General features: G+C 36.3%; 1 protein-coding gene and 1 long non-coding RNA gene across 2 annotated transcripts; one reads left to right on the forward strand and one right to left on the reverse strand.

Moving 5' to 3' along the window:
- Nucleotides 1–14,198: 14,198 nt before the first annotated feature.
- Nucleotides 14,199–18,708, reverse strand: LOC149796721 (uncharacterized). Its single transcript, XR_016421450.1, has 3 exons — nucleotides 18,660–18,708; nucleotides 16,491–16,739; nucleotides 14,199–15,104 (listed from the first exon to the last, which is right to left on the reverse strand). It is a non-coding gene; the product is annotated as an uncharacterized LOC149796721 (long non-coding RNA).
- Nucleotides 18,709–24,293: 5,585 nt separating this feature from the next.
- LOC149796722 (tryptophan 2,3-dioxygenase-like) lies at nucleotides 24,294–57,074 on the forward strand. Its single transcript, XM_089961368.1, has 15 exons — nucleotides 24,294–24,342; nucleotides 34,169–34,214; nucleotides 39,164–39,271; nucleotides 42,051–42,141; nucleotides 43,631–43,698; nucleotides 44,729–44,794; nucleotides 46,972–47,033; nucleotides 50,641–50,716; nucleotides 51,523–51,633; nucleotides 52,585–52,695; nucleotides 54,337–54,393; nucleotides 54,942–54,996; nucleotides 55,516–55,653; nucleotides 56,326–56,416; nucleotides 56,555–57,074. Exons 3-15 carry the CDS (start codon nucleotides 39,203–39,205, stop codon nucleotides 56,688–56,690), a joined length of 1,131 nt encoding a protein of 376 aa, XP_089817494.1. The 5' UTR covers nucleotides 24,294–24,342; nucleotides 34,169–34,214; nucleotides 39,164–39,202; the 3' UTR covers nucleotides 56,691–57,074.
- The last annotated feature ends 15,015 nt before the right edge of the window (nucleotides 57,075–72,089 follow it).

Here is a 72,089-nt window from a genome sequence, read left to right on the forward strand (position 1 = left end):
AACCAGTGTGTTACATTTCTTTGGGTCAAGGGTGCATTCGTCCTATTGTATTACTCTAGACCGTTTACATCAAAAGAGTTCAGTGACATTCTTGGACGTTACCCTGCATGGCAGTGGTCAGAAATTACTCACTATGTGGATTACGTTTGCTCTAGGAGAAGATTGTGAATTGTACGGACTGACCTATTCATGGATACTTTACAAGAGAACATTCTTGCTTTGCCTGTGGAATTGAGAGAACGCATTTACCGAGAGCTGGTGAAAATACAAGTCAAACGTAAAGAACAATTGCATCCGTTACGTCACCAGATCTTTAACCACTGGGACCTGAATGGTATAAGAGAACTGATTCGTCAGAAATTGTTTCATGGTCAGACATTGTTCAAAACTTTGAGGTCGCCAATGATCGACATGTTCATAACTATGGTTACTTCGAGATTCACCTAGTGCAACGCATTGAGGAAGACAAGTTAAAGGATTACCAACCTATGTTACGTGGAATCTACTTAGCGGAAGAGGAAACTTCTAAACGAACTCTGACGTTTCGGTTACAGTATGCAAGATTTAGATTCCCTACTGGAGAACGAAGATCTCTGGCTAGAAAGTACGTGTATTGCATCCGAAAAAAAGAGAATATAAAAACAGGCTGCCATGCCACGACTTATGTCACATGTCATTGAACAGATTCCGTGGAAGGAACTCAATGACCATATTCAAACCGTGGATCATTACCATCAATTATTACAAGAACTGTATCCATTCAATTTGGGTCGACAAGTGGTGTGTGTCTTAGTGACTTGTTTTCTGGGATTTCGTTTACCAGCCGATTCTTTGTGGACTCTTTACGATCAGTACTTACCACATCCCCCCATGGCCTTAAATGGTCACGAAAAACTCCTTTTACTCAAAGCCTTGCGGTTTCATCTGGATACTTCTCGACCTCAACGGGAAAAAAAGATTCGTCAACTTTTAGCTACCCAAGACGTGTATGACGATGTGTGTGTAGCTTGTGACTTACATCCCCATTGGACAGATGTCCGTGCCTGGAAAGAATGGGATTTTGAGGCTTGGACCCAAGAAGGGGCTCAGTATGCACGAGAATTGTGCAAGGAAAAAAGTTACTTTTCAACCTGTGTTAGTGACGGTGCCAGAAGAACCCGTCACCCAGGACAGGACTGTCGTGGACAGGCCTGAAAGACCCTTTCGGGAGGACACTTGTGTGACCTTACCCCCTATAGAACTGGTCAGAACTTTATCCAAAACATGTTGTAAAGACACTTGTTTCTATTCCACGTTAATGGTTATCATGTGCCTTTTATCCTTGTACTGAAGCCTTTGGCTTTTATGTATTTTTGTCTTTCGTATTCATGTTTAAAACATTCAATAAACGTGTTCTCAAACAAAGTATATAAACTCTTGTCTTGTTTGTTTTCGTGTCACAAGTGACATTCCTCACACTATGGCTACCTCTGCTGTCTCTGCTCCCTCTTCCTCTACTGTCAAAGTCATCGACGAACACTTAGATCGTCCCAGTTGGGAGGCTTTGTATCTTCGCCATCCCTTTAACATGCTCATTGCTGGACCTAGCGGTTCAGGCAAAACCGAATTCGTCAAACGTTTGATCGAACATAAACATCATTTGATCGATCGACCCCCTCAGCGGATCGTGTGGTGTTACAAAGAGTGGCAATCGGCGTACAGCCTCTTGCGAGAAAGTCAAGGCGATTCCATCGTATTTGTGGAAGGCATTCCTAAAGAAGACGACGGCATCGTCTCTGACTCCCGTCAAACCCATTTGGTCATTTTTGACGACATGTTAGGAGAAGACGAAGAAGAAATTAAACTGTGGTTCACGCGCAAAGGGCATCACCGTAATGCCAGTGTCGTTTACATCACCCAAAATTTGTTTCAACAAAGTAAAGCCCATCGCACCATCAGTCTCAATGCGCATTACGTGGTCTTGTTTAAAAGCCCTCGAGATAAATCGCAAGTGCAAGTCTTAGCCAAACAGTTAGGAACGCCTTGGCTGACTCAGGCGTACGACGATGCCACTCAAACGCCACACGCCTATTTACTCGTCGATTTGAAACCTACGACCCCCGAGGATTTGCGATTTCGTACCCACTTGTTTCACCAATGGTGCCAAGACGGAGGGCCTGTCCTGTACACGTCTCCGTCCTCGACTTAATTTCATTCCACATAAAAAATCTATAAAAACCTCAGACCCTTTTCGTCTGTCTCACACACATTTTGGACATGACGTCCCTTCAGTCGCATCTTCCCGTCAAATTGATTCGTGCCTTGTATGGCATTAGTCGAGAAAAAAATCCACAAATACGAGCTCGTGTCTTAGAAGCTAGTCTCAAAGAAGTCTTACGATGGTTCACGGTGACGGCACGTCAAATATTCCAAGAGATCATTCAGATTCCTCATCAAACCAAACGCTTTTTTGATCGAAACAAAGTCGCTTTGGTCCAACTGGCCGATCCCCGCATCGACACTCAAACCAAAAACCAAATCATTTTGAAACCTGGAGGGAGCGGTACTCTAGGAGGGGTCATCATTCGCTCTCTCTTAAGATGGGATCCTAATGCCCCCAAACTTCTCCCCAAGAAAAAAGTCAAACGAAGCTCCAAGAAGAAGAAAAAGACCAGGTCCCCAAGGAGAAGAAAAACTTCTCAAGTGGCGGGACCCTCCTCTTACCAGACGCCACCCCGGGAAAAGAAAAGAAGCCCCCAGAAAAAGAAACAGAGAAAAAGTCCCCAGAAAAAGAAAAGCCCACAAAAGAAAACTAGTCGCAAGAGAGGCACTTGTTCTTCGGCCAGGACGCAACCTTATACTCGCAAACCACGACCTGCCACGGCGGTGACTACGTCTCCGGCAGCCTCACGTTCATCCACTTCTCCGTTGATGACACCAAGAACTGAAGAGTACTTTGAGACGTTGATCACACCAAGAACTTCTCCGTTGATGACCCCCAAAAGAACTTCCCCAGTGGCAGGACCCTCCAATTTAGTGGCAGTGGCTGCTGCTCACAAAGTACCTTCTCCCAAAATCAAAGTCCAAGAAAAATCGCGCATGTTACAAAGTTTACTGGATTTGTCCAAGCAAGAACTGGCTCGATTTAGTCCGTTGCGTAACCCTGCACGACGTGTCATGCCTGTCCTCAAACTAATACGACATAAAGACAATCAGTGGCGACGCGTTCCGGTATAAAAAAGGCCTGTGACCAAGTCGGGGGTATCAGTGCTTTTTTCGGTGCTCCTGAAGACTCAAAGATGTCACCCTCCAGAAAACCCCAAGGAAAGAAAAGGAAAGGACTACCACCACGTTTAGTCAAACATGGAGACATGTTATCTGTCCTGTCCAAAGCTTCTCCACCTCTACGAAAAAAACTCATTCAATCGGCCTCCAAAGAGGTCATCGATGCCGTGTGCGAATGCTGTTTGAACGTCTTGAAACGCACGATCCCTTTGTCCAAACACCAGAAACAATGCTTAAGCAAACATCGTCACGTTCTTCGCCAAATGGGTCAAAAGAAAATTCCCATTCGTCAAAAAAAGAAGATGTTGGTCCAACGTGGAGGCATTTTACCCTTCTTGTTAGGTCCCTTTCTGAAAGGAGTCTTGGGAACCATGTTGGGAGGACTGGTGGGAGAAAGATGAAAAGGCCCTCGGAAGTCTAAAGATCTCAGAATCGACCCCTGACAACCCCATGGAAGGACGAAAACTAGCTTTAGTGCCTTACAAACGATGGATGGAATACCATCGGTGGCAAGAACAACGCACCCCGCATTTACCTCCCAATCCCAATTTGAGCGAGATGTCCCAGTTACAACACGAATTGCAGTCCTTGATGGATCGCCAAGATTTGTCCGAAACAGAAAAATCGCAAAAGTACGGTCAACTCTTGCAACGACTGCAACTCTTTCACCAGAAAGCTTTAGACGAAACAGCTCTACCCACTCTGAAAGATTTTAAGACCTTGATGAAAAGTCCAGCACCGTCATCAGTACCAGTACCAGGACCAATACCAGTACCAGTGACCAAGACAGAAAAAGGAGAAGAAGAAGAAGAAGAAGAAGGGTTTCAAACTCCACCAGAAAAAGTACGCAAGTTAACAACACCGCCTGTTTGGTACGTCCCCGACGAGGGCTGTCCCCAAGAAAAGTGGAGAGTTGGCCGTAGGAGATTGGGTGCGCATTGGCAAAACCAAACGCACTTTCGACAAAGGTTACTTACCTAACTGGACGACCGAATTGTTTCGCGTCACTGGACGAGTGCATGGTCGTCATCCGGCCGTCTATAAATTGGAAGACATGAACGGAGAAGTGCTCAAAGGAACGTTTTATTTGCCCGAGTTACAACGTGTCACCAAAAATTAAAACGACGTGTACGACATCGAAAGCATTCTCGAACGCAGAACCCGTAAAGTGGGCAAACGACGTGTCAAAGAAGTCAAAGTACGTTGGAAAGGATAACCACCCAGTTTTGATTCCTGGATCGACGTTTCGCAAGTCATCGACTATAAAAAGAAGTGACCATCATGCCCTTTCACACAGACCAATCCTTCACCTACTTCTTCTGTGCAAGATTTACAAAAATAACCCTTGTGGGTGTGGTGCGGAACACGTGTGCCTAAAACGCAAATCGTCTTTTTCTGCCAAATCTTCGTGGTGTATTGTGTCATCGGGGCAGCCATTGCCAATTTGAGTTTGCAACAAGGAGACAAACAATTGTGGACCATTTTATTGAGCAGTTGCATCGGTTACCTGCTTCCCAATCCCTCCCTGAAATTCACCTCGAACGGGAACCACGGGAACCTTGTGTCCAGTGCCAGTGCCAGTCACCACTCCAATAACAACAATAACCCCATTTTGGGACGAGACACGCCTCTGACGTCTAGTAACCCCTCGGACAGCCACAGAACTCTGGAATTATGAGTCACCAAAACCAATTTTACTTAACCTTACCCAGTGACAGTTCCATGGAGGTGTTTCCCAACAACACGTTGTGCTGTTACACGGCCAAATTACCTCAGGCCATCCCCTTAGATCACGAAGCCCATTGGGAAGTGGCTTTAGTGGAAATCATTCACCCAACCCAAGTCCTCAATGTCCTTCCCAATCAAAATAAATTTGATGTGGAAGTTCATGACGAGCAAGTGCAACAGCACTTGGATGCCAACGTCAAATATGACAAGAAATCTCGTACACAAAATCAAAAGTACACCACCTATCACTTGTTCATTCCCCCAGGCTATTATTTTAGTGGTCAACATTTGCTCAGCACCATAGCCACCAGGTTTAATGGCGTGTTTCTGAAAGCTTTGGAGCATGTCAAAAAAAGTGTCACCCTGGAATACCACAAAACAGCTTGTCGCTTCCTGATGAAATTTCCTGAGGGGGTTAAAATCATGTCTTTCTTATTTTGTCCTGAATTGTTTGACATGTTGGGCGGAGACATGAACATAAGAATGGTCATGATGAAGAAAAACGAATTACCCATCGTTTACGACAACGAGTCTTTTAGCGAGTTATTTCGTACCCCGGTAGAACTGAACCAAGGACTGAATTTGATGTTCGTGTATTCCGATGTGGTGGAATACAACGTGGTGGGACGCACCTCCGTGCCGTTACTGCGTGTCATTCCTTTCAAAGTGGATTCTGCCACGAACGCTGACGAGGAAGGTGGAAACACTTACCACGTCCACCGCGAATTTGTACATCCTCACTATTTGCCGGTCAGCAAGTCGTATTTGGACACGGTCAACTTTACTATAAAAGGAGATTTGGGACAAAATATTCCATTCACCAAAGGAAAAGTCACGGTGAAACTCCATTTTCGAAAACGGTTCTCTCACGATTCGTAAGTCATGTATCCCGTGTACCGAGGGGTTGCTCGACAGCGAGGACACGGTTTAGGAGATATGTTAAAATCGGCCTTTCGTTCGGTGGCTCCGGTGTTGAAACCGATGGTGACACGCGGATTGCACGCCTTGAAAGATGCGGCACTGACGCAAGGCAAAGAATTTCTCCAAAATGTCATCATCGACAAACAAAACCCTAAAGAAGCCTTCATGAGGGCTGGCAAAAATGTCTTGCTGCAAACGGGCAAAGACATTTTGGGTCGCCGAGAAACACCTATAAATGCCCTGCACGCTACCGAGTCAGGCATTCAGCAAGGACAAGCAGAAAGAGACGACGAAGAAAACACCCTTTCACCAGACTTCACACGTCTAAAGCGAGAAAGGCCAAGAAAAGAAGAACCGTTCGAGACTTAGACATTTTCGATTATTGAGACACAGAGAAAAAAAATGATGCACTGAGAATCTTGCCCTTGTTCCAAGACGGAACTGGACCTGTTTGCCATGCCCCCCACGATGATGACGATACAAGAATCCCAATGGGTGGAATTTCACCCCGTCTCCTCTTTGACGGATTCCGCTCCCATCGAGTTTGAAATCAAAGGACAGCCCAAAGATTACATCGATCTGAATAGCAGTTACTTGTACTTGAAAGTCAAAGTTCTAGATAAGGATAAAGGTGCAGTAGAAGACACTGAGAATATAGCTCCCGTCAACAATTTCATGCATTCCTTGTTCAGCTCAGTGGACTTGTACTTGAATAACAAACTGGTCAGCAGCAGCATGGATACTTACCCTTATCGTGCCTACCTGGAAAATCTCTTGACGTACGGAACAGATGCCAAGAACACTCATCTCAATGCTTGTGTGCTATGGGAACCTGACGAAGCGACCAAGTTTGACGTAATAGAAAAAGACAATGACGGCTTTGAGGAAAGACGAAGCAGAATCACAGGTGGACAGAGTTTAGAACTGATGGATCGTTTGCATTTGGACATGTGGTTGCAAGAGAAATATTTGCTGAACGGGGTGAATGTCCGCCTGAGACTGAATCCCGGCAGTGCCGCTTTCCATTTGTTGGCTGATACTGCTGCTGGCACTCCTAAAAGCAAAATCGAGGAGGCCAAACTCTACATACGACGCGTGGAAGTGTTACCCAAAGTGGGAAACGACATCAGTCAGACGTTGAGCAGAACGACCGCCAAGTATCCCATACGACGCGTGGAAGTGAAAACCTTCACCATTCCCAAGGGACAGCGATCCATGATCGATGATCATCTGTTTCAAGGACAGTTACCCAAACGTTTAATCCTTGGTATGGTCGAGAATTCAGCCTTCAACGGAGCCTTCGCTGAAAATCCTTTCCACTTTCAATACTTTGACGTGTCCAAGATCGAAGTCAGTCGCGATGGCAAGACCTTGTGTACCCGACCTTTCGAACCTGACTTTACCAAGAAGAATTACTTGAGATCGTACTTGTCCCTGTACGAAGCCACTGGACAGTTAGGGACCAACACCAGTCACGGCATTACGTACGAAGATTACGCAGGAGGCTATGCTTTGTGGGCTTTCGATTTCACTCCAGACCAAGGCAGCGACGAGGGACATTTCCACCCTATAAAATCAGGCCAGATTCGTGTGGAACTTCAGTTTACTAATGCTCTACCAGACAAAAGTGAAGGTAATCCTGTATGCAGAATTCGATAATGCCATAGAAATCAACAGTTTGAGAGAAGTCATTCTAGACTATTAGAAGCCATGGAAGACTGTTATCCCTCTTTACCTAGTGGAGAAACTTTGGAGATGGAATGTGAGGAGACCATGGAAAAAGAAGAAGTGATCATGATGAAGTCAAGATGGCCAGAACAAGAAGCCCATTTAGTCTGTTGTTTTGCCAAACACTTGGTCGAAAAATTACGGAATCGATCAAGAAAAATTGCTATGGATGTCAAAACGATCATCCCAGTCAAATTCAACACGATAAATGCCTGATGCTGAGTCAAGAAGAAAAATTGGACGAGTATCTGGACGATACTTGGAGTCTCATCTCGGACGAAGACGTGTTGCATCAGTGGTATAAAGACTTGCGTGAACATTCTTGTCCACCATTAACCACTCAAGAGATCGATCGCATCGAAGCTCTCCTGAATCAGAGTGAGGAGACGAAACGAAGAAACGGTTATTTGTCAGACATTTTCAAGCAAAAAGTCAGAATCGAACTGATGACTTATTATTACCTGTGAAGAAGAAAAAAGCCACACAAATGGATACCTGGGAACTTTATTACCTTTTGAACCACAGCTCATACACAGCTTCTTGGAATCCTGTCGTCTGTGCTAAAGATGAACTCCCTCATCGCAAACCTCAAGACCATCTAGCTTACGTGATCAACACAGACGACAGTCATCTCCCAGGAATCCACTGGGTAGCCGTTTACTTTCCTCAAAAAGGATGTGTGGAATATTTCGATTCGTACGGATTGCCCCCTTTGGAAGACGATATCATCGACTTTATGAGAAGAAATGCTCAAACCACCCGATTCAATAATGTGAAATTACAAGGCACAGATTCCTTGGTGTGTGGACAATATTGTGTGTATTTTCTGCATCATCGCAGCCTGGGCTATTCCTTAGAACATTTAGTGACTCATTTTGATCATCGTTCTTCTTCAAGAAACGATGTGAAAGTAGATCGATGGTTTTGTGACCATTATGCTTATCTTTTGTCTCAAGCTAGGAAACGTAGTGTCCATCAATGGCCTAATGACTTCCAAAAGTGGAAATCACAATTTCATTCACAACGTTGTCAGCCCTGTTCAAAATAGATTGTAAATTGAAAAAAATGTTTGATGTATATGGTTGAATTATTGCTAAAAAATGTTATAGTTGTTTGTTAGTGTTAAGTGATTTTTGAATAAAAAAATATTGTGTTTTGAAAAAAAATGCCTTTGTCGTTTGTTTGGCTATAAGAATGTTGGATTCATGCTCTTTGACTTCTTACTATCCCTCTCATGTCACTCATTGAACGTTCCGGCTCGAAAACCGTGGAGGGATGGTTTCCTTCACGTCCGCGCTTTAACTTTAAGAATCGGGGTAGTTTCCAGTCTAACCATCCATTGTCGACTCATCCTCCTACGAAGATGTGCTCCAAACTAGCTAAGCTAAACGAAGCCTACGTGAATTTGCATAGGGTCAGACACAGTCTGATACCGAAAGCTGAAGAGATAGAGAATGTGAGAATGTTAAAAGTCACTGAAGACCTGATAGAAGAGCTCTTCAGAGAAGAAGTGAACAGGGAGAAAGAAGAATGGACAGAAAAGTACAGACTTCAGAGACAGCAGCAACAGCAACAACAACAGCAGCAGCAGCAGGAACCTGAACCTGATAGAGGCTTTGTCGATTGTCGTATCGACACCAAAGAGTCTTCTTCTCCTTCCGAAGAAGCAGACCTATCGTCAGAAAGTCTATCCTCAGAGGACGACGCATTCTTAGAAACTAAAAGATTGCCATAGCAAACAAAAAAAACAATAAAAAACAGCCCTTTTCAGGGCTACCCAATACTCTAGAAAAGAAATAACCATCAATTTGCCAATGTGTGTAGGTAGAGTAGTGTGAATATAAACACTGACTCTTTTTTTCATAGTGCGAGTGTATGTGTTTGTGTTTGTAACCGCTCACGTACGTTGGTGTGGATAGTAGATTAAGATGATGGTTTTTTTTGGCTGTTTGAGGTGTGGGGAGAGTAGATTTGGGGGTTTGATTGGATTGCTTTGCGTATGTGAATAGTATATTGAAGTGATTAATGAAAAATTTTTTAGAACAGGAATGGGTAGTATAAAAAAGTGAATGAGTGTTTCTTTAAGGTCCGCGCGTTGTTTTTAGTCATGATCTAGGTAAGATCAATTTTATGTTTTTAGGGGGATGTTTTCCTTCACGTCCGCACTTTTAGTATAAATTAAAAGTCACTCGTCAGTCCAGCTAACCTTGTTGATTGATCAACGCCAGAATGAACACCAGACTAGCGAAACTGTTGGAACTTCATGTGCATCTGGAATATGCCAGGTGCCTGTTGAACGAACTGGCCGCGGAGGTCATTGTCGAAGAGCGAAGGATGAGAGAGGAGGAGGAAAGAAGAAACAAAGAAGAGGAGGAGAGAAGATACAAAGAAGAGGCGGAGAGAAGATACAAAGAAGAGGAGGAGGAAAGAAGAAACAAAGAAGAGGAGGAAAAGGAGAGAAGAAGAAGAAATTTCAGAATCCCAGAGACAGAAAATTGGGATTCTGAAGCTATTTACCCTGCCTCTGCTCTCTCCCCCAAAAAAGTAAAAAGCAACTGGGGAACAAGATGTGTATGTGGCGCCAGGCCTGGAAGGTGCCACCATTAACCAGGTGTCCATGAAGTTCCAAAAAGACAGCCCTTTTCAGGGTTACCCAATACTCTAGAAAAGAAATAACTATCAATTTGCCAATGTGTGTAGGTAGAGTAGTGTGAATATAAACACTGACTCTCTTTTCATAGTGTTAGTGTATGTGTTTGTGTGTTTGTGTTTGTGTTTGTGTTTGTAACTGATCACGTAAGTTTGTGTGAATAGTAGATTATGGGTTTGTTCATTGATGGTTTAAGTATGTGGATAGTAGATCATATGAAATGAGAAAAGTAGGGGGATGTTTTCCTTCACGTCCGCGCGTTGTTCGGTCATGATCTAGGTAAGATCAATTTTATGTCTTAGGGGGATGTTTTCCTTCACGCCCGCGCTTTTCGTATAAGAACCCACCACGTTCGTCGTTCGAACCATTCTACGGAATAACAGATACAAGATGGAAGTGTCGGCGTTGTTTAATGACTTAAGAAATGTTTACTTTTGGATGATGGATGGAGAATATACTATTGAAAGGATAGAAAGAGAATGGAGGTTGAGAAAAAGTCTTGACTATGTCAATGAACTAAAATTAGCGAGGAAGATGATAGAGGAGATGATAGAGGAAGAAGTTAAGAGATTGAGAGTATTGATTCAACCAGAGTATGTAAGAGTGGGGACTATAAAAGAGTCTATGGACAAGGTAAAAGGAGTGAGATGCTATTTAGAAGAGCTAGAGAAATGGTCAGAGTGGAAATTCGTGAAAAGGGGCAGTGAACAACTAAAGAAAGCGGAAGAAAAGATGAAAAAGATGATAGAGGAAGAAGTGCAGAAAATTAAGGACAGGTGGGCAAAAGATAGAAAAGAACAAAAGAATAGAAAGAAAAAAGAAGAATATGAGAGATTGAACAATAACTGGATAAAAATCCAACAGAAGTTCCGAGCCATGGGTCAACCGGACTGGATACCGGAAAATGAAAAGAAGAAGAACAAAGGAATTTGGGGAAAGATTAGGGGCTGGATGAGGAAATGGAGGAAATAGAAGAAAGTCAAAGGCCCTTTTCAGGGCCACCCACATTTCTCGAAAAGAGAATGACTTTAAATTGCCTACCCCTTTTTTTAAATTTAAAAAAAAAAATCCCATGTTCAATTTCCCTTGACGCTCTACAGTCCCACCCTGTTTAAATTCCTTTGACGCTATACAGTCCCTATTCCCATGTTCAATTCCTCTTGAGGCTATATCGTCCCACGATTTTTCTCCATGTTAAATTTCCCTTGAGGTTATATGTTCCCGGGGGGGGGTCTGTAATGCTAATTCCAATTGAGGCTATACTATCCCTATTTACTACTAACACTACTTTGGAATCATTGTAATACATCAAAACGATTGGTGGATCAGTCAGCCTATTAAAGACTACTGGTACATCAGCACTTGTGATATGAGAATTCGTTAGGACCACTCTATTCTTTTGGACGTGTGATATTACTGTATAGGATTATTTTCGATTTATTTCACAATACCGAATCATGCGATGCAGTGCCTGTCTTTTAGTTTTATTTGTCAGTCATGACTATAAGATTCATTGTAAACTTTACTCAACGTGCACAAACGAGATCCAAATAAAATTATAAAAAATATGTAAAGACTACAGTGAAATCAAGGAATGTAAAACACCACGCTGAATAACAAACTAAATCTTCAATGTAAAATGAGAATTTAACTTTTCGCCTACTACGAAAGATATTTTCTTAGTTTTCTTTGAATATCGCTTGTGTTATGTTTAAAGATTCACGTAAGTATTATCTTTTTGATTATTGATTATCTTGATTGATTAAGTATTGACTATCTTGATTGATTAAGTATTGAGTATATTGATTGATTATTGATTATCTTGATTGATTAAGTATGGATTATCTCGATTGATTATTATCTTGATTGATTAAGCATTGATTATCTTGATTGATTATTGATTATCTTGAATGATTAAGTATTGATTATCTCGATTGATTATTATCTTGATTGATTAAGCATTGATTATCTTGATTGATTGTTGATTATCTTGATTGATTATTGATTATATTGATTGATTAAGTATTGATTCTCTTTCTGTGCATCATAGGATACTTTAATGATTGAATAAAAATTCAGTATTGTTTCAAACGACAATTAAAGAAGCACAAACATTCGACAGCGGAAGAACAATGATGACTCACATTGAAAATATATATATTTTTAAACTATGTAATAGAAAGATGTTGAACTGATATGTTTATTAGCATCACGATATGATTTTTTTAGAATTGTGTGCAAACTTAAAAGACACTTGCAGAATTATGAATTAAATCCCCAAAATCATAAAGCTTATACTACAGGTCCGAAAGTATAGAATGTTCAGAATGAATTCCAGTAATATTGAACGTACTGATGCACCAAGAGTACTCAACGCCATGCTGTACGACAATTATATAATCCAGAATGTCTTTGAATAAGTTCTCAATAACCTCAAAGTAGTGTTTAAGTCCAAAGAGTCAAGGTCAACTATCTACTGCTAATGAATAATTTAAATAAATAGTTCTTCAAGAATTATATTTGAACATAACTACATCATCTGATTATATATTCCCAGAGAATAATATGAAACAGAAATTAATATTTATGTCGAAACCAAATGCCTATGAGTACCTTATTTCTAATGGAAAATACCATCAAATTTTTAATAATATTTGGCCTTGAACTTAGATTTTAGTAAAGACATTGCTTATCACTTAAAATCATGAAAACTATATAGCCAAAATATGACAATAATAAGGTAGGCAGCTAGTATACCCTCAATCACGGACAAACGTCAAGCACACAATACAAATTAAATGTACATTGTTATGACACCATGGTCTTAAACTACGTACCAGAAAAAAAGCGAAAAACAACAAGCTTTGTAAAATTCGAGAAATGTTGTTGTTGTTGTTGTGGGGTTTAACGCCATTTTTCAGCACACGATAGGCTATGCATGGCGGTCGGTATTAATGGTGGAGGAAGAACCCGGGAAAACCACGAGAAGAACCACCGACCCACGAGAAGCTACTGGCAAGCTTTCTCACATACCCACATTGGCCGAATCCTAGACTCGAACCAACGCAGACAGAGGTGAGATGGCAGTGATCCATAACGGAGAGCGCTTTAGACCACTCGGCCACTCGGGGCCCCAATTCGAGAAATAATTGATTTCCCTAGAAAAAAAAAGTGAAAATCTAAAAAGAATTTACAGTATTGTGAAATAAATCTTAAATAGTCTAAAAGTTATATCATAATTCCAAAAGTATAGAATATAGAATTCCAATATTATCCCGAATGAATTCTAATCTTGAAATTGTTGATGAGCAAACAGTCTGAAATACTGTTGATGTGCCAAAGGTCTTTATATATCACAATGATGGAATCTTAAATATCTCTAAATGATTTCACAATAATTCCAAAATAGTTATTTAGTCCGAAAGTATTACGGAGAACCGTGTAATTCCAGTGAATAATTGAAATAAATAAATTAAAAATTTAACATGAAGTAATAGATTGATTTCACTTCGGATGTGAAGATAAGAATATCGAATTACATTGTACCTCCCTCTCTTATATAAAAACCAAAGTCACAATATGAGTACTAGGATGACGGTCTAAATTAAATTTCTAGAACATTCTAAGTTGTCAACAATATCAGGTATGTTCCTAAAAGTTTAGTAAAGAACATTGCCGATACACCATGAATTAGCTGGTTGAAAACCCATGTCCTAAATTAAAATCCAGGCAAAATTGTTTACCTACAAATAATAATAATAATAATAATAATAATAATAATAATAATAATAATATAATCAGCAATCTGATACATAATTTAGCTATGTAATATGGTATTTACAAGAACAAAAAATATCATTCTAGCAGACGTTGTATGATAACATTTTATTGGGATGCATTAAAACCTAAGTATGTTCGGAAAGAAATGAGCCATAAATCTCCTATCTAACATAATTATGTTGAGCCCTTTTTGTCGAGAAGTAATCGTACGATATTTTGTGCCTCATTTCCTGTGTTATTCGGCAACTGACAGTTTTTACCACAAAACAACATTAAAATCTTAAGTACCCGCAATCTACGTGCTTGGGTTTTCATATTTGAATATGCCTTGAGTAAAAATATATAATATATTAAATCGATCCACTTTCTTGGTTTGTTTGTTTCAGGGATTGCAGTGTCTTTGGTTACATTTCAAATACTTTCTACCACTTTATTATCATCAGTTAAAAGGCAAATATCTTATTAAATTGAATCTATTGGACATCAGCAAAGGTAAGCCAGTCATATCACTCATACACAGACTGTTGAGACGACAGCAGTCCAGTAATTCGTTTTCTTCTGTCAATCCATCAACTGAATAAAAAAATAATTGTCTTTCTAGATGAAGATATTTTCCATGCCGTTGAAAGATCAACGATATTTGAAATCTTGGTTTCAAGTCTATGTTGAGGGTTTCGTAAAATATTTGTATATATAATCAAAAGGCAAAAGCCTTTGAAGTCAGAATTGTTGTAGTTGGACTGCAAGCTTGAGAAAGGTTCTGTTTCCTAATCTATATTTTCCATCTCCTTTTCCTGCTACTGAAGGTATGTCAAGGTCGTTTGAAATGTAGGTCAGGTTTCATCAACATTTCTTCCGTACATTCGAAAGGTCCAAACCTTGCAAATCAATCATTTCATAAATGAACCAAGCAAGTTTTAAGCATTGCTTATTCACTTTCATGCGAGCCAACTCTCGTTCTTTTCACTTCGAAGTCTTTAAGAATATTTGCTTGATCAGAGGCACCAAATCCTTCATATGATTTTCGTCATTACTGAATAATAAAATTATAAATACAGATTGGTTATCAAGACTCTTTTCCACCCATCCAAGTTCCGCAGAAAATGATAAAGGTCATTTGCATTAGTGAAGCTTTAAATTAAAGTTCTGAATCTCTCTCATCATTAGTTTTAAGTCGTCTAGAGAATTAATATCTAAATTTGACTGGAAATTCCGTATGCAATATAGTTTGTTAAATCAACGAAAGTTTACCTACCCTGTTGTTCTAGATGCAATTTCACGAAAACAAAAAATATTATTTAGGTCTAAATTGTTTATTTGATCGTTGCAACCAGAACTATTTGAAGTGGATTAATACAAAGGAAGTAAATTCACAAGACTTAAATCATGTGCATGAAAATGTAGCATACATAATAAATATTCGCCTACTCACATCTCTACATCATATTGCGAATTTCTAGCAGCATATAAATAAAAAAACATGATGGTCAACATAACATAGTAATCAAAGGAGTACCTAAACTTTCACTAGCTGTACGGATAGGTATTGTGCTGCATTTATACGTACAGTTCACATGTACGTACAGTTCACATATACGTACAGTTCACAAATGTTTATGGACACCATAGGAAAAAAAATCAGATTTTTCAAGACTCTAAAATAGTCCATAATTTACATACTATCCACTAAGTTTAAAGGAAGTTACGTATATAATCTGCTTGATATGCAATATGCCAAATATACTTAATATTGTAGATAGATAGATAGATAGATAGATAGATAGATAGATAGATAGATAGATAGAAGTCTATGCATCCCAGCCCCAAATTTATATTTGCCTTTTTCATGTCAAACGGTCGTTTTTTACACTATGTGATGATCACTGTGCAGCCACAAGCACTTTTCCAATGTGACGATTTTACTAAATATGTTGTACTAAACAGCATTATGCAATTCAAAATATTTGCCATCCTCGCCATTTTTGAGATGTTCTACATGCATTGGACCCACATACCTACTGCTACGGTTGCATGGCATTGCATCCTAGCCGACTATTGGTATTTCACTATCTGCATACTGCAGAGTAGATATGGGAGGTGTACGTGCCTCACATCAGTTTCAAGAACAACACAAAAGCAAAACACCTAGTTCGCAAATATATCGATATCCTTAATTAGTAAACAATAATAAATGAAAACGTCACATTATTCCTTAAGTACAGAAATTGTACAGGGTCAAATTACAAATCTATTCCCCAACATAGCTTTCATCAAGAAATGTTTCTCCATTACTCCACGCATAATGGCCGAGTGGTCTGAAATGTTCGCCGTACCGGAGCACTGCCATCTCACCTCTGTCAAAGGGCGCCCGCAACATAGGTGATAAGGTCACGTGACCCCCCCCCCTTGGAAAACTTACCGCAAATAAAATTTCCCACGTTTACGCACGGAACTACGCAACTAACTCTCCCGGCCGTGACTGTCTGCCTCGTCCCCTGCAAAAAATTCTGCGGGCACCCATGCCTCTGTCTGCGTTGCTTTGAGTCTCAGGTTCGGCTAATGTGGCTACGTGAAAAAGCTTGCCAGTAGCTTCTTGTGGATCGGTGGTTCTTTCCGGGGTTTTCCTGTGTTTCTTCTTCCACCATTTATACTGACCACCATGTATAGCCTATCAATTGCATAAAATAAATGGCGTTAAACCCTACAACAACAACAACTGTTTGTATCGTATCACATGCATACATACATACATACATATATACATACATACATACATACATACATACATACATACGTACGTACGTACGTACATACATACATACATGCATGCATGCATGCATGCATGCAGACAGACAGACAGACAGACAGACACACAGTCATGCACGCACGCACGTGCGTGACGCATGCACTCACGCACATAGATACATACATACATACATACATACATACATACATACATACATACATGCATACAATACACTTAATCTTTCTTCTGCTTTGTAAACTCCTTTCTGTTGTGAATCATATATTTATTTTTTGGGTACTTATTCATGTCCGGTCCTAATTATGTGAAAACGTTATATTGTTGGCGAAAACGAAAGTAATAAGATGGTATAACTAGTATTAATAAGATAGTATTGCTAACATTAATTCTCGAACTGTCGAAATGTATGTAATACTAAATGTTTAGAACAAATGAGAATACGTTAATGACAAAGATGATGGTGGCGATTACTCTCATCATCGTCATCGTCATCATCACCATCATTATCATCATCATTATTATTATTATTAATTATTATTATTATTATTATTATTATCATTATTATTATTATTATTATTATTATTATTATTATTATTATTATTATTATATCTACGTGAGTTTAGATGGGCAAATTCGTAACCATTTGGGGTTCTATGTCTAAGGAGATTCATCTATGAGACAACTATATATATATATATATATATATATATATATATATATATATATATATATATATATATATATATATATATATATATATATATATATATATATATATATAAAAACACAGGAACAATATATCTCACAGTATGTTAATATCAGTAGGTTACGTTATTCCAGTCAATTTCCGAGTATTATCAATTATCAATAGTCTAAAAGTAGGTTTTCATTATATGTAAAATATTTGTATTTGCAAGTTTTATTACCATTTAGCGAGCCAAGTTCATGTTTTCAATAGATGCGTGTTACCAATGTTTAACATTTAATTGTACATTATTGCATTCTCATTCTACGTGTAACAAATAGGATACACACTGTTGTGCAAAGTTAAGGTAGGACCACTGTTGATTCGGTTTCGGTTTCGTCTAATTTAAATCTCATCTGATAATATTTTTTCTTATCTTGAGTAGCAAACATTAGATATTGTTGTTGGTGTTGTTTCTTGTTTATAAATGAATTTTTTAAAACTAAATAAATACCAGCTTCTAAAATCAGACCAAAATACCAGACATCAACATAAGTATTATCACATCATTGCATATTTTTATTCAATAGGGATCACGTACAAGTGGATTCCGTATATTTTATTTTCTTTCTCTCTGGTGTTGTCGTAGTCTCAGCATATATATATATATATATATATATATATATATATATATATATATATATATATATATATATATAATGAAGAAAGATAAACAACAGTATATAATTACTATATAGAAACAATATACTGTACGAACACTCTTCATCAGGACACAGCCAGGCCTTATATGTCTTCTTGTGGCCGTTATATTTTCCGTTTTAGCTCATACATTTATTTGTACGATCTCATTCATTTCCGCAACTTTTTCTGGGAAATGCTGTTCTTCTTAGGGAAAGGGAAAGTATTGCATTGATTTACCTCGTTCTGAATCTCAAATTGTTTAACTCAGAACAATAAACGTTTGCGGCACAGGAGAAAAAAAAATGGCGATGATTATGATTGGTATTATTGTGGTTATGATTATTATTCTGATTATTATTATTTTATATTAGAAACATAAATGCGTGTACTTAGCTGCAACCTGGACATAGAGTGACCGAGTACTTTAAAGCGCTCACCTTTACCGATCACTGCCGTCTCATGTCCGCGTGAGTTCAAGTCTACGGCTCGGCCAATGTTGGTATGTGAGAAAGCTGCCTGTAGCTTCCTGTGGGTCGCTGGTTTTTGCTGGGATTTTCCCTGGTTCTTCCTCCACTATTTATATTGGCCGCCATGTATTGCCTATCTTGAGCTAAAACTTGACATTAAACCCACCACCACCACCAACAACAACAACAACAACAACTATCCTACGTGTTTGGGTACATGCAAATGCACGAGCTTGCCATTTGAATCACTAAATACCTGCGATATAATGTATCCTACGTCAAACGGATGCACTATAAGAATTAAAGCATATTTCGCTTTCTTTCTTGTTACGACCGAAATTGTATTTTTCATATCATCTACAGATGATCTCTTGCATTTACTTGTTTTGAGTCAACAATAATAGACACACACATATTCTCTCTCTCTCTCTCTCTCTCTCTCTCTCTCTCTCTCTCTCTCTCTCAACCTGTTATAACCTACTTTTTTCATGGACCCATTAATCATTATCTATTGCAGACTCTTGAGTTTGGTTGCCAACAACAAACTTCTGTTATCTGAATAAAACTGATATATTAGCGGTTCTTTAACATTTTAGTTTGGTTGAAGCTTTTCTTATGAATAATGTTTTGCGAAACTTGCCAAAATATTATTAGGGTTTACATATTTACTTTATTATCATTAAAATTAGTGAATATTTACTATTTCTAAACCCGATTGACTTCCCGCTAACACACAACGTTGCTGTAAGGTTGTATTTTGGTTACGTGGTGATATAACGTTCTAGTAACGTTGCTAAAACATTACATATGAACATGACTTTAATAGTCCTATGGTTTCAAAAATATAAAAATTACAAATGGAACTTACGTGCATTGATTATAACAGCATGTGCAACAAATGTTATCATTTTTTAAAAATAATATGTAACGTTTATACAATGGTGTGCCAGTGTTGTTTAAAAAGTTGTACTATCAGGAAGAACAATCAAAGTTTCGTAGTTTAAATGTTTATTTGATAAAGAAATAACTGACTGAAAGTTACAATTTGTATGGGGAAATATTTTATTCGTTAGCTTTTATGATTACATGTATAACGAATGATCACTGAAGTTTCAATTTTGTACGAATATAAGAACCGAAATTCGTTGCACTTCTTGTACCGGCAGAATGACATTTGTGTCTGAGACGATGACTCATCTGATAATTTCAAGAGTCCATTTATGTAAATTAATTAATTAATTAATTAATTAATTAATTAATTAATTAATCTATAATTCGCATATTTAGTTGCAGAAAGTAATTCTGCAATTGTGGTACAGACATTCTTTGTTGTCTGATTGTTTCATTATATCTGTTGACGCGTTCATGCATATTTTTACACTACGCCACGTGACGGTGCCATTTCCAAGCCAAAAAAGAAATGTGGTCAATCTGGCAACATTCTCAATCCATACATAAAATGACAGACTTTTTGGCGTATTTCTGTGACCTTTATCAGACTTGTATGAAATACATTAAGTTGATAAAGTGGATGGCGGGGGTGGGGGTGGAGGTATGTAAGGGTTTTCAAGATAAAAGTGCGGATGGGATGAGTTTACGTAATAAAATTCTTCGAGTTAAGGTTTTTTTTTAATCGCGCATGATCTTAGATCAATATTTATCATTCTTGAAAAATATTTTTCAAAATTTCAAATAAATTACAACCGAAATTTAAGGAAATTTATGTTGACATAGATGTGTACATGCTGACATGCATAGATGTAAAATAGTAAATGCACATTAAAAGGTAATTAAATTTTGATAGCTACAGACGTGAATGGCCATATAATCTTGATATTATTCCTTTCTAGTTTTATTATGATGGTGTTAGTTGGGAATAATTTACTACTGTTTCAGAGAAAAGTACGTACACGAGGATTTTGTGAGCAATGAGAATGGTGCACACGAATAACATATGTCATCAACTACACATTTACTAAGCAATGACATGGATAATCTGGACCGGAAAGAATTTTTTTGGGGTGCGGTTGGGCGAGGATCAAAATGTGTGATTGGGGGATACACGCAAATTTCTATGGAGTTTCGTGGAATCTTCAACCAAATGTACATACATTTGTGCGTTATTTGTACATGCCCTATCTTTATTTCTTTGTTAAATTTCTTTTATATTCTGAATTGATTATTGTGTGCATAGTATTGTTCATGAAAAATAAAACGTTGACGATGCAGAATGATAATAATAAATAGCAATAAGCTTAAATACATATTGAAGTTGAGTTAAAATTGACCTTCTTCCAAATTATTTTTAGTTTTTACAATATTCTAAGTTGTAAGGGAAAAAACTATGGATAAATACAAGAACTATATATTGGATTTTTCAGTTTGACCATGCAAATTAGTTAATGCGCAACATAATTTACAAATTTCCAAATTTACAAGTACCGTTTACTTCATTTACACAGATTTTCTGGAATTATGCTCTTATTTCATAAATATTGGATTTTGACTTTGTATTTTGGTTCATTGTATTTGCAAAAGTGGATGCATTTCTAAACTACATATAAAATTATGCCTATCTTTGTGCCAGGGTCTAAATAAATGTTAGTACTGACGACTACAATTCTTATTCGTCTTCTTCTCCTTCTACGATAAATTTTTGTTTAAGTGAATGATCTGCACAAATAAAATCTACTTTTTTGCAAATTGATTTCATCCTCCACTTGCTTGAATTGAAAAGGGTGTGCAAAAGTTAACATGTAACCCTGCTTAATAATATTAAAAGAAACATAAATACACCAAAGGAAGTTTCATTACTCTAGTCAACTTGACTTCTACTTATGAAAGCAGTGATGAGGTGACATGACTTTGTTCAAGCATTATTTTTTTTCTTCTTTTTTTTTTTTTTTTGAAGGAGCCTAAGCAGAACAAGACACAGACGGACTTTACTTAGGTGGATACAGATTATGATTTTTACTCTTAATAAAATCTGGAAAATCAACATAAAAATACAGTGATGGTCACATATTGTGAATTGTTTACTTTATTCATACCCAGTTGTCTCTTCTTAATTCAGTGTTTTTACTACTGAACCTTTTCAGATTCTTATTCACTTTATCTTACAATCTGAAGAAAAAAAATTATGTACAGTTCAGAGTGCATTTTTATATGTTCGACTTTGAACTAATTTGCATGAGTTATCGCGCATCACTGCCTTTCAAGTGCGAAAATTTGTACCGTGTCAGCGAGATTTGTGCACTTACGTGCCATGTGTTCATAAATCTACTTCTGTTACGGTCAAATAACTGTGATATTTAGTGCGTCCCAAATGAAAATGGTGCAGACCTGACATTAAACTATAGTGGGAATGGCAGCCTTCATGAAAGTCATGCTATCTCTGCTTGCTGGATGGTAATGTCAACATGTTTGTAATGGTTAATTGAAGTTTTGGACTTTCTTGATAGCAGTGGGCCATATGGGTTTCACGAGCACAATCGGCTTTCATTCTTCAATTTTTAATATAAATTTTGAATGTTGTCATAATATTGTGAGAATGTCATTTTGTGACGTTAAACAACAACGTTGTAGCAACATTCCAGCAAGTTCAACAAACCAAGCTGCCACAACGTTATATGACAACATTGTCACAACCTTAGTGCAACGATGCTGCAACGTTGTTGCAACGTCGAACTGTTTGCTAGGAGCTGTACTTTTCCCTCATAAAGACGAGGGGGAATATTTTATCATGTTGATTGGAGGCATGAACGGGTGGCCGAGGTCTAAGGTAGCCGATAAGGCAAAACGCTCATTTCGTCATAGTCAAGGGCTGTATGACACTTGCTATTTACGCTTGTATCAACAATATCTGTGGATAACAACATCATGAGCAGATGTTTGATTTTTTCCGTTAAAGAACTCGATGTTAATAATAACTGTGGTCAAGATAGATCATTGAAATATATTATCCGATTCGTGTATTATCTTCTGGGACAAGCTGGCTCTGTCGTTTGCCAACCAAATGTAGTATCTAGGTTAGGATTTTGAATCCTGACCCGATTAAGCTACGTATTATGCCGGTGATTTTGCTCTAGACGATGTCTTTCATTCCATTTTCTGGACACCATCAGTCTTTCTTGTGCTGATGTTCCGTGTCTGGCCTGATCCACAATGTAAGTATTTTAAGATTTATACCCATTCGGAGGAAAGTATCACCAGCTAATATTCAGCAGTCAAAAAGACAATTTTTTTAAATTAAACTTTCTATTGCCTGCTCCAGCAAAGACATGATCGTGTCATTTACCTAATTCAAAACAGACTGCTTAAAGGACCAAATTAATAGCCTAATTAATAGTCGCTTTATCAGTTGGAGATAGCTTTTATACTTAGTCACTCGAATATATAAATATTACCCGTATATAGTCAGGCGTTTCCCAATGTCTCTTTTAATTGTATTTTAAATGTAATCCGATCGGGAACGATGCAAGCTACCGTAACCGCTGATGCAAATCACACCCATTTATATAGTCAATACTTGAAAAGTTATTTATTGCAGCAAGAACTTGCTGAGTTGATGCCCGAATTTGTTTGCTTGTGAATATTTCGCCCTCCAGAAAAGGTAACGCCATCATATAGATCTTCAACCTGTAGAGACAAGCATTTTAATTTATTCTGACACTTACTATATTTACAGTATTAGTTCCTCTCCAGGAAAGGTGATGTCTCCAGGAAAGGTGATATCTGTCCCAACAGTAAATTAGGAGCAAAAGACTGTTCTTTGGTTAATAGCCTCCAACATGGGATTGAGAAGGCGAAGTATCCAAAGTCACTTCCGTCTAAAATAGAAGATCAATCCGAACTATGTGGGTGTGGGTAGCAGGGCAAATAGCAGAATTTCCACATCTTTCCCAAACCATACATACATTTGTGCATTCAGTCATTATTCTCTCTCTCTCTCTCTCTCTCTCTCTCTCTCTCTCACCTTTTCACATATAGTGCAAGATATATAAATAAGTTCTTGCAGATGTGCAGAACATAACTGTAATATTTACTTCGAACTGCGGTACATTAGACCATTACATATACGGCTAGGCATCGAGAATCACGCCTTTCTCTCCGCCGTCTCGAAATGCTCTTGTATTAGATATTAGAACCCGATCTCACCCGCAAAGCCGAAAAAGGAATGCAATACATTTTTATATCGTATACGGAATTATTTATGTTAAACAGATTTTATAGAATATGTGCCCAAAATGCCACTTAATATTGTCCCAATACCTTTTCTAAAGCAATATTTTTGTTAATATTCGGTCATTTCACTGCCTTTACGCACAATATCCTAAAAACTAATATATTTTATAGCATGCATCATTTAGATATTTCTGAGAATAGCTCTGCGCGCTCATTCGTCATGATATCTTCTTATTCCAGGTAAAAGACGATTTCTGAGCATTACATGTAGTCTAAAAATATTTCTCGATCATATTTAAGATACTATTGTTTGAAAAGAAAGTAGGGACTCCTGGAAATTTCGGTGTGTTCACGTGACCGAAAGAAATGCTGGGGGCCCCATTTAGATAACATTCTGAAACTCGTATTTCTTTCATTTGCAACAGTAGGGAGTGAGGATAAAGTCACGAAGAGTTCGAACTAAAGTCAGGTAGTATTTTTCAATATCCGCATGTTATGAATATTTCCTATTTTATTTTTTAAATGTCCTTGTTTTAATATTTTCTTCCCAAAACGAAAATAATAATTTGAGAAAGGATATTTCTAGCAGAAAGGAGAAGACACGTTTGTTCTGTTATTTTTATTTTTATTTTGTCTGATATAAATACATGCTAAGCATTACCTGACAATGTATTGCTTCTTTCTTACCTGAAAAATCACACATCCGATTAGTTTTTCTTTGTTGTTAAAATTATATATTTAGCAGCTTTCTATGTTATTTTAGTTGTTGATTTTGTTTGCTTTGGTTAGCTTTTATAATAAAACAAACCTTTATTACATCACTTCGTTGTTTATTTTCGTGCATTATCAATCTAGTGGATAGTAAATCTAATTATTTGTTTATCACGCCCTGAAACATCTCTCGCGTTGTAACTGAATCAACATTTATGCACATGTCTGTAAATTGGACATAATTTGATCTATCTAAATTTTATTTCCATCTTCCATTACATATTTGTTTTTACAATATTTTTTCTTGTCCTGAAAAAAAAAATCGGTCTGAATTGTAACATAATGTCTTCGGCATAATCATTCAACCCTTCTTTCCAAGTGTCGAATCCGTGTTTGTTCCAGTCAGGTATATCTTTTCAGTCGAAATTATGATGATGTTTCCAATTAGCTTTAAACACTTCTTGGTAAATATAAAGAACAGATAAGTACGAAGAAATGTCTTCCTCACACAAAGGTACAGGAGTCGCAGTCATCTCTATTCTTAGCACTTTGACACAATTAGTTTTCATGTACAAATAAGGTATTGGTAGTACTATAGTGAATTAGACTTTTACATGCACGGAAAGGCTTTGAAAATCTGTCCATACTTTGCCCTGGTCTCCAAATATTATGGCATTTGATATGAGCACCCACTTTACACCCAAGCGGAATAAGACATGCACTTATTTTTATACTGTTTAGGAAGTTTCGCCCGTGATCGAAAATATTTTCATTAATATTCGCTTCATTCACTGCCAGCATGTACAATTTCTTAAAGCGAGTATAACTTATAACAGATCTCATTTACATGTTTTTAGTAATAGCTCTGCGCGCTCATTTTGTAATTGTCATGGATTAAATGCTGTTTATATTTGAGGAGTCTGATAATAGGTCTAGATCATGTGTAATATGGTCTGATAATAGGTAATATGGTCTGATAATAGGTCTAGATCATGTGTAATATGGTCTGATAATAGGTCTAGATCATGTGTAATATGGTCTGATAATAGGTCTAGATCATGTGTAATATGGTCTGATAATAGGTAATATGGTCTGATAATAGGTCTAGATCATGTGTAATATGGTCTGATAATAGGTCTAGATCATGTCTAATATGGTCTGATAATAAGTCTAGATCATGTGTAATATGTCCTGATAATAGGTCTAGATTATGTGTAATATGGTCTGATAATAGGTCTAGATCATGTGTAATATGGTCTAATAATAGGTCTAGATCATGTGTAATATGGTCTGATATTAGGTCTAGATCATGTGTAATATGGTCTGATAATAGGTCTAGATCATGTGTAATATGTCCTGATAATAGGTCTAGATCATGTGTAATAATGTCGTTTCCAAACGAAAAGTAGCGACTCAAGGAAATTTCTGTGAACTTAAGTTCACTTTATCTCGTGACCGGAAATAAAGAAATGTTGGAGAGGCGTTGTAGATCACATTCTGAAACTCTATCATATCTCTTTCATTCGCAAGGGTAGTCAGTGAGGGTAAGGTCAGGAATTGGTAGATTTGTTTGAATATTTGCATGCTAAGAATGTTTCATTATTTGTTATATTTAATTTCTTTTGTTTTAATAGTTTCTTCCCAAAACGTGAATAATAATTTGAGGAAGTAGAAGACGCCCATTATCCTCTTATTATTATTATCATCTGTTATAAATCGTACCACCGCTCCGGTGGCATAGTGGTAAGAGCGTCCGCCTCGGATGCGGGAGGTCACGGGTTCGAACCCCAGCCGAGTCATACCAAAGACTTTAAAAAATGGTACTAACAGCTCAGCTGCCTCGCTAGGCGCTCAGCATTAAGAGGTTAGTGTTAGGACTGGTCGGCCTGGTGTCAGAATAATGTGACTGGGTGGAACATCATGATACATGTCTGCGGCATGATGCCCCAGTGACATAAACTGCCACACTGCAGACATCGTACCGATATTACTGAAACATTGTTACAGCTACGTTAAAAGTCTAAATCAAACACATAAATCGTGCCTGGTAAGCATTACTTGTTAATTTATAGCTTCTTTCGTACATGAAGAATCACACATTACATTTCTTTGGTTGTTGTTAAAATTATATTTTAAATAAATATATCACAGCATTGTATGTTTTATTTTTAAGTTTTTTTTTCTTTGTTTTTGGCTTAGCCTTTATAACAAAATAAACTTGTATTATGTCACATGGTTCTGTGTTGCGTTCAATAACGACGGAAGTTTTCCTCACGCAGCTCAAGTCGCATGCATCTCCATTCTCAGCACTTTTAACAGTGAGTCTTTCGTGTACAAATAAGGATTTGGTATGTTGGTAGTACTGTAGGAAATCAGTAGTATAGAATACCAATACATGTACGTAAGACAAGGCGTTGAAAATCCACCCATACTCTCCGCTTGTCTCGAATTACTATTGCGGGAGATATTAGACACCCCCCACCCCCCATCTCATCCTCCAGACAAATCAGGCATGCATCATATCATTGTTATAATTGTAAAGGAAATTATGCATGTTGGTAGACAGTATGCCTATACATTCTGGATAACAGGACTAACTTTCTATTCAGTTTTAAAAATAGAGTAGATGCGGTTTCCGTCATATATTTTATAGTACTTATTTCTGGTCATGATTCTGAGAAAATCTTGCTTATTTTAGAGAAAATGAAAGTAACAAAATAATAATCCGTATGGAATCCCATATTGTTTAAATCTGAGTATTACTAAACCTTTAGAGAAAACAGGAAAGATTTGATGATGGTGATGATGATGATGATGATGACGATGAACATTTGTTACATGTTTTTCATGTTTTGATTTTTTGGTTTTCTGAACGACAGAACATGTGTCTTAAACACCAGCCATTAATGATCTGATATGTTTGCTTGTTTCAAACTACAATAATATAAACAAGCAAATACAATCTCTCTCTCTCTCTCTTTCAGAATCAACTGGCCTTCTACAAAAATCAATTATTTAATTTACATCGGAATCTAGCCTTTTATATCGAATGATTGTATTTGATATATCAGCGGTTTAATTTAACATTTACTTTGCTTTACGATTTGCTTATAAATAGTGTTTTGTGAAACCTGCCTTATGAAACATTTTGAGGAAATGCGCTTCTTCTTTCTTTTCTTTTTTTTTTTTTTTATTTGATCGTGCATCAGCAATGTCTGAGGATTAAAGTCACGTGAAAAATAGATTATTTTCTATATAACAACCTGTGGTAATAACTGTAGGAAGTACATATCATTCTACAATTGGATGGCTTGATGGCAATACCAGGAAGTATTGATGCCATATCCAACAAGTTTTTTGGGTGGGTGGGTGAGTATTTTTGTTTCGTTTTTCCCGTGTGTGTGTGTGTGTGTGTGTGTGTGCCCTTCAACACATTTAGAAACGTTACAGGATACCATAGGCATAGCAATGAGACTTGTGTATCAAGCTATTGATTTTTGGTTCAAGCTAAAGAATTTTTATTTTTGTATTACAGTACAGTACGTGTAGGCTTACATGTGGTGACTGTCTGGGGCACTGTGTTAAAATTATCGGTAGGTTTAACATTCCTTGATACTTGAGGGGTCTATGGATGTCAATACTGACGGCACATGGTTACATTGTTACAAGTAGCGAACCTACAATAGGCCCACGTTGTTACATTTTTAAAGGTGAATGACCTCGAAATGAAGCTACATTCTTTGATATATATATATATATATATATATATATATATATATATATATATATATATATGTGTGTGTGTGTGTGTGTCTGTGTCTGTGTCTGTGTCTGTATGTGTGCAACAAAGATTTTATATAAAGCGTAACCAGTATCTCAGATGATGTTGGAGGTATCCGTAAATTTACGTATATTGACATGATGATACAAGGAGGCAGGGACAGGTTTTATGCACAAATGTAATGTCGTATTCACAGGCCAAGTATAAAAAGGTCATAAAATAATAAAATGCACAAGTTTGGTCAAATAGGTACATATTTTTGGAAGGCTATATTAAAATAAAGCATACGAATATTATCCACTTGACCAGAAAAGGCAATGGCAATTCATAGTAGAAGACGTTTATGCTCCCCAACCTCAAATTAATACCTGCATATTCCACGTCCGAAGTTCTTTTCTGACACCATGTGATGCTCACAGTGCAAACACAAGCCTTTTTCCTAGATGATAATTCTGCAAAACCGCACAATTGAATACAGTTGTCATCCAATCAGTTTTTGAGATATTCTAATTGCCTCGAACCCACGCGTCTACTGCTAGCTCTTCTGCTAAGCCGACTATTGGTATTTCACTATCAACATACTAAAGAATAACTATGGAAGGAGTACATACCTGCCATCGATTTCAAGAATGCCATCGATTTCAAGAACAACACAGGCCCGAAACACCTAGTTCACAAATATTTCCATAGCTTTATCTAGTAAACAATAATAGCTAAAAAAAAAAAGTCACACCATAGCCTTAAGTTAAGAAACTTGACAGGGGTCAGATTACGAAACTATCCCCCAACATAGCTCTCACCAAGAAATGTTATTCCACTAATCCACACACAATAGAATTTCTGAGCATTATAATGTGGTCAAAAAATAGGACTGGATTATATATAAGACACTGTTCTTTGCAATAGAATTGCATCCAAGGAAACAATTCTGTGAATTTTACTTTGCTTATTTGCATGATCTACAGACAAGAGATGCTGGACAAATTATCTAAGTCTGATTCTTGAATGAGTTTGTTTTGCTAGTTTAGTGGGTAATAATATGATACTTTTAGTTACGAAATGTACAGCTGAAGTCAGGCACAGCTTTCAATACCTGCAGATTACAAATGTTTTATCTTTATTTTTTCTTCATTTTCAATATGTTCTCCTTACATTGAAACACTAACTGGCAAAACCTTACTTTTGAATAACAAAGAAGACTTGCCTTTTCGTAAAGCAAATGTAGGAGAATTGTTAGTTTAATTTCCCAAGATATCAATCCAATCGGGGTAGGTATTATTTGACCACTGGCAGCTTCAATTCTTGTCTTGTAAAGCATACATTAAACTCTTTTCTGCTCTTGTTGTTGCTTTAAATTTATTTATTCTGTAAACATATATGCACAAACCTTTCTGTTTTATGGAGTGTGTGTGTGTCTGTCTGTCTGTGTTTGACGTAAATTATATCACCTCATTGTTTTGTCTTTTCACCCAGTGTCACTTTCTTCCCTGTGGAATGTATACTGTTTTTATCTAACTTATCAATTGAAACAAAGTTAGTGCTTGTACCGTATCTACACTTATATATATATATATATATATATATATATATATATATATATATACACTTGATCTTTCTTCTGCTATATAAACTTCCCGTTGTGAATCATATATTTATTTTTACGGTAGTTATTCATGTCCGATTCTAATTATGTGAAAACGATACAGTGTTGGCGAAAACGAAAGTACAAAGATGGTATAACTAGCATTAATAAGATGGTATAACTAATATTAATTCTAGAATTGTTCAAATAATACTAAAAATGTAGAGCACATTAGAACACGCTGATGACAACGATGATGATGGCTATTATTATTGCGATGATGATGATGATTATTATTATTATTATTATTATTATTATTATTATTATATCTACGTGAGTTTAGACGGGCAAGTTCGTACCTATTTGGGTTTAGCTATGAACCAACTAATATCTTAAATGAAATATAAGTTATATATATATATATATATATATATATATATATATATATATATATATATATATATATATATATATATCACAGATGCAGTACACAAAATATATTTGGAGTTGCGGTGTTGGCTCTGAAGCACAAAACACACATAAGCAATCTGTCTCTCAATATGTTAATATTAAGTTACGTTATTCCAGTCGAGTACTGAGTATCGTCAATAGTCTAAAAATAGGTTAGGATTATATGTAAGATATTGTTATTTGCAAGTGCTGTGAGTGAGGCTGGAGTATTTTATATTACCATTTGATGAGTCAAATTCCGGTAGAGGTTTTCAATAGATGCGTGTTACCAATGTTTAGCATTTAATTGTACATTATTGCATTCTCATTCTACATGTAACAAACAGGCTACGCATTATTTTCAACGGTACATGTAGAACATCTGCTATTTCGGTTTCGTCTGATTTAAATCTCATTAACCACATTTTTGTTGCTGTTGTTTGGTTTATAACTGAATTATCTTTTAACTAAATCAGTACCAGCTTCTAGAAACACAAATCAAAAAGCTGACAACAATGGGATCACGGTTCATCTTACCTGTGGAGTCCGTATCTATTATTGTCTTCAACTTATTCCCTTTCTCTCCGGTGTTGTCATTGTCTCAGCACACACATATATATATATATATATATATATATATATATATATATATATATATATATATATATATATATATATATATATATATATATATATATATATATGTATATATGTGTGTGTGTGTGTGTGTGTGTGTGTGTGTGTAAACAGCAGTATGTTATTACTAAACAGAATCAATAGGATGTACGAGCACTTTTAATCAGGCCACTTCTTCTGGGAAAATGCTCTACTTCTTAGGGAAAGGAAGAGTAGTGCATTGATTTACCTCGTTCTGAATCTCAAATTGTTTAACTCAGAACAATAAACGTTTGCGGCACAGGAGAAAAATGATGATGATTATGATTGTTATTATTATAATTATGAGTATGAATTATTATTATTATTATTATTATTATTAGAAACATAAATACTTATCTTCAACCTGTACGTAGAGTGACCGAGTGATTTAAAGCGCTCGCCTTTACCGATCACTGCCGTCTCATGTCCGCGTGAGTTCAAGTCTACGGCTCGGCCAGTGTTGGTATGTCAGAAAGCTGCCTGTAGCTTTCTATGGGTCGATGGTTCTTGCTGGGATTTTCCCTGGTTCTTCCTCCACGATTTATATTGACCGACATGTATAGCCTATATTGCGCTAAAAATTGCCATTAAACCCACAACAACAGAAAAAACAATAACTAAACTACGTGTTTTGTGTTCATGCAAATGCACGAGTTTGCCATTTGAATCACTAATTACCGTACATCAAATTGATGCACAATAAAAATAAAAACCTTATTTCGCTCTCTTTATATTTGCGACAAAATGTGTATTTCATGTCATTTACAGACTATCTCCTGCATTTACTTGTTTTGAGTCAACAATAATTCACACACACACACACACACACACACACACACACACACACATAATCTCTCTCTCTCTCTCTCTCTCTCTCAACCTGTGTGAATCGAGGTTTTTTTCTGGACCAATTATCCACTATCTATTGCAAACTCTTGAATTTGATTACCATCAACAAACTTCTGTTATCTGAATAAAACTGATATATTAGCGGTTCTTTTACTTTTTAGTTTGGTCGAAGCTTTGCTTATGAATAATGTTTTACGAAACTTGCCAAAACATTATTAGGGTTTACATATTTGCTTTATTATCATTAAAATTCGTGAATCGATTGACTGTACTTTTCCCTCAAAAAGACCAGAAGGGACAGCTAATCATGGGGATTGAAGGCATGAACGGGTGGCCGAGGACTCTAAAGGTAGCGGAAAAGACAAAACGTGCAGTTTCGTCGTAGGCAAGAGTGGTATGACACTTGCTATTTACGCTTGTATCAACAATATCCGTGGATAACAGCATCATGCGCAGATGTTTGATTTTTTCCGTAAAAGAACTCAGTGTTAATAATAAATGTGGTCACGATAGATCATTAAAATATATTATACGATTCGTGTATTATATTCTTGGCTCTGTCGTTTGCCAACCAAATGTAGTATCTAGGTTAGGATTTTGATTCCTAACCCAATTAGACTACGTATTCTGTCGTGGATTTTTCTGTGGACGATGTCTTTCATTCCATTTTCTGGACACCAACAATCTTGTGCTGATGTTCCGTGTCTGGCCACAACGTAAGTAATGGAAGATTTATACCCATTCGGGAACTATCACCAGCTAATATTCAGCAGTCAAAAAGGCAATTATTTTATTAAACTTTCTCTTGCCTGCTCCAGCAAAGACATGATCGTGTCATTACCTAATCCAAAAGGGACGGCTTAAAGGATCAGATTAATAGCCTAATTAATAGTCGCTGTATCATTTGGAGATAGCTTTAATACTTAGTCACTCGAATAAATAAATATTACCCATCTATAGTCAGGCGTTTCCCAATGTCTATTCTTTTTTTTCTTTCTGTTTTTTTGTTTTAAATGTATTCCGATTAGGTACGATGCAAGCTACCATAATCGATGATGCAAATCACACCTATTTCTATAGTCAATACTTTAAAAGATAATAAATGCAGCAAGAATTAGCTGGGATGATGCCCGGATTTTGCTTGTGAATATTTAACCCTAGAGAAAAGGTAACGTCATCAAATGGATGTTCAACCTGAAGAAACAATCATTTTACTTTATTCTGACACTTATCATGTCTACAGTATTAGTGCCTTTCCAGGAAAGGAGATGCCTGCAGGAAATGTGATGTCCGTCTCAATAGTAAATTGAGGACAAAAGATTGTGCTCTTTGGTTAAATGCCGTCTAACACCGGACTGAGAAAGGCGATGTAACCAAAGTCACTTCCGTCTAAAATAGAAAACCAATCCCAACTCATTGGGTGTTGGTAGCAAAGCAGATAACAGACTTTCCACATTGTTCCCAAAGTATACGATACAGGTGTGCATTCAGTCATAACTCTCTCTCTCTCTCTCTCTCTCTCTCTCTCTCTCTCTCTCATAGATATAGTTCTCAAGAAGAACATTTTTCACGTCTTCCAAACAGGTCTTAACAATTGTTTTGCATACCAACCCGTTAGGAACACCTTTTCACATATAGTGCGCATGATTTTCGCAAGACAGATAAATGTAGTTCTTGCAAATGTACAGAACATAAAACTGTAATAATTACTTTGAACTATGGTACATTAGACCATTACATATACCGCTAGGCATAGAGAGTCACGCCTTACTCTCCACTTGTGTCGAAATGCTCTTGTATTAGATATTAGAACCCGAACTCACCCACAAAGCCAAAAAAGGCATGCCCAGCATTTTTATACCGTATATGGAGTTCTTTATGTTACAAGACTTTGTACAATCTGCGCCCAAAATGCCACATAATATTGTCTCAATACCCGTTTTAAAAATGTTGTTGTTAATATTCAGTTATTTCACTGCCTTTACAAACAATATCCTAAAAACAAGTATATTTTAACATTCACCATTTAGACATTTCTGCGAATAGCTTGGCGCGCCCATTCGTCATGATACCTTATTTCATGTACAATACGATTTCTGAGAATTACATGTAGTCTAAAAATAGTTCTCGATCATATTTAAGGTACTATTGTTTGAAAAGAAAGTAGGGACTCTTGGAAATGTCGGTGTGTACACGTGACCGGAAGAAACGATTGAGAGTCCATGTAGATAACATTCTGAAACTCGTATTTCTTTCATTTGCAAGAGTAGGGAGTGAGGATAAAGTCACGAAGAGTTCGAACTAAAGTCAGGTAGAATTTTTCAATATCCGCATGCTATGAATATTTCATATTTTGTTTTTTAAATGTCCTTATTTTAATATTTTATTCCCAAAACAAAACTAGTAATTTGAGATAGGCTGTTTCTGGTAGAAAGGAGAAGACACTCGTTATCCTCTGTTACTATTAGTATAGTCTGTTATAAATCGTACCTGGTAAGCATTACTTGATCTTTTATAGCTTCCTTGTTACATGAAGAATCTCACATTAGATAATTTATCTTATTTTTGAAATTATATTTTAAAAAATATATAACGCAATATTATCTGGTTGTTTTTTATCGTTTAAGTGTGCTTGGTTTGTTTCTCATTGTTAGCTTAGTCTATATAAAAAATAAACTTGTATTATGTTACTTTGATACATGTTACGCTCAACAGCGACGGATGTTTTCCTCAAACAGGTGTACAGAAGTCGCATGCATCTCTATTCACAGCACTTTTCACACAGTGAGTCTTTTGTGTACAGTCTTGGAATGTTGGTAGTACTGTAATAAATTAGTATTAAAGTCAACCAATAGATGTACGGCAAGGCATTGAAAATCCACCCATACTTTCCGCTGGTCTCAAATTACTATTGCGTGAGATATTAGACCCCCACCCCATCTCATCCTCCAGACAAATAAGGCATGCATCATATCTTTGATATAATTGTATAGGAAAATATGCATGTTGGCAGACAGTAGGTCTATAAGTTCTGGATAACATGGGTTTCCATCATGTGTTTTATAGTACTTATTTCTGGTCATGATTCTGGGAAAATCTTGATTTTGTTATAGAAAAAGAAAGTAACAAACGTTAATAATCCGTATGGAATCCCATGCTGTTTAAGTCTGAGTATCAGTGAACCTTTAGAGAAAACAGGAAAGATTTCATGATGATGATGAACCTTTGTAATATTTGTGCTTCATGCTTTATTGTTTTGGTTTTCTGAACTATAGAACCTGTGTATTTAACACCAGCCATTGATGATTTGATTTGTGTGCTTGTTTCAAACCACAATAGTATAAACAAGCAAATAAAATCTCTCTCTCTCTCTCTCTCTCTCTCTCTCTCTCTCTCTCTCAGAATCAACTTGCCTTTTACTAATATCAATTATTTAATTTATATCGGATTCCAGCCTTTTATACTGGAATTAATTTCAAGAACTACACAAGTCTGATACACCTAGTTTACAAATAAATCCATACCTTTAATTAGTAAACAATAATAGCTGAAAAAGTCAGACCATAGCTTACGTTAAGAAATTTGACAGTGGCCATGTTTCGAAATTATCCCCTGCCACCTAAATAGCTTTGAATGGGTAAACCAGCTCGTAATCAAACTAAAATGGACTTGGCTAAAATTATCACTAAAAATTCTGCATCGACTTAGTGGAGACTGGGAATTATCTGGAAAAATGATCTAAACTTGTGCCTAGACTAAAAGTAGTATTAAAATTCTGAAACTATGCCGGACTTAAGTGGAGGAAAGATATTATCAAAAACATTAGATTACATGGTTTAGGCTCTAAATAGTAGTACAATTACGAAACTATCACAGACTTTAGCAGAAACTGAAAATGTTCCTGAAGAAACCCCACAAATTTGCCTAAACTAAAAGTAATACTAAAATTATGACATTGTCTCGGGGGGTCGGGGGGTTGGCGGAGACTCAAAAAAATCGGGAATATTTTAAAACTTTGCGTGTTTAAAAAGTGCTGCTAAAATTATAAAACAATCACGGACTTCAATGGAGCCTAAAGATTTCAATGGAGTCTAAACATAATTACACATTTTTTAAAAGACAATTCGAAACACTCTAACAGTTTTACAAATTGTGAAAAACATATATAAGACTTTTACATTTTCAAGCACTTTTGAATGACCAACACCCACATCATGGAAATATAGACACTTAATATACATCCACACTTATTCAACAGCAAAACTAGTTGGAAAATACACCCACTGTCATCAACGCGTCATTGTGAATGACCAACACAAACACATACACACCTACTAATTAACAAAAGGGTAGAATTATACACACACTTTATACACACAAACATGCTTTTATACTATCACACAATGGCTTGCATGTAAAAGAAAGTGGATGGAAGAAGGAAGTTAAAACCTTTATAAACAAAACTAAATCTCTGCGTACCCTTTTCCGTATAACTTTCTTACCACCCCCTTATAAACAGAAATACCACCCCTACCATGTTTATAATCTGTAGAACCGTAGCAGCAAATTGAAAAGGGAGAAAATGGAAGAAATATAATGCATCGAATGATTTAAGGGCGTATGAGTTCTTACGCACATACACTAGCATAGCCTTTTGCACACACAAATCATGATGGAGAGAACAAACACGCACTTAAGGACAGGTGTTATCTTGCCTATAGAGTAGAAGTGTGTTAAACCATATCTGACACGGACATTAATGTTGAATGGAGCCAAGTGCGGTTTATAGTTTGTAATATTGTTTCGTTTTGATCGGCCTATATTTAATTCTCTCACCGAAAGGTTAACTATTCTCACTCGATAAACATTTGCAGGAAGTTTTTAGGCAAAAGAACAGTATCAAGTGAGGCAGATTTGGTTCTTTAGTTAGTTAGAAATTTACTGTGTTTGCTTTTGCCACACTACATTATAACACACCCTGATGCATTGCTGCTAGATAAAGATTTTATAATGTGTGTTACAAAACAGCAAAATATTCAATGTCGGTTTGGTTCACTTCTTCACAGATGTGTTGGCTTTTTATTTTTGCTCAAGATTTAATAGGCTGAGTGAAATTTTGTTTATGCTATGATGACGAGACAGTTACGTTTTCCACATTGTCAAACTATGTTTTAATTTTCGTGAAGCTTGGGTTTCTTGTTCTGAAAGGTTTTAACATATTCTGTTTGAGTTTGAAAACTGCTAAATTATTGTACATTGAAGTTGTGAGTATGTCTGTACTTGGTAATAAAATATCTCGATTGTCTGCAAACGTGTGCATGAGTATCTTCTCTAACTAAAGAAAACAATCAATATATAGAAACATTTACGTTTGTTTTGTATGTCCTCGTGAATACGAATCACAATGAAATTTCAGAACACATCACAAAAGTGCATAATGTCTTCATCCTAAACTGTCGTTTTATATTTCTTCACTGTAACGGGTTCGTCTGATTTTTATGTTTATCTTCCTTTCAGTTTTCTTTGCTGGAACGTATTCTTCTTTTGTTTCTGATACTTTTCTTTCTAAAATTTCCAGTTATCTCTTTACTCACTTTCTTGGAACACTCTATGGACCAATGGACCATTTAACTGACAATGATAAGAACACTCTATGGATCAATTGACCATTTAACTGACAATGATAAGAACACTCTATGGACCAATGGACCATTTAACTGACAATGATAAGAACACTCTATGGACCAATTGACCATTTAATTAACAATGATAAGAGCTAATTTTGCGTTGGTCACTCTTTTCTCCTTTCTAAGAGATACCATTTCTTTCAAGTTATGGACAGCTTTTCAAAATCAGAATGGCCATGCAAAAGCACAGGCAAAAGCATTAATATGTCACAACCAATGCATATCATCGGTAGGTGAAATATCGCATTATAATTTGGTTTTCACATACCGAAATGTCGTTTTTATTTGTTATGAAATGGTTGCAAAGAAAGTTTCATTGTGTGCGTCGCTGCATCATTTTCATTCTTTCAATTTAATGGAAAGTGTTATAACTAACACATGCTCACTAAACTTTGCTCATTTTATAATGACTTAAATCAGATGGGAGAGTCTGACTAATTAGGTCATTGTGGCTTTATGTTCATTTGTAAGCAGTAACCACTAAAGTTTCGAACAATCCTTTCAGATAATTATTTTCAAATTCCATCTTCTTCTAATGTTTCAGTAGTTAAAAATCTAAATAAAATTGTTGGGGTACATACTATGATTTTGTTTTCGTTTGTTCCGTTCTTTTTCCATGCTTTTATATCGACACACATTACTGTCAGTAAACGTATTAAAAGTTGAATTGATCCCGTGGAAAAAATGAACACCTGATATTTCCCATTTGGGTGGTTTTCTTTGCTAGTGTTGCGATGCAAAACATATATACATATTTTCTGCATATAATTAAAGGTTACTGTTGTGTGGTATCTCTTGTGAACATGACGTTTTACGATGTGTCCAACGAGCATGCGCATAGTCTATGTCAAATCATCCAGCCCATCTGAGATTTTAGAAATTACAGATACAATACCGTTTTTATTATACACGTATAAACTTACATAAATTCGTCATTCCTGACAGATACGATACCCTGTTTATTACACATGTATAAGCCAATTTAAAATCGTCATTAGTTACAGATGCAATACCTGTTTTTATACGTGTATAAGCTAATTAATTCTAGTCCTTAACTACAAACGCAAATTCATGTTTGTTATATATCTATAAACGAACGTAAGATTGCAATTAGTTACACACTTACAAAAACTGCTTCACCGCCATAAGTCCAATATTCCGATCATTTTCGTAACTCAGCTTAATTGATCATATCATTCTGGTGCACATAAATATGTACATGGCGAGATAAAATATGTTAAAAGTAGTTGGATGACTTCGATGTGAAACCTAAACATCGACGGAATGAAATCGTTTATATCATGATTGTTTAGCATAATCGTCATCATTAATATGACGATCTTTTAAAATCATATTGGTGTATAGCCTTGAGCTCTGATGATTGCCACACGGCACCGAAGGAAATAGCAAGAACTTGTATCAGAAAGTTTTTAATTTGGGGAAAAACACAGATTATGATAATAGACATGTATAGGTGGCGGCGGCGAAAGGAGATGATTAAGATAAAAAAAACAATTGCTGTTTGTTTTCTTCAAGACTGAGTCGTTCATTCTGTTTATATTTTTATTTGAAGAGTTTTAGACCATTTGCCTGGAACACTTGATCCAAGAGAATGGCAGAAGTTGACGATACCAACGAAAGGAAAGAACGCACTCCAATGACATACGATGGATATCTAAAGGTATATATATATATATATATATATATATATATATATATATATATATATATATATATATATATATATATATATATATATATATATATATATATATATATGTGTGTGTGTGTGTGTGTGTGTGTGTGTGTGTTCGCTCTGGTGATGCCATCTGTCGACAAATATTGGAATGCTAGAGTAAGGGTCTTTCTAATAATGTAGGCATTTGGTATATGTACAATGATAATAATAATAATAATAATAATAATAATAATAATAATAATAGCAATGGTAATAATAATAAACTTTCTTTTACGAGGATAACGCATTTGGTCATGACTGATCCATCTACCATGTGGTCACATTTTGTAATTGACAATGTTGAAAACAACAATTTATAAGATCATGCACATAATCATTCTTACATATTTATCATGAATGACTAAGTGTGACTATACTTGGAAACATATACACATATGAACAATATTCTATACACAGGTATATATATATATATAACTCCTCCGATCGGTGCAATAATATACGCTTGGTTGTGTGTAAACATCATATGCATCAGTGATAATATACTTTTCTGTGTGTAAATGTATGCTGAAGAAGTCGTACAATTGTTCAGAACCCTCAAGCCCAAGCTCTTCCATCGTAATTATTTAATAGAACCAATCTTAGACTGGCAAGATATAGTGTTACGACTCTTAAACAAGGAACAGGAAAAATATCGAAAAGTCATAAGTGTTCAATCCGTTCCAAATGTTTCGAGTGGATGTATTAGTTCCAAAGATATTCTGTATGGTAGTTTGCATGTAATGATGTATCAACAATACAGACGAATCACTATATTATAATCCGAAAATGTCAGAAATAAATTCACAGTAATCCCATGACAGTTAGAAATTAAAATAGTTTTTAAACGAATTCACAGTTATTCCGTATAGCTAATTTTTAAATGAATGTTAGAGCACTGTAATTCCTACGAATGTTTAAATTCAATCAATATAGCAATCCTCTTCATACATATCTTCCAAGACTGTTTGTACTACTAAGAATGCCTAATTCTACGAAACAACTCTATTATAAAGAATAGCAATACAAATTAAAGAACATGTCATACAAGGTTTGAACGAATCATCTCGGTATTTCGAAATCCCTGTCAGGAAACAGATCATCTGCTCTAACACCGACTATTTATAAATTAGGACAGCTTGGCCTTTCAGAACTCATGTCCTGGAGGTAGGTCAAGTGGTGTTTGCCTGCGCTATAACCTTATGACTTTATGAATGAATCGACGCACTTGATACATGTCTCATATTACAGTGCGAACATAATATTGATAAGAAATGTAGTATTTAAAATGGTATTAACAAAATAACCCTTACGAATTATAATTATGAATGGCCATTTTGAGCTGTCCTTAAACCAGTGGTTGCTATTATGTGAGTAAATAGTCATGGTTATATATTTATCGATTTACAAATTTTCCCCAATCATTCAAAAATAGGTAACGACCGAGGGAATTTATGTTAAATATGAGTGATTAGGTAAAAGATACACATCGATAAACATCCAGCCATAATCATTTATCAAAATAATTCAAATGTTCCACTTTGCATCCTCAAATCAAAGGATTCTATCAACATAACATTTTGTTTCAGGTACAATGTAGTTTTTTTTCTTTGCATTAGCCTCTACGCGTGGACCCAGGACACATAATCCTTACTTCGCTGGCCAAGGGTCGTATATTTTTTATATAGTACTATAGATATGGAGAGTGTCAGAGAGGGTCAAAACAGTGATCTAAGGAACTTTGTCGCTCTCTAAGGTTTCTTTTTTACCCTGCTATTAGGACCCCGAGTGGCTGAGTGGTCTAAAACGCTCACCGTTACGAACCACTGCCATCTCACCTCTGTCTGCGTGGGTTCGAGTCTCGGGTTCGGCCAGTGTGGGTATATGAGAAATCTTGCCAGTAGCTTCTCGTGGGTTGGTGGTTCTTTCCGGTGTTTTCCCGGCCTCTTCTTCCACCATTTATACTGGCCGCCACGTATAGCCTATTTTATGCTGAAAAATGAAGTTAAACCAAATAACAACAACAACAACAATTACCCGGTTATTGCGTTTTGTGGACATTAAGCATGTACAAGGCACATGTTTTTTTAGTATTCATCGTTATTACTTTGTATGTGTTTTTATCTTTCAAAACAAATATCGAATTTATTTTTATGAGATTTCCTGCCTGCACATCACATGAATATGATCTTCAATAACGGCTGATATAATGTATTCTCGAAGTAACAATGTAGTAATTTATGAATATAGAGTTACTCCTTAACATTGCCGTATGTTTGTTTAGCTACAAAGGTGATTGTTGCAGGAATAGCTGTGGGATTATATTGTTTGAACTTCTAAACTTTAAATCGGACATTTTACCTGGACCCTTGTGAGCGGGGAAGGCGATACGTGAGGGGGGAGGGGGAGGAAAAGTGTTGTTGATGTTATTAATAATTTGTAACAAGATTATAACGCTGTGATCAAGTGCCCATTAAGTCTAGAAATGAAAATATCGTTCTTGACCTTTCGTGGACAAACACTATCTTCACGTTTGTGACCAAAGTCACCGCAGATCTCTCCAGGCAATATGACCAATGGGCAATATTTCAAAATCAGGCACACGCATAGATAGTTAATACAATATCTTTGATGTTTGAGAGTAAAACATTGTATTTTTTATTTTTTTTTAATCTTCCATTTTCTTTTCCACTCTTTTTTTTCATTCGCATTTACACTTTTTTAGGTTAATCAGCTTTTGGACTGTCAATCCCTGGTCAGCACCAAGCACGGGAAAACTGAACACGATGAGCACCTCTTCATCATTGTACATCAAGGTAAGATGCTTTACTTATTGCTTTTCCCATTTTAATGCACCGTCAATCATGGGCAAGGCTGTGAAGTTACACCTTCTACGGCTTGTTGGAAATTTCCCCTCTTTTTTGACACACCTTCCTTTCTTGATAAACAATATAATACATACTTTAAATCAATATGTAAAACAGAGGTATTTGGAGTACAGCCTAATACAATATTGAATAGTACTTGGTGAGGAAGCTTTAAAAAAAGGATTTAAATTATCTGATATAATTTTTAAATTGACTAAAATGCAGTTGAAATTTAGGAAACTTGAAATTATTTTAATTAGTTTTAAAAAATTGTATAGGTAATCAATAAATATTTCGATCTATAGTTCAAAACTTATAGGCATCTAATTTAGTTTGGAGTCGGCAGAACTTGAATGAATTCGACTTATAGCTACGGACTAACAGTCCGGTGCTTATCGACTTTATGACGTTAATGTTGGGTTTTTAGGCCTTAAAATGGGTTTCACCAACGACGAGTCTGAGTCGCAGATAAAACAGATATCTGACATAGTAAAACCACCACAGAGTCTAACAATTCTCGAAGACATTAATTGTTATCCTAATTATAATACACTTTGGAAAGTTTGTGAGAACTAAGGCATGGAAGGCTCGTCGTCTTGTTACCTCGTTTATCAAGAATTTCTCAAAACACCAGGAGCAAAAATTGAATTATCCTAAATGACTCAGAACGAGTTCAAAGGGTTTGTAGAGGTCATGGCATCGTTTTGTGCGCTATCTGGGGAGCAGTTTGGTTCAACACATTCTTTTTTGTATGTGCGATTTTCTTAATTAATGTCTTTTCCAGGTAGGATGTCTTAACTTATAAAAATAATACACTACGACAGTAACATTTTTGTGTTAGGACAAACAATTATCGCAAATAAAATCTTAATAATGTATTCTGAGATATCCATGAACAGTCACGAGAAACTCCATGGCTATGTCACCTACGAATATTTAAGGGAAGATAACTCTAAATCTATAATAAACACGACTGTAACTCATATGTACTCCGGCTCGCCCCCACCCCACCCCACCCCCACACACACTACTTGCTATGATCACCCGCATATAGAGGCGAGAGAGTGGAACCTGCCCCCATCCCCAAATCCAGCCCCGGTTTTACCTATAAGCATGTTTAGGTCTACATCCATAAAACATAATAGCTGACAACTACATGGTTTCCCGCTCTCTGAAATAATTCTGCGTGCGCCACTGCCACTCTTGATTTGATCCACCTTGTCTGTATTGCTTCCGCTTGCTCTCAAGTACACTTATTTTCGATTACTTGAGCTTGCTTTCGACTGCATCCCACTCAATGTCGACTTCTCCAGCTCGGTCTTTATTACTCGAGCTGGCATCGATTAATTCAGCTCACTCTAGATTATTGTCTTTTACCCTAGATTTTGAAAGATTTTTGAGTTACATAACAGTTATGGATATCGACTCTCTATTTCAGCTTTCGAGCTATGGTTCAAGCAAATTTTGTGTGAACTGGACTCGGTTTGCGAGCTATTCCAGTCTCTGGTAAGTGTTAGCTTATGTTTATAGATCTGCGAAACGTACGGTGTGTTTCATCAGTCTGTTTAATGTGATACGCATCAACCATCTTTTTTGTTTTGCTTCAGTTCGTAATCGGTAATAAGATACTATTTAGTTAGTAGTTAGTAGAGATTGCAGCGATATATTAGATATAATGTATGCATATATATATATATATATATATATATATATATATATATATATATATATATATATATATATATATTCTCATTCGCTACATATCGATTACGACGTATGTCCTCCAGTAATGTAGCGATTCAGGTGCAGTCCATTTCGATTACATTGTGCACAAAAGACGCATCCCACCACCACAACATCTAGAAATCTACAAATCTGGGGTAAACAACGTCTTAATCGACATTAAAATAATTTCATATCCGTTGACGAATAATTCGACGGTGAAAAATAACAGCTTGTTTTTTGCTTTATTCGTTTGTTTTGTTTTTTTTTTTACTTTGCTGTTTTAACCATTTATTCTGATAGTATTTTTAGATACCTTCATGAAAACCCCCATATTATTCACTTCATGGAAACCCCCATATTATTAACTCCATATTATTCCCTTCATGGAAACCCCCATATTATTAACTCCATATTATTCCCTTCATGGAAACCCCCATATTATTCACTTCATGGAAACCCCCATATTATTCACTTCATGGAAACCCCCATATTATTAACTCCATATTATTCCCTTCATGGAAACCCCCATATTATTAACTCCATATTATTCCCTTCATGGAAACCCCCATATTATTCACTTCATGGAAACCCCCATATTATTCACTTCATGGAAACCCCCATATTATTAACTCCATATCATTCCCTTCATGGAAACCCCCATATTATTCACTTCATGGAAACCCCCATATTATTCACTTCATGGAAACCCCCATATTATTCACTTAGGAATATTAATAAATATCAATTCCTCAAAATAATAAAATAATAAATAATTCATCTGTTTCAAGTTGTCACTTCTATATATTTTTAGGTTTCGGACGACGGCAAGGCCTTTACTATTCGTATCAGAATGCAGCGCATCAATCTGATTTTGAAGGTAAGCCACATATCTGCTCTGTTAAAAAGTACGAAATGTTATGAAGCCGTGTTTCCTAAGACACTAGTGGAATATTTTTACGATCGACTAAAGTTAAGCGCAACAGCTGTTCTTGTCAACAAAAAAACCCTATCATTCCCGACAACGTTGCTGACAGAAATATCAAGCAATCAAGGAACAAGGCAGCATGATATCAAAGACGTATATTTGTGTATTGGCGTAAAGCTTTTCAAGGCAGCTGATGCAATGAAACCTTATTAGTAAACGAAATAGATACAAATATTTTTGTCATAATGTCCCATTTTTAGTCCTTAATGTAGCATGATAGTTGCGGTGTATAAAATTCCCATCTCGTAAATGTGTCGTTTTGTAATATGTTAACCACATTGGAACTGAATGGCTTTAGATTTCATTAGTTTCTGAAGTTTTCCTTGTTGAAAAACATACTCGTTCCTGATGGAAACAATTGTTGACTCACCCAGATGCATTAGAAAAACAAACTGGGTCCAAACACGTTTTACTGTCGAAAATGTTTAATTCGCGATGTGATAGGGATGGTATACAGTGTTTTGTCCAATCCCTTATTTTAAATCTGATTAGTGACTTTAGTTTGCAAAATTAGCGTTAGACTTCCTGAACATGCATTGTCGCTGGCACTTTAATATCATAATAATTCTAAATTTTAATGAGCTGAACTCGTTTTCTACTGTTTTTTCTATTGAATGAAAATGGTCACGTAATACTGGTCTGAAATTTGTTTTACACATCGATAAATTCTGCGGACTACTTTTGGGTCCTTGTTTCCAGGTCATTTTATGTGAAGTTTTATCTATATCAACGCCTTGCACCATAATGATAACAGCAACAAATCCCACCCACCCACGCCAGTCATTTCCGATCAAAATTTATAAACCTTTGATAAAAATCGGCCATTAGGCGTTAAACCAATGTGATTGACCTTGACCTTCCTGCACTCCAGTACTCTACCCTTTTGCCGAAGAAGTCATATAGCAGGCTTTACCAGCCAGTTATCATAATTTATTGCATTTCACTTCGATAACATATTTCAGCAGCTGTTAAAGGTCAGGGTTATATGAAGTGAAGGGGATCTCACTAAAATGGACAAGAGTTTGCTTTTGAAAGATTGAAATGCGCAGAAAGCTAGAACAACCGATGCCATAACAACACGTACCATACGCAAGCACATTGTTAGAAACAGGAATAGCCTGGTTTACATATCATCAGCAATTCTTTTTAAATTACAAAAATGATCATAACAAGTTCCTTGGATAACGCTTTAGCATATATTACTACATAAAAATCGACCACTCTTGGCTAACGAGTATTGGACTATTTATTATGTCGCAGAGAAGAGGTTAACGAACGAAAACTTCGAGATACCTACAAGCGAAAGCTTTGTAAATGAATCGGCCGATATGAAGACAGAAAAAAGTAAATTGGAATTAAAAGGAATAAATGAACATGGCTGGGTATTTATCGATGTGTAAATTGCTACCTAATCACTCACAAAAGTTAACATAAAGTCCTTCAAACTTTATATATACTTTATGAGCTACTGCGTAAAATTTGCACATCGATAAATATCCAATCATGATCATTTAATACTATATTATTAATGAACTCTTAATGAAATCATTACCAAATCCCATATTTAGACAGAGTTTTGAAAATATTCGTTTGTACACAGACTGTTCGTGTTAGTTAGTGCTATATCAGTTGAAGCTGTTGGTTCCTATAATAGGGTAGATTGTTTGTCATGAAATATAATACAAAGCTATCTTAATGGACAGTGGGTTTTTGGAATTCCTTACCGTCGTATGTCATTCACTTTGGTTTCCTTACCTTCGTATGTCATTCACTTTGGTTTCATTACCATCGTATGACGTCCATTTCAGTGTTTTTGTCTTCGCATGACATATAGTTTGGTTTCCTTACCTTCATATGACATCTATTTTGGTTTCCTTGCCTTCGTTTGAAATCTGTTTAGGTTTTGTTACATCGGTATTACAGACATCTCTTTGATACTAAAGAAGTACGAGTATTTATTTGTCAAGAACTAAAATAGCATTAAATAGCACAAATACATGTCCGACTAACGTGAATAGAATATAATAAATAATTAGACATTCGAATCTTTCTCTTTTCTCTCTTTTCAGCTCATCCTCGAGCACTTCACAATCATGGAAACCATGACTCCCATGGACTTTCTGGAATTCAGGTAATTTTTAAATCGTCATACATTACTACTAAATCGCTGTTATCTGTACTAGTTCATAATGTGTCTCCGAATCGCCATGAGCAAAAAAAGATGAAAATAAAGTACAAATAGTTTTAGAAACTAATGAAATGAAATACAAAAGTCAAACTGTTAGTAGTAAGGATCGTAATACATGTTGTTAAAACTTGTGTAATAAAGTATAATATACAAAATACCAAATCATAAAGGTTGATTTATATGCGAGTCTTTTTCAGACTTAAAGTATTTTGAACGGGAACACATCTTAGTAAATAATCATATCATAGCACATATTCAGAAAATTTATGAGGTACAGATCATATGTACCTAATCAAATCTAAAAATTAGGAATATGTCAGTCCACATTGTTAAATTAAAGTCATTAGTAATGCCTATATTGCTCTTCAGACTGCTGACAGATCACTTCATGTGAAATGAAGTTTTCAGTAACACTAATGCTTAGAGTTCAGACTGCTGGCAGTTCACTTCACGCAAAATGATGATTTCAGTAACACTATAGCTTTGTCTTCAGATTGCTGGAAGTTCACTTCAGGTGACATGATGTTTTCAGTAAAACTAATATTTAGTGTTCAGACTGCTGGCAGTTCACTTATTGCGAAATTATGTGTTCAGTAAGACTATTTTTTCGTCTTCAGATTGCTGGAAGTTCACTTCATGTGACATGATGTTTTCAATAACACTAACGCTTAGTCTTCAAACTGTAGGCAGTCCACTTCATGTGACATGATTTTTCAGTAAAAGTATAGCTTAGTCTTCAGACTGCTTGCAGTTCACTTCATGTGAAATGATGTTTTTCTGTAAAGCTAATGCTTAGTATTCTGACTCCTGTCAATTTACTTCATGTGAAATTATGTTTTCAGTATAAACAAATATCGCTTAGTCGTCACACTGATGGCACTTCACGTCATATGAAATGATGTTTTCAGTACAATTAATGCTTAGTCTTCGGACTACTGGAAGATCACTTCATGTAAAATGATGTTTTCAGTAAAACAGTAACTTGGTATTCAGACTTTTGGCAGTTCACTTCATGTGAAATGGTGTTTTCAGTAACACTGTAAATTAGTTTTCAGAATTTGGGCAGTTCACTTCATGTGAAATGATGTTTGCAGTAGAACTAATGCTTAGTCTTCATACTTTTGTAAGTTCATTTCATGTGACATGATGTTTCCAGTAAAACTATAAATTAGTCTTCAGACGTCTGGCAGTTCACTTCATGTGACATGATGTTTCCAGTAAAACTATAAATTAGTCTTCAGACTTCTGGCAGTTCTATTCATGTGACATGATGTTTCCAGTAAAATTAATGCTTAGTCTTCTGATCTCATGCATTTACTACATCGCAGTGAGGTTTAGAAACTTATGCTTCTTACACCGGGTGACCGTAAAGATTTGCCCAAAACAAATATTTAATTTTGCTCGCAAATGTTGCTGAAAATCAGCATTTGCACGGAATGAAATAGGAATTTATATAGAATTAGCAACATAAATAGAGACACCTATAATTGTCTCGTGGTAGTTTTCCTTAATTTACCACTTAGATGGCTGTTACATTTTGATTTGAAAAACCTGTAGATACAGAAACTGACAGAAGCTATCAATTTCAAGGAATAAGTACTATCTAAAAGACAAATTTTTACCTTCCCTTTGCAAGATATGTTGTCATTTCCCTTTTGCAAGATATGTTGTCATTTCCCTCTGCAAGATATGTTGTCATTTCCCTTCGCAATATATGTTGTCATTTCCCTTCGCAATATATGTTGGCATTTCCGCAACAAATGACAAAACTTTTGTATAAAGCAGACATATCCGTAAATGTGGGAAGCCTGGACACATACATACATACTTCTACAAAATTATGACTGCATTAGTCACTGTAAATAAACGTTACTTTCATTTATGTCTCAGTTTCAACAGGCATCTGGGCCCCGAGTAGCCGAAGGTTCTACGGTGCAAGCCTTTACAGATCACTAATATTTTAGTTTCGGCTTGGCCGACGTTGGTTTCACCAGTAGCGTTTCGTTGGTCTGTGGTTCACCCCGGTGTTTTTCTGGGTTCTTCCTCCACTCTAATGTACTGTCCGCCGTATATAGCCTATCATGTATTAATAAACAGCGTAAAACCCAAAGAACTACACACTTCTTTACGCTACATCCTTATGATTCTTTTGATCATATGATATTCTCATTTTCTTGTAAGCAGGTTTGCATACTTTTTTCGAAACTAGTTGTAGCAAGTTTGAGAAAGAAACAAAGATCTTGCGAAATGATTTGGTGTGGTGTCTCGATGACAAAAATAGGTCCGACTAGGTGCACTGTCCCCTTGAAAAGGTTGTGATGTGTCGAGGGTGATTACATTGAAAAGCACATAGACATACTGGAATGTTGTAGATATTTTAATGCTACTATTTCCTCACTGGTTATGTTCGTCTTCTCATATGTCTCCATTCCTTTCTTCTATGTTCTCTTCTTTTAATTTTATGTTTCTACTTATGCTTCTTGTTCCGACTGCTACAACCACAACGACTGCTACTGCGGATACTGTAGTTGCTGCATTGTTTGCTTTAATCCTTCGTGCGGAGTATTTATTACATATAAACTCCTTCGGGGAAATAATAATTTATGTACGCAAAAGTTTGAGAATGCTTGTCCTTGATCACATGAACAAAGCATTAGAGATGGTGTTGATTGGCTTACAGAAGATTGTTAAACAACTTTAAAGCAAGTAGTACAGCAACATCATCGATCTTCTTCTTCCCATTTCAAACTATACTTGAGATATGGAGGTTATCATAATTTATTTATCCCCACTTTTTATAAGCTGTCTTTGAAATGCTTCCATTTAATAAATGAAGTAATATTTATAAGTTTCCAGTACCTACAAGGACATCAATAAGCCACTCTAATTAATGCATCGAATACAGCAAATTTACTGTCGTCTAAGATGTACAACAAAAACCTATTATCCGCGAGTATAATTGTTACAACTGAGCTAATTACCTCTTTACAAATACATTGATGTGGTTACATATTACTATGCAATTGCTTTGCAGGGCTACTTATCTCTCTATACTAATACATTTCAGTGGCAACTCATCACTCTACCAATACATTTTACGGGCTATTAATCTCTTCTCTAACAGTACATTTATATGGCAGGTTATGTCTCTATCAATCCTTTTCCTTCTACTTAGGGCTAATTATCACCGGCATCATATTTTCAAATTCAACAGTTTCGTCAGATCGAAAACAAACTTGGTCTCTGACAAAACCTTTTACAGGCGACTTACATCTCTGTCAGTACATTTCAGTCGCTACTCATCTCTCAGGGGCTACATTCAGGGGCTACTTATCTCTATACCAGTGCATTACAGGGGCTACTTATCTCTCTATACCAATATATTTCAGGGGCTACTTATCTCTCTATACCAATATATTTCAGGGTTACTTATTTCCCTACCAATACATTACGTGGGCTACTTATCTCTCTATACCAATATATTTCACGGTTACTTCTCTCTATACCAATACATTTCAGGGGTTACTTACTCGCTATTGGTATATTTCAGGTGCTACTTATCACCGGCGTCAGGATTCCAGAGTCTACAATTTCGTCTGATCGAAAACAAGCTTGGTCTGGAAGAGGTACAAATCTCAAACAAATTCATTCCTTGAGCTAATTACACGCGTGCTTACGACGTTCCGAATAAGGTTCGAAATAAATTAAAACAAAGAAACATCTTTCCTGATTGCACTGAAAGAAAGAGTACAAACTGTGTTTTACTCAAGTAGAAGTATTTGCGTGCGTTCTAATTTGCATCTTTTGTTCTTTTCCTCTAAAATGAACCTATGTTTGTAGTCGAGTCTATGCCAACTGTTCCATCTAGCCCAGCCACAGCAGTAACTGAAAATCAGAAATTGATCAACACCGTATGCTTTGTTGATCAGAACACTCGGCACATGAATTCGGATTGTCATCAAATAAATATTATATCGACTGAATAATTCCTATATTATTATTATTATTATTATTATTATCATTATTATATATATATATATATATATATATATATATATATATATATATATATATATATATATATATATATATATATATATATATATATATATATACATACATACATACATACATACATACATGCATACATACATAGTGTCACTATTCAGGTACTTTAATTTAAGCAGCCAGTATACTTGAAAGGCAAATAACAGCATAACAGAAAGTAATTATTTAGAATTTTTATTGTATGTATGACAAAATGTCTCCTTTTATGTCGTGTCCATCCTAATATCTTAGAATTATGCTTTATTCACCAGCCACAAAATAATCTCTCTATCTATTTTCTATTTTTTTTTATTTTTTTTAAATTGTTAAAAATCAAAAATTCAGTTAAAAGTCAAATATAATGTTTTCTTTTGAATGTTTCCAGGGAGATCGTGTCCCGTACTGTCAGCAACATTACACGGTAGTATTTAACGACCAGTCCAAGCAGTTGGTGAAGAAGTCCCTTACTGAACCCAGTCTTCTCAAGGTCGTGGAGGTACTGTAGCATGTGAATGTGCAACAAAGATAAAGCTTTTTTCCGTTTTCTTTAGCTGCCAGAAGTTGTTTCATTTATTTTATATGGCAGTCGATCATATCAGAAATGTAAATCCTTCGAATAGGAATATGTACCACATAAATGTACTTAAAAACTAGAATAATCTTAGGAATATATACCACATAAATGTACTGATAACTAGACAAATCAAAGGCAAATAAAACGAGACATGTTTAAGATATGCTACCATTAATTTTGAGGAAAAAATTTTAAAACCATCATTTCAAAAAAATTCTGAGGATGGATTTGCCATTGCATTCTGGTTAATTGGAACACAGTATCTCAGAGACTTTTAGGATTTGCTGGAGTCACAGATCCTAAATTTTCCCGATACTTTTTATTAGATGCCAGCGAAGCAAGTTTAAGTGTGGACCGAAACTCCGGAACATGATCACTTATTTTTCGGATTCTTTGTAGGTTTATCGTTATCTGTATAACATCATTGTTCATAGATATATACGAAACTTACCTTATTAGTATATCAATTTTGCATTGCACACACACGTGTGTGTGTGTGTGTGTGTGTGTGTGTGTGTGTTTCAGCATTGTTCACAGATTTATAAGAAACTTTACCATTACATATTAGGATAAAGACTTTCCAAATTCGGAAAAATTTTTAAATACTCAGTACACGTACACTATATTTTGGAGTATGAATTCATCCCGGGATGGAGGGTGACGTACAGGTTTTGGGGTAGGAGTAACACCTGTGCATATATATGCTTCAGTAGATTCTGAGAACTCATTCATTCAATACATTTTATTTTCCGAATGACAGTGTTTGTATTCTCCTTGACAACTTTATCGTTAAGTATTGCAAATATGTTGTCCAGCGTACATCAGAAATTTAGAGCAGTTGTGCCAATCGGATCACAATTTTTAAATTGACAGAATTGGCTGGAAAATACCCCTGGACTTGAGGAGGATGAGTTCGACTTCACGGCCAAATATGCGGAAGGCATAAAGCGATATTTGAATGAGGCATATCTCATTCCGGCACAGGTAATTCTATATTAGCTTTACTGTTTTCTCATTTTCATCCTTTTTCCTTATCTCCTAATTCTGGTCCTCAGTTTCTTTTATCCCTTTCTTTCCTTCTCTTCCTCTTTCTTGGCCTCAGCTAATAAAAAATCGCGCAATGGATATTCATGCAAATATTCCGTATGTTCCAGGGTCGGATTTAGATGGTATTTGGGGTGGGGATTCGAGTATTCGATGGAACTCTATTTTCCTGTGAAAGTATATTAAATATTACATTTCAGTGTTAAAGACAGAAATGTGCCCATTTTGAGCGAATTCTTTAAAACTCGAACCAAAGTAGCAAAATTACTGGATCCACCTGTGGATTCAGTACATATAATGTGTTTTTTTCCCAGATGGATGCTGTTATGTGTAACTTAAATCCTATGATCTCTTTGTTTTTTTATATATATATATATATATATATATATATATATATATATATATATATATATATATATATATATATATTACATATAACGCATATTACTATACATATATCAGCAGAAATGTTAAAACCCCATTTACACATGCGTGTGCAGTATTCACACAAAGAGAGTGAACCGTCCTTCATTCTTCTCAAATTTAACAATGTAGCTTAACACGAATATTCAAATTCAAATCTCTTTCATTTAGGCTAAGTAATAAATAATTGACGTTTAATTTTAATTAAGTAGAGTACTGTTATTTCTCTATAATCGATATTCTTTCGAATTTGGATGTGTTCAAAATTTAATTTCTAAATGACAGTAATTACGTGGATTATCTGACACATTTTTGCAGAAAAGTGTTGTTCAGGGTGATGAAAGCCTGATGTAAAAATGTGTTTAGAGAAGGATCTATGATGATTCTTTTATATATAATAATACTAACTCACAAAGACATCAGTCGTCTAGTTATAGTGAGGTATAGCACGGACACTGAACAAGATGTCAAAAATAGGTTGATCTGTTATGCAGTTTACAACTGCGGATCATCCATTTATAATGATGTAATCATACCACTGAAACTCGTACACAAACATTTTTTTTTCTCGTGAAAATTCGTGTGTTATAAGCGGTGTAAATAAAAGTAAACTTGTAAATAAGTTTGGAAGGAATTATGATATGCACAATATATCCATTTAAAACAAATTATTCAAATTATTAGATATATTCAACAAAGAAATGTCTTACAAACCACACCCTCTCAGAATAAGACTTGCACAGTATAGGAAACAATCGCAAACTTCAGCGTGTTACTCATTGTCGTAGCTGACAGCTGTTCAGTAAACCTAAGGAGAAAGAGTTTCTAATAGTTCTGTTAAAAAGATTTGTTATTCTAAAACAATTTGCGTGTTTGGAAATGTTGGTAAACGTCATTGACTTATTTTCTAACTTATTTGTTGTCTCCGACCACTGAATAATGTATGTTGGTAATTCAAGGAAAATGTTATGAGAGATAACCAATTGGAATTTCCTCACCGGTCTTCCATAGTTCCCTCCCCTTATATTTTTTTCTTTCTTTCTTGCCTTTCTAAACTCAACAGTCACGTGTTTGCATGAAACAGACGCTTAAGACATACGTTGTAATGTTACACAAATAAAGATGGTCCCCATTAAATTGACACTCGTTTAATTACAGAAAGAAACCGATCAAACGAAGAAAACAACAATCATGGCTGAATATGAAACAGCGAAGGTACACACATACGGGCGTTTCATGCATGCAGAGAAAATTCTTGAAACAATTAAACATAAATAGTCATTCTTGCATTTTTAGAGTAATTTCTTGTCATTAAACGTTATTGTTATTGTCGTTGTTCATTTTTTATGGGATATGGCATATTTGTCTTAAATATCTTTCCAATGTATGCATATGCATTATCTAAGATAAGCTTGTGATTAAATTTGATTTCAATTTTTTATTCTAATGAGATGTAAAAGGATCAAACAGTGCAATATTATTGAGTCCATGTATACATATCATATTATAAATATTCGTTGAGTGATATTTACAAACATGACATATATCATCTTTAGAATCATAAACATCTTCAAGAAGAATGTATGTTTTATTATTAATTCTATGTCTAAGAAATGTTTGAAACACTTCCATGCGAAATTACAAAATCTATCAAACTTTAAATCTGCCATTCCAATGCACGTGGCTAGCTGTTATTACCACTTTATATCAAAACAATGTTCGATCTTTCTCTCTGTCTCTCAGCAATGTTTTGTACTTTTCAGAACAATTTTGACTCCAATCTGGATCCTGAGAAGCACGATGAACTGGTCAAAGCAGGTCCTTATTTATTTTTTATGACATAAAACTAATTCAGTGAGGATACAAGCAATTTAATGAAACCAACATGACGATTTTCTACCTTTTTACTTTACCGGCCATTTAACAAACGTATATTATAAACAGTTTAAGCTAACGAGTTCTGGCAAAGTTTTTATGAATTAGCGTCTTGCATGCATTTTATTGAAGCCATCCTAGGAAATGTATAAGAACATGTCATTCTATGGAATAGGTGACATTATGTATATTTGAACATTTGCATATCGAGACAAAGGGTAATATATGCCATGAAGGATTAAATTATGTAACCTTAAGACGATAGTGTGATGGTGTCTATGTATGTAGATTGGTGCTAAAAATGGAACCATCCTCTCTACTTATATTTTTGTTATATATCTATATATTTTCTTCTGTGTCTAAACTCTTCCGACTGTCTCTCTGCCTGAATTTATCCATGTGCTTTGTCCCGCTGCCCGTTTGTCTGTCTATTTTTCCGTCTCATCTGTTTGTTTTCACCAGGTCACCGGCGCCTGAGTCATAAGGCTCTCCAGGGATTGCTGATGATATCGTTGTACCGAAACGAGCCTCGTTTTAATCAGCCCTACCAGCTGCTGACCCTTCTCATGGACATGGATTCCTTAGTGGGCAAGTGGAGATGTAAGTTAAACAGAACATCCATTGCACACGTGTGTGTGTGTGTGTGTGTGTGTGTGTGTGTGTGTGTGTGTGTGTGTGTGTACGTGTGTGTGTAGTTGCTGTGTGTGTTTGTCTGCCAAAACAAACTAGTGTAATTATTAACCTTTTCAACGAAGAAATTCAGACTGATAGATTATTACTCAACCTCTTTTCATTAGTATTATCGATGTCTTTGCTGCTAATAAGATCTCACTTCTCAACGTTAATGGTAATCACGGATTTATAACACTTTCCTGTACAACCGATTTTTACAAATTAATCAAACATTTAGACAAGGGTCAACGATTTTCTGTATTCGAATGGGTTTAGAACTTGCATCTAAAAAAAACTCTTAATTTGAAGAAGTTGATCTTTAAACAAATTATTTAAGCACAAAAGCACTAAGCTGAAATTATATATATATATATATATATATATATATATATATATATATATATATATATATATATATATATATATATATATATATATACATATATATATATATATATATATATATATAGCTCGTTGCATTCAATATGTTTGTCATGGGTAAATGGTAACCCTTTTCCACGATGAAGCACATTTTATTGCTCTCTTGGTCGCATTTGCTATTGTTCCTTGCACAAATCAAAAACAATTTTCTCCCTTCAGACCACCATGTTCAGATGGTACAGCGCATGATCGGAAGCAAGGTTGGCACGGGAGGATCTTCTGGTTACCATTATTTGAAATCTACTGTCACGTACGTACACTTTGCCTACGACTTCTCATACATACATTTAAGATCGAAGTTAAATTATTAATAAATTACTTTAAAACAATTAAAACTCATTTATTTAATCGATTTTAATTCAACGTATTTTATACTTTTATTATTCAGCGACCGCTACAAGGTTTTCGTAGACCTGCTCAACCTATCAACTTTCCTTATTGAGCAGAAGTACATACCGCCTTTAACTCCATCCATGAAGGAACTGCTGAGTGTCTTCTCCAAGCAGCACATCTCCGAGGAATAATCTGGACGCATGGCAACGGACAGAACAAGAAACAAACGAACCAGCAAGCCAGATGGTTTATTGACATGAAAATCAAACTTTTGATTAATAATGATAGATGTGAAGTTAAAATTAATTGATCCTTAAAAATATGGTTTTCTTCTTCTTTTTTAAACATTGCAAGTATGTGACCATGACGTAAGCAAGTGAATTTTATTTATTTGTATTCTTATTTACTTTCCGTAAACGGATCATTACTTGTTAACAAGAGTTCATATGCAATGTATTATTTGTCGGGTGTTAGATGTTTCGTTAATAAAATTGATCTGGTTAACTGTTGACACATCAGCTAGAAATGTGCTAGAAAACGAAAACATATCTGTTTGGAAAATATATATATATATATATATATATATATATATATATATATATATATATATATATATATATATATATATATATATATATATATTTAAGAACATTAGATTTCTGTAAATATTAATCTGTTTTCTACCAAAGCAGTCGAATACATATTTCTGGACGGCCATGTACATATTGGTTGACTGAGATAAATTTGCAAAAAGTTGGTGTAAATATTATGTTAAGCTCAAGATAGTTTAATCCAACTTTAGGGAAAAAGGGTCAAATAATTGTTTTGTTTTTTTTCTTCTAAATAACAAACAAGTCAAAAATGAGTAAATATTGAAGCTGTATGACACGAGAAAGCTCACATATCCGTTTTGGTCACTACCCTGCAGGATGTATGAAGTTCTCAGAAATTATATTACATCCATTCGATTGCTTTGCTTATAATGAACACCTTTCCTATGTATAAATCAGATGGACTCGAGTCTTTGTATTTGCATATGTATCGCTATTGAGTTATAGTATATATGAGGTCATTCTAAGAGGAAAGATATTGATTCCACATGATATAGGCTGTGGGCGTGATTGACTAACTTTGTTTATCTTTATCTTCGTGATTGTCAAGAGGTTCTAAATGTTGTTACATTACTGTTATACTTTCATCTTCTATAAAGACGGAACTTTTTGGCAAGTTGACGAAAATTATCGGATATTAATGTATATCACTAATCAGCCATTTATCCGTCGGATTTAATCTACAAAGGGTGTTGGCCAGAACGATCACAAAAATGCTCAGCAGACTTTGACGCGGTTACTTGATGACGATTCATCGAGTACAGCGTTTGTTTTCTTTTGTGGGTTTTTTTGTGGTACTGTTGATTTTGTTTTTCTTTGTTAGATGGTTTAGTTTTTGCAAATAATATTGTTTACGTTTTAGTTCAATTTGAAGACTACTTGTCAATGTAACAACTGAATAATTTTTCGCTGATAAAGTTTAGTTTTGTTAAAATTTTCTTTACTTATTTATTTACTTTCAGAATAAGATCTTATAGGTTCTGAATAAGCGAAAACATTGGGTTATATTTTTGTAATATATGTGCTTAGAGGAGAGATAAAGACAAATATTTATTTTCAAGAGCAGTCTAAAATGGTGGCTATTGTAGGTTTTCTTTCCAGGATGACAAGCAGAAGCTTGAAGATAGAAGATATATGCTGTATAACAGGTTTTTGGCAAGGGTTCTAGAATGCATAAATGTTCAGTGGAATGGATGGGCCAGCGAATTGGAAATAATCCAGATATAAACATCTAGATTTGTGTTCGGGGGATGAAGACGACAAAGTTAGTGCAATAATTTAAAAAAGGCAAAATATAAAGAATCATCCCGACAATAAAGGTCAGCATAGAAAGCAAATCTCTTGAGTCATAAGAATCAATGTAACATAAAAACTTTCACAATTTATTTTCTCCATGTTGTAACTATATGTGTTCTCTTTTTATTTATATTTGTTGAGTTTCAATTTGTTTTACGTTTTCGTTGCTTCTTTCATCTCATCACTGTTTGATAATAACGCATTATATATAGTGTATTATTAAACCAGACACTGATTGCTAACCTTCACGTGGTATCTTTCCAGTACTAAGACTGATCTAGCAAATTGTTGTCCCATCTTCGGTGTTGTGTCGGAAAAAAAGGATAAATTTGTTCAAACATTTTTGTGATTATTTTTAGGCACATTATATTATCTCTTAAAATAATAATAATAATAATAATAATAATAATAATAATAATAATAACGTCATTCAACACGCCTGGTATGTTGCTGAACAGATCAATTAAATTAAGAATACTGTTGATCAAAGAGTAAATCAAGGACGTATTTATTCAAATATCTTTTTTCTTTACAGATACGTAATGATTATTGCTAATTATACATAATGGTATATTGTGAATATACTGTTTGATATTTTGAAAGGATACCATGTTTTTGCCGTAGCCAAGTGCTAAATTCGTCCATCCGAGATATCAGTCAGTACACATGCAATGACTATGATTATATACTCTCATTTCAAATCATAGTTACCAGATCGTTACAAGTTCGATTAGGGAATCAATCGCAAATATTGAAATTGGTATCATTTTTTCTCAGCTACATTAGTAATTTGAATCCTGACGTACATGTCTGTATTGGGTGAGTTGAATGACCTCTTCTTGTTATTAGTTATATAGCTGTATGTGACCATAGGCGAGAATTATGTATCAATTCGTATTGACGATGTACTTTTGCCTGGACCAATACTAACTTCAAAATGACTCCATAAATCTTATATAAGGTAACAAACAAACTATATAATGATTGCATCCCACTGAAATCCTTAGCATCCCACCGAAATAAATTTCGACAAACACAGTGACCTATCTTTAACACTTTCACGTACATGGACGTGTACAATTTCTGACGGTCTTACTTTTGAGAAGACAGTGTGGTTGAAATTTTCATTTGCGTTTTGGAATGGACATTTAATGATGTTGAAAGTGTTTCTTGTGAAGGGGGCTTTTCATATGTTTGCTTTAACAATACTTTATCTTCTCTCGGGTGCTTAATTTGTACATTTCACTGTCATTGTAAAGTGTGAAGGAGAGATAAAGAGAGACCAACTCATTAGCAAAATCTGATATGGCTGACGTACATTGGGTACTAACTTGGGCAAACGAAATACGGAATTTCTAGGGTCTCCAAGAAGTCTAACTTATCCAACTGCATTCAAAGAAATTTATATGAGATTGGATAAGAAACATTATACGTCCTCACACTGTCGTGACATATGTTCATATCGACGACGTATTTCGGCTGACGACGTATTCTTGAAGGATTGTTCAGTTACTTCGTACGTTAAGTCTCAATATCCGTACATGTGAACTAATTTGTGTTTGCAAGCGTAAATTTTAATAACATTGTAAATTGAGGTGTTACCTTCATACCAGACTTGAACTATTTTGTGTTTTCATATAAATCAAAGACTTATTGCTGCAGGGGTAATCAACAAATACCACTGGCAAGATTGTTTACTAATAACAAATAGGGAACAAATGAAACGTTGAAGTAAGGAAGGTAAGGTACTTTTGTATTTAAATAATAGTAATGAATTAGTTATGTTTAAACTCTATCCAGAGGTTTAAAGTATGAAATACCTGTTGAAATTTTGCAACAAAAATTAAACATTGGTGTTCGTTTCCAACACTAACTGCCATTCATTTTTGTCTTATCATCACGCAACAAGCAGCAAATCAAGATGGTGGTACAAATCCATATTTTGATGCTTATTGCCAAACTTACAGAATCTTCATCTATACCGTTGGTTTTGTTACTTTTCGTTTGTTTACTTATCCGTTCAGTAATAACTTTTAACTTTATATGTGGAAATATTTGTGTTATTCAAGAGTTTATAAAATATACATATCTAGCATTTCTATATGCGTCAATCCTTTTTCATTTTCCGACCTCTAAGTTATGTTTATTTATATCATTAAGTTTTTTTTTCTGTCCTGGATCAATAAAATTTATTTTGTCTTTGCAAAATCTACTATCAATGTATTGTAATGTATAGCTTGCATATCAAAACTGAGTTGTACAAAGATTCAGAACAAAATAGGAAACCAATACAGCTCTAGACTTAAGTCACATTTTTTATAAATACATTTCTTTTCAGATTTAATAGAAAAAGATTATTACATCATACAACACGAATAAATCATTGTTTATTATTGATAATGTGTTCTACTTTTTATTCCTTTCCCGTAATCTTACCATCTCATCAGAACAGCAATATTTTTTTAAACAATGTTTTGTTAAAAATACCTTGTAAAACCTGTTGTTAATTCTTACTTACATGACCAACATTCCCGAAGTTTCATTTACATTTGCGATCCTCTAAACACTCTTCTATAAGTTGTTTTAATGATATGAACCGGTAAAATAAAATATAAAACAATTACCATGATGATAACCCTTAATTCGATGCTTTGCATTTGACCTGCCCCTTGTATTTGATTAAAAATGACTTCCAATAAAAATTCAACGTGGGTTGAGTCAGTGGTAAAGTTTGGTGCTTTCTTTACAAAGTGGCATAATAAAGAGATAGATTAAAAAAAAACAAATGATAGACTGATTGATCCTTAGAAAAGTATTCTACCTGAGGTGAAAATGTACACCACTAAGTAAATATAGGAAATTATCACAAAAGAGGTACAAGCTAGTACAATGTTTGCAGATGACAAAGAAGCCAGTTTGCAAGCAATTACTCATCTGCATATAATCTTCACGTATGTAACTGTGTACATCCGGGTAGTATGTGTACACTGCGGTAATATACTGATAATTCTTAGAGGACTGGCAAAACCTGACATAAGCATACTTTTCACAGCTGTCGTTCCCAGGATGCACACACTTCACGGAACCATTACCTTAGCTGGAATAGTCTGGTGACTCTGGTCAATCAGTCTGGTTCTAATATTCCGTAAATTTATTCTGGTCTTATCTGGTCTTATTACTAATAAACTTTCGGTTCAGTACTTCGTGCAACCTATATAGAAAACATATTTCCTTCCATTTTCATCAAAGAAAGTGAAGCTTATAACAATCATCGTTTAACAGTGTATGAAAACTAGCTAGAGAAGAAACAGCGACACCACTTTTATGGGGGGTGGGGGTGTAATATCAAAGATAGACCAAAGTAAGCGTGAAAAAGGCCCGACAGCATACATACCAGGCCTCATGTATCCACAATGGCCTGATTTCGACTATCACCCTGAACTGTCAATGCAGATAGGCAAAACATAGCTAATGTTGAAAAACAACATTACCGATAATATATATTCCATTACAAATGGGATGCGATATAACTTTGTACTAGAAATACAGTAACCGTCATCAATCATAAAAAAATAGAAACGGATGAACATAATAGGCCCAGAGTCATCGGTCCACATAATAGGCGGATGTACTAATCGCCCACTACTTCTGGGGCAATTAGTGGATGATCATGACGAAGAATCTGCATCAACAAAAAGCATGCACGTGCATTACCATACTAAACAAAGTTTACATTCAACACTAAATAAAGCCCAGTTATGGAAGCGATGAATGATAGAATCCATCATATGCATCGGTGTAGGATAGGAATTTTCACCAGCGGGTGGAAGTTTCCCACCCTACACTGAAGCATAAGATTGGATTATTTATCTCACATTTCTGGACGCAAAACGAGGGCTGAAGTAAATATGGCGTGCCGTGAATGCTGTTGTAACTTTCAAATGGCAATAAACCAACTGAAATTTTAATTACCCCAAAGCTAGAGCGTAAAAAGTTAGGTTTGCACTGAAACTCTGATTGTAAACATTCAGTGACATTTAACCTTAATGGTATCGACAACGAAAGCGGTTTCCAACGCTTTTTAAAAATTAAACTATAGTTAGTCTAAAAGGCTGCATAAAACGGAAATTTTAAATTTGCCAATTTTAAAGACAGTGATCTCATTTATTTGTCTCCTAATGTAGAAGATTAGGTCCATATTTTACTGCGCTTTCTTTTGGTGGATGAGTGCATTGGTGTAAATTATATTCCACTTGAACCATTTGGTTGGCCCATAACGGAGCAGATAGTTTTGTGGCGGGAACATTGATTTATTAGCCCTATATATCCATGGTCAAACATAAGTGGTTTTATGGTCATCAAAGTTAGAGATTGTGCTAGCATCAATGCCTACTCTACATGCCTGATGTAATTTTGCCATAAGTTTAAAAACATGCTATGTTATTGTGGCCGTTAAGGCTCTTTGATAAGCGTGTCCAGCTCACATGCGGTAGGTTCTTAGATCGAATCTAGTACAGACCAGTCATGGTCGGCTGATGTATTATGTCCTGACGCATGCATCTTACTCCTATTGTCTCTACGCTGATTTTCATGTCTTGAAACACAAGTCAATCGATAAACGGAAAACAAATTCCATTTAAAAGTTTGGTGAATTTGACTAACAATGACGATTGCAAGTGTTTAGATAAGCATATGGTTCAGTCGTTGACACATAGAATACACATTACATATAAAGCACGTCAAAGTGGTGTGCTCATTCGTTTACATTTTTATATACACCTGATATGCCAATAGGTCAATTGCAATTACATTCGAATCTGAAATCAGATATTTGGCCAACTCTAGTGAAAAATAAGTCTGAAACATAATCTATAGCATATGACCTTTGAACGCGCCATTGCTTTATGGTCGAATAGTAAACGCGCCATTGTTCTGTGGTCCAATAGTATCAATTCGTTGTCAACGACACCAGTATGTTAACACTAAAAGATATTTGAAATTCTAATTCGAACGGCAAGCTACATTAAGACAGAAAACCAGATGATAATACATATAAGACATTTTGCTATAGAAACAGATTGATAATACATACAAGACATGTTACTATAGAAATAGATTGATAATACATATAAGACATTTTACTATAGAAACAGATTGATAATTCATATAAGACATGTTACTATAGAAGCAGATTGATAATACATATAAGACATTTTACTATAGAAAAATTAGTCATCTCATGCAGACTTTACGATCATAGCTTAAGCTCGGAAGACGTCAAAACAGCGAATACAGTGGTAAGCGACACTAATGCCTGGATTGCCGTGAGATAATGGTAGAGCCCCTGAAGAAAATGGGTCGGCATATGATCATTACTTCTTAACGTAGCGGCTGAACAACGTTACATGTTACCAAAGATTACCAGATTATCAGATATCATTAAGACCGGCATCCAGTACAGCTTTACTAAAAAAATGGAATGGCCTTGTGCAGTGAGGAAACTATAGAGGTGTCATCGTCGTCCTTGTGAGTACTGAAGTCCTTTAAGCCACCCTGTATCCCAAACAGATTAAGTATTGACACAGGTCTGTTGTATACAACAGTGAAACGTCGCTGCTTACACATCCAACAATACGGCATTACTGGATAATGAGGCAATCAACTAGTCCAAGAAAACCAAAATACCCTTAGTTTTGGCCACATTTGGAGCTGAAAAAATTCCCGAAGTAGTCTGGCATGAGAGACCTAGTATAGATTTCAGTTTTAATAAAACACTTGCAAGAACTTCAGATGTGATAACTACAAACTTGAAAACATTAATCTCCAGAACGATATTACTCCAAAATCAAGTGCATAGTGTTCTATTGATAAATGGACAAAAACATAATTGCTTTCTTTAAGGACTATATCACAAAAGAGAGCATTTTCGACAACTTTAACGTACCTTAGGCTGGATTCTCCTAGAATGATTTTAAAATGTGTTCTAATATTGACCATATAAAGTGGGTACGATCCCAAAACGTTTATCTACGAAGCAATATAAAAAATATTTCAGTGACTACAGAAGGCATACTGCACATGGTTGATTCATATGGTTTCCACTTAATTCAACAGTTAGTAAAGTCACTACATATTTGCATGATAACACAGAGGTCCGTATCATTATTAACCCTTACGTTACTGAGCTATGTTGCTTGTTGCTAATTAGGTCAATATGTATTGCCTTTTGCAAACTCACTTAAGAATGCTAAGACACAAAACAATGATAAATGTAGTTCGAGATACTTATTGGTATCTATATAGGTAGACATGAGTAGTGAAGGGGGGCACTTTAGCGACAATGGGAATTAGCATTAAAAACACCCTTGGGGCACTTTAGCGACAAGGGAAATTTAACATGGAGAAAAATCGTGGGGCACTTTACCGACAAGGGGAATTAACATGGCGATAAATCGTGGGGCACTTTACCGACAAGGGAAATTTAACATGGGAATAGAGTTTGGGCTTGTTTAGGGACAAGGGGAATTTAACATGGGATTTTTTTTAAAAAATTTTTTAAAAAAGGGGTAGGCAATTCAAAGACTATCTCTTTTCGAGAAATATGGCTGGCCCTGAAAAGGGCCTTTGGGTTTTCTTCTTCTTCTTCTAATTTCTTCTTTTCCTCCACCAAGTTCTTATTTTATCTGCTACACTCTTCTTCTCTTTCTTTTTTTTCTTCTCCTCCTCTTCTTTCTTCTTCTCTTCCTCCTCTTCTTTCTTCCTCTTTTCATTTTCTTCTTCTTTTTCAATTTTTTCGTTCCAATTGCGTATTCTTATTCTTTCCTCTTCATCCTCCTTCTCCTCCTTGATCTCTTTCATGACACCACTAATCTTTTCCTTTGCTTTCCTTAAGTTATTAATTTCCATCTTCACACGATGGGGACTATAGGAATAATGGTCTTCAACCAGTCTTAATAGCATCTGTTCCATTATTCCTAAGTTGTCTAAAACGTCTTGCAAGGTTTCTATTTTGCCCATTTGGTTTGACGCCATCTTCTTTTTATTCTTTGCAGAATGGTTTGAACGACGAATACTGTGGGTTATTATAGTGAAAGCGCGGACGTGATGGAAAACATCCCCTAAAAACATAAAATTAATCTTACCTAGATCATGACCCATCAACGCGCGTACGTGAAGTAAAACATCCCCCTACTTTTTCATTTCATATAATATAACCCCAACTATACTCTCCACATGCGCTAAGAAACATTAAAAAAACCTATAATCTACTATTCACACAAACATACCTGAGCTCTTACAAACACACAATCACACAAACACATACCCTCACATTTTTTTTTAAAAAAGAGTTAGTGTTTATATACACACTACTCTACCTACACACATTGGCAAATTGATCGTTATTTCTTTTCTAGAGTATTGGGTAGCCCTGAAAAGGGCTGTTTTGTTTGGAACTTCATGGGCACCTGGTTAATGGTGGCACCTTCCAGGCCTGGCGCCACATACGCATCTTATCCCCCAGTTACTTTTTACCTTTTGGGGGGAGAGAGCAGAGGCAGGATATGTCGCTTCAGAATCCCAATTTTCGCTCTCTGGGATTTTGAAATTTCTTCTCTCCTTTTCCTCCTCCTCTTCTTTGTTTCTTCTTTCCTCTTTATATCTTCTTTCTTCTTCTTCTTTATATCTTCTCTCCTCCTCTTCTTTGTTTCTTCTTTCCTCCTCTCTTATCCTTCCCTCCTCGACAATGGCTTCCGCGGCCAGTTCATTTAATATGCGCCTGGCATATTCCAGATGCACATGAAGCTCCAACAGTTTCTCAAGTCTCGTGTTCATTTTTTGGTGTTGATCAATCAATAAGGGTAGCTGGACTGCCGAACGACTTTCAATTTATACTGAAAGCGCGGACGTGAAGGAAAACATCCCCTAATAACATAAAATTCATCTTACCTAGATCATTAACCAAAAAAAAAACAACAACGCGCGGACCTAAAAGAAACACTCACTCACTTTTTATGCTACCCATCACTATTGTAAATTTTTTTTATAAATCACTTCAATAGACTATCCACATACTCAAAGCAATCCAATCTAATCCCAAATATACACCTCAAACACTAAGATAAGATATCATTTTAATCTACTATCCACACCAACTTACTTTTAGCTCTTACTAACACTAACACACAAACACACAAACACATACCCTCACATTTTTTAAGAGAGAGTTAGTGTTTATTTTCACACTACTCTACTTACACACATTGGCAAATTAATAGTTATTTCTTTTCTAGAGTATTGGGTAGCCCTGAAAAGGGCTGTTTTTTGTTTTGCTATGGCATTCTTTTTTAGTTTCTAAGAATGCGATGTCCTCTGAGGATAGACTTTCTGGCGATAGGTCTGCTTCTTCGGAAAGAGAAGAAGAACTCTTTGGTGTCGATACGGCAATCGACAAAGCCTCTGTCAGCTTCAGGTTGCTGCTGCTCTTGTTGTTGTTGTTGCTGTTGTTGCTGCTGTTGCTGCTGTCTCTGAAGTCTGTACTTCTCTGTCCATTCTTCTTTTTCCCTGTTCACTTCTTCTCTGAAGAGCTCTTCTATTAGGTCTTCAGTGATTTTTAACATTCTCACATTCTCTATTTCTTCTGGCTTCGGTATCAGACTGTGTCTGACCCTATGCAAATTCACGTAGGCTTCGTTGAGCTTAGCTAGTTTGGAGCACATCTTCGTAGGAGGATGAGTCGACAATGGATGGTTAGACTGGGAACAAACCGGTTCTTAAAGTTAAAGCGCGGACGTGAAGGAAAACATCCCCCACACGGTTTTCGAGCCGCAACGTTCATGAGAGGGATAGTAAGAAATGAAAGAGCATCAATCCAACATTCTTATAGCTAAACAAAAGACAAAGGCATTTTTTTCAAAACACAACATTTTTTATTTAAAAATCACTTAACACTAAACAACAACATTTTTAACAATAATCCAACACTATAACATCAAACAATTTTCTTCAAATCACAACCATTTTTTTCTTCAAATACTAACTACTTTGAACAAGGCTGACAACGTTGTGAATGAAATTGTGATTTCCACTGTTGGAAATCATTAGGCCATTGATGGACACTACGTTTCCTAGCTTGAGACAAAAGATAAGCATAATGGTCACAAAACCATCGATCTACTTTCACATCGTTTCTAGCAGAAGAACGAGGATCAAAATGAGTCACTAAATGTTCTAAGGAATAGCCCAGGCTGCGATGATGCAGAAAATACACACAGTACTGTCCACACACCAAAGAATCTGTGCCTTGTAATTTCACATTATTGAATCGGGTGATCTGAGCATTTCTTCTCATAAAGTCAATGATATCGTCTTCCAAAGGGGGCAATCCATACGAATCGAAATATTCCACACATCCTTCTTGAGGAAAGTAAACGGCTACCCAGTGGGTTCCTGGGAGATGACTGTCGTCCGTGTTGATCACGTAAGCTTGATGGTCTTTAGGTTTGCGATGAGGGAGTTCATCTTTAGCACAGACGACAGGATTCCAAGAAGACGTATACGAACTGTGGTTCAAAAGGTAATAAAGTTCCCAGGTATCCATGTTTTTTCTTCTTCTTCACAGGTAATAATAAGTCGTCAATTCGATCCTGACTTTTTGCTTGAAAATGTCTGACGAATAAACGGTTATTCGTTCTGTTTCCTCACTCTGATTCAGGAGAGCTTCGATACGATGGATCTCTTGAGTGGTTAATGCTGGACAAGAATGTTCACGCAAGTCTTTATACCACTGGTGCAACACGTCTTTGTTCGAGATGAGACTCCAAGCTTCGTCCAGATACTCGTCCAATTTTTCTTCTTGACTTAACATCAGGCATTTATCGTGTTGAATTTGACTGGGATGATCGTTTTGACATCCATAACAATTTTTCTTGATCAATTCTGTTATTTTGTCGACCAAGTGTTTGGCAAAACAGGAGACTAAATGGGCTTCTTGTTCTGGCCATCTCGACTTCATCATGATATCTTCTTCGTCTTTATCTTGAGATTCTTCTCCTTCTACGGTCTCCTCACATTCCATCTTCAAAGTTTCTCCACTTTGTAAAGAGGGATAACAGTCTTCCATAGCTTCTAATAGTCTAGAATGACTTCTCTCAAACTGTTGATTTCTATGGTATTATCGAATTCTGCATACAGGATGACGTTCACTGTGTTCCCTGCATCCAGTGGACTCGCAAACTGAATTTCCACACGAATCTGGCCAGATTTTATAGGGTGGAAATGTCCCTCGTCGCTGCCTTGGTCTGGAGTGAAATCGAAAGCCCACAAAGCGTAGCCTCCTGCATAATCGTCGTACGAAATACCATGACTGGTGTTGGTTCCTAACTGTCCGGTAGCTTCGTACAGGGACAAGTACGATCTCAAATAATTCTTCGCGGCACCAAAGTTAGGCTCAAAGGGTCGGGTACACAAGGTCTTGCCATCGCGACTGACTTCGATCTTCGACACATTGTAATGATGAAAGTTGAAAGGATTTTCGTGGTAGGGTCCGTTGAAGGCTGAATTCTTGACGATACCAACAATCAAACGTTTGGGTAACTGTCCTTGGAACAGATGATCTTCGATCATGGATCGCTGTCCAGCAGGAATGGTGAAGGTTTTCACTTCCACGCGTCGTATGGGATACTTGGCGGTAGTTCTGCTCAATGTCTGACTGATGTCGTTACCTACTTTAGGTAACACTTCTACGCGACGCACGTAGAGTCTGGCTTCTTCGATTTTGGTTTTGTAAGGGGAATTTTCTGCAGCCATCAAATGGAAAGCGGCACTGCTACGATTCAGTCTCAAGCGGATATCCACCCCGTTCAGCAAATACTTTTCTTGTAACCACATGTCCAAATGCAAGCGATCCATCAGTTCTAAACTACGACTTAGATGAATTTTCTTTCGTCGTTCTACAAATCCCGTTGTGTTTTGAGCATCCCCAGCAACTGTAATGCTGTTGAACCTAGTCGCTTGGTCAGGTTTCCATACCACGCAAGCATCCAGATGAGTGTTCTTGGCTTCTTTTCCGTACGTCAAGAGATTTTCCAGGTAGGCTCGATAAGGGTAAGTATCCATGCTGCTGCTGACCAGTTTGTTATTCAAGTACAAGTCCACTTCACTGAACAAGGAATGCATGAAATTATTGACGGGAGCTACTACATCATCATCGGCTAGGTCAGCGTTGGGTGGTTCGAACACTTTCACTTTTAAGTATAGGTAACTGCTATTCAGATCGATGTAATCTTCGGGCTGTCCTTTGATTTCAAACTCGATGGGAGCGGAATCGGTCAATGAGGAGACCGGGTGAAATTCCACCCACTGGGATTCTTGCATCGTCATCATGGTGGGGGGCATGTCAAACATATCCAGTTCCGTCTTGGAACAAGCACAAGACTCTCGGTGCATCATTTTTTTTGTTCTTCCTCAATAATCGAAAACGTCTAAGTCTCGAACGGTTCTTCTTTTCTTGGCCTTTCTCTCTTGAAGTCTGGTGAAAGGATGTTTTCTGCGTCGTCTCTTTCTGCCTTGTCCTTGCTGAATGCCTGATTCGGTAGCGTGCAGGGCATTTATAGGTGTGTCTCGTCGGCCTAAAATGTCTTTACCCGTTTGCAGCAAGACATTTTTGCCTGCCCTCATGAAGGCTTCTTTAGGGTTTTGTTTGTCGATGATGACATTTTGGAGAAATTCTTTGCCTTGTGTCAGTGCCGCATCTTTCAAGGCGTGCAATCCTCGTGTTACCATCGGTTTCAACACCGGGGCCACCGAACGAAAGGCCGATTTTAACATGTCTCCTAAACCGTGTCCTCGCTGTAAAGCCACCCCTTGGTACACTGGATACATGACTTACGAGTCGTGAGAGAACCGTTTTCGAAAATGGAGTTTCACCGTGACTTTTCCTTTGGTGAATGGAATATTTTGTCCCAAATCTCCTTTTATAGTAATGTTGACCGTGTCCAAATACGACTTGCTGACCGGCAAATAGTGAGGATGGACAAATTCGCGGTGAACGTGATAAGTGTTTCCACCTTCCTCGTCAGCGTTCGTGGCAGAATCCACTTTGAAAGGAATGACACGCAGTAACGGCACAGAGGTGTGTCCCACCACGTTATACTCCACCACATCGGAATACACAAAGATCAAATTCAGTCCTTGGTTCAGTTCTACCGGGAAACGAAAATACCTCGCAAAAATATCGTTGTCGGAAATGACTGGCAATTCGTTTTTCTTCATCATGACCATTCTCATCTCCGTGTCACCGCCCAATATGTCAAACAATTCATGACAAAATAAGAAAGACATGAATTTTTTGGACCCCTCAGAAAATTTCATCAGAAAGCGACGAGCTATTTTGTGGTATTCCAGGGTGACACTTTTTTGGACATTACTCAAAGCTTTATGGAACACGCCATTAAACCTGGAGGCTATGGCGCTGACCAAATGATGACCACTGAAATAATAGCCTGGGAGAATGAACAAGTTGTAGGTGGTCGTTTTAGTTTTGTCATCATAGGTTTTATTGGTAGATGTGCCAATCTTATCCAACTCCTCTTGCAATTGTTTGTCATGAACTTCCACCTTAAACCAATTTTGCTGGGCAGTGATATTGTGGACTTGGGTCGGGTGAATCATTTCTACTAAAGCCACTTCCCAATGGGCTTCGTGATCTAACTGGATGGCTTGAGGTAATTTGGCCGTGTGACAGCACAACGTGTTGTGGGGAAACACCTCCATGGAACTGTCACTGGGTAAGGTTAAGTAAAATTGATTTTGGTGACTCATAATTCCAGAGTTCTGTGGCTGTCCGAGGGGATATTACTGGATGTCAGAGGCGTGTCTCCGCCCAAAATGGGGTTCTGGTTGTGGTTGTTGGAGTGGTGACTGGCACTGACACTGGCACTGGACACAACGTTCCCGTTCGAGGAGAATTTCAGGGAGGGATTGGGAAGCAGGTAACCGATGCAACTGCTCAATAAAATGGTCCACAATTGTTTGTCTCCTTGTTGCAAACTCAAATTGGCGATGGCTGCCCCGATGACACAATACACCACGAAGATTTGGCAGAAAAAGACGATTTGCGTTTTAGGCACACGTTCTCCACACCACAACCACAAGGGTTGTTTTTGTAAATCTTGCACAGAAGAACTAGGGGAAGAAGGACTGGTCGACGTAGCTGCGTCTGATGTGTGAAAGGGCATGATGGTCACTTCTTTTTATAGTCGATGACTTGCGAAGCGTCGATCCAAGAATCGAAACTGGGTGGATATCCTTTCCAACGTACTTTGACTTCTTTGACACGTCGTTTGCCCACTTTACGGGTTCTGCGTTCGAGAATGCTTTCGATGTCGTACACGTCGTCTTCTTTTTTGGTGACACGTTGTAACTCGGGCAAATAAAACGTTCCTTTGAGTACTTCTCCGTTCATGTCTTCCAATTTATAGACGGCAGGATGACGGCCATGTACTCGTCCAGTGACGCGAAACAGTTCGGTCGTCCAGTTAGGTAAGTAACCTTTGTCGAAAGTGCGTTTGGTTTTGCCAATGCGCACCCAATCTCCTACGGTCAACTCTCCACTTTTCTTGGGGACAGCCCTCGTCGGGGACGTACCGAACAGGCGCTCGAACACCAGCACTTCGTTGTCGGGAG

The sequence above is a fragment of the Sinohyriopsis cumingii genome, chromosome 6, assembly GCF_028554795.1.
Source record: "Sinohyriopsis cumingii isolate HCF-2022 chromosome 6, ASM2855479v2, whole genome shotgun sequence".
Taxonomy (NCBI): domain Eukaryota; kingdom Metazoa; phylum Mollusca; class Bivalvia; order Unionida; family Unionidae; genus Sinohyriopsis; species Sinohyriopsis cumingii.

What these genes read in the sequence shown, in the direction of transcription:
- LOC149796722 (XM_089961368.1), top strand. Translation starts at nt 39,203, where the DNA reads ATGGCAGAAGTTGACGATACCAACGAAAGGAAAGAACGCACTCCAATG. An exon ending in GCGAGCTATTCCAGTCTCTG is followed by an intron (nt 43,699 to 44,728) that starts GTAAGTGTTAGC and finishes ATATATTTTTAG; the next exon opens with GTTTCGGACGACGGCAAGGC. An exon ending in CTGAATATGAAACAGCGAAG is followed by an intron (nt 54,394 to 54,941) that starts GTACACACATAC and finishes TGTACTTTTCAG; the next exon opens with AACAATTTTGACTCCAATCT.